The 68,945-nt window shown below is 54.8% G+C and overlaps 3 protein-coding genes across 5 annotated transcripts; 1 reads left to right on the forward strand and 2 right to left on the reverse strand.

Annotated features, from left to right (window-relative positions):
- The first annotated feature begins 3,790 nt into the window (after positions 1-3,790).
- On the forward strand, positions 3,791-33,417 carry TMPRSS9 (transmembrane serine protease 9). Of its 3 annotated transcripts, none has more exons than XM_065874871.1 (18): positions 3,791-3,932; positions 6,297-6,424; positions 9,901-9,968; positions 10,081-10,263; positions 11,054-11,091; positions 12,909-13,022; positions 14,540-14,711; positions 20,160-20,434; positions 22,095-22,231; positions 22,996-23,314; positions 24,643-24,814; positions 25,267-25,538; positions 26,089-26,225; positions 29,025-29,421; positions 31,355-31,526; positions 32,238-32,503; positions 32,638-32,774; positions 33,256-33,417. In XM_065874871.1, the coding sequence occupies exons 1-18, from the start codon at positions 3,791-3,793 to the stop codon at positions 33,415-33,417; spliced, it is 3,291 nt and encodes a 1,096-aa protein (XP_065730943.1). The 3 variants fall into 3 exon arrangements, with proteins under 3 accessions (XP_065730943.1, XP_065730944.1, XP_065730945.1); XM_065874872.1 differs by having other exon boundaries at positions 10,081-10,260; XM_065874873.1 differs by lacking the exon at positions 9,901-9,968 and having other exon boundaries at positions 6,297-6,423; positions 10,114-10,260.
- Positions 33,418-44,656: 11,239 nt separating this feature from the next.
- TIMM13 (translocase of inner mitochondrial membrane 13) lies at positions 44,657-45,500 on the reverse strand. Its single transcript, XM_065875171.1, has 3 exons — positions 45,362-45,500; positions 45,210-45,278; positions 44,657-45,036 (listed from the first exon to the last, which is right to left on the reverse strand). The coding sequence occupies exons 1-3, from the start codon at positions 45,479-45,481 to the stop codon at positions 44,938-44,940; spliced, it is 288 nt and encodes a 95-aa protein (XP_065731243.1). The 5' UTR covers positions 45,482-45,500; the 3' UTR covers positions 44,657-44,937.
- A 2,462-nt stretch (positions 45,501-47,962) lies between these two features.
- On the reverse strand, positions 47,963-66,260 carry LMNB2 (lamin B2). Its single transcript, XM_065873264.1, has 12 exons — positions 65,943-66,260; positions 57,504-57,640; positions 53,277-53,433; positions 53,069-53,194; positions 51,323-51,493; positions 51,107-51,232; positions 50,757-50,977; positions 50,388-50,661; positions 50,202-50,309; positions 49,567-49,686; positions 49,272-49,385; positions 47,963-48,661 (listed from the first exon to the last, which is right to left on the reverse strand). Exons 1-12 carry the CDS (start codon positions 66,228-66,230, stop codon positions 48,620-48,622), a joined length of 1,884 nt encoding a protein of 627 aa, XP_065729336.1. The 5' UTR covers positions 66,231-66,260; the 3' UTR covers positions 47,963-48,619.
- Positions 66,261-68,945: the final 2,685 nt, after the last annotated feature.

Raw genomic sequence — 68,945 nt, forward strand, 5'->3', positions numbered from 1 at the left:
ATGACTGCAATTACCAAACACAAAACACACTGACACTGTGTCATGATATTGACATTCAGTCCAGGAATCCTCCACTGTAACGGCTCCTTTACTTTGCAGTGAAAATCGATTTGTATATTTTTTTGCCTCTGAGTCCTTGTGGGATTTTTTTTTTTATTCAAACAGAAAGTCACCAGAATTATAGTCATCCTCATTGGTTCACTCGGTCCCATGTAATTCATTTTTTTTTCGTCTTGATCTTTTGTTGGCACTTTTATGAGTTCATCCGTTTTCCATCAGAGTTCTGAAAACGCTTCTTCATTCAATTCAGCAGTACAGTCCGTTACCAGAAGGTTTGACCGTATTTTATCTGACACCCAGGCCTGCCGTTCATCTGTACGGGCCTCAAGAACAGCTCTACTCCCTCCAGAGAAGCACCTGGCTGAGTGGGCACCTTCATGGAGCCCTGTCAAGGGAAATGGAATGGGATTGTCCCCCCATTTCCTTCTCTGTGGTGTTCAAATGGGGAAGAGTGTGTCAGAGGCCAGGTATGAATCATTCTCCGCCCACGCTGGACCAGCACCCCCGGGGGAGCAGAGGCAGAGGGGAGGTAATGAGATCCAGCTCTGCAGAGATGTAAAGGTGATTCATCCCCTCTGGAGAAAAAAGCTTCTCTGCAGGCTGAGAACGCGCTGGGTTTGGAGCAAAGGTCTGTTCAGGTCTCATGAATGGAAGAGAATTATCCAGCAGGGGGCTGGGGATGGCTTAACACATTCAAGGCTCTTTTAGTAGCGAGTAGCAGAAATCAACAGCCTTAAGTGAATCTGTTGGCTCTTGACCCAGAGAAGTTTCAGAAGCAAAAGCGCCAGAGCTCAGCCTGCTTCTTGGAACTGAGATCCTGAGATCCTGGATCCTGGAGAGGAAAAATCAACCAGACGGCAGGCGTTGCATTCTGCCCATTAGACAGAGGAGGAAGCTGGATGCCAGAGTTGTTAGATCGCACAGCTATTCTTACCCTGCATCCTCCCTAAAAACGAACCCAACGGTTGACTTTCAAATAGCATTTAATGGGTGAAGTGGCAATGTATTTACTTTCTATGCCACGAAACAATATCACCACACACTTAGTGGCTTAAATCAACACACATCTATTACCTCTCGGTGTCTGTGGGTCGAGAGTCTGGGCACGGCTTCGCTGGGTCTGCTGCTCAGGGTCTCCCACAAGACAGCAATCAGGGTGTCAGTCGAGGCTGCCGTCTCATCCAAAGTCTCAACTAGAGAAGGATCCACCTCCCAGCTCACACGGTTGTGGGCAGAATTCAGTTCCTTGTGGTTGCAGGACTGAGGGCCTCAGGTCATGGCCGCCATCTTGGATTCTGTCTACCATGGCGTTCCTTCCATCTCTCAGGGGCTGACGAGCTCTCAGGTTGTGTTTAGTGGGCCAGGTTACCGCGGTGCAGTATTTTGTGGGCCACCCTGGGGTGAATCCACCGCCCCAAAGAGAGTGAGCCGCCAGCAGAAGGAGGAGGCTTCTCTTCCGGCACCTGCATTGTGACAGCAGGGCAAACTCTGACATTCATATTTGCAAATCCTCTTCCGCGTCAAAGCATTAGTGATGACTCACCAGCTGGGGATGGCCTTATGCAGGATGGGCAGATGTTTCGAAAGGGCCAGAGAGTAAATATGCTCAGCTTTGCAGACCAGATCAGTCTCTGTCTTGACCACCCAACTCCACCACTGCATCACGAAGGCAGCCAAAGTTAATATATACCTCTGGGTTTCTCAGACTCAGCACCACTGATATCTTGGGCTGGATCTTTCTCTGTGTGGGGCCGTCCTGGGCACTGTGGGTGTTGAGCAGCATCCCCGGTCCCCACCCATCAAATGCCGGGGGCACCCCCAGTCGCGGTAACCCAAAATGTCTCCAGACATCGCCATGTGTCACCACTGGGGGCAGAATTGCTCCCAGTTAGGAACCACTGATGTCATCAAATGGACATATCTGTGTTTCAATAAAACTTTATTTATAAAAACAAGGTGTGAAGCCAGCCAACCCTGGACTAGACATTTACCTTTAAGATGAGGTCAGGACTTCCCTGGTAGTTCAGTGGTTAAGAATCTGCCTGCCAATGCAGGGGACATGGGCGCCACAACTACTGAGCCTGCTCTCTAGAGCCCACGAGCCACAACTAGTGAGCCCCCACACCACAACTACTGAACCCCAAGCGCCTAGAGCCCATGCTCCGCAACAAGAGAAGCCACTGCAGTGAGAAGCCCCCGCTCACCGCAACTAGAGAAAGCCCATGTGCAGCAACGAAGACCCAACGCGGCCAAAAATAAATAATAAATAAATAAATAAAAAATAATAAAGATCAAGTTGAGATCTGACCAAAAAAACAGATAGATGAGGTCAGTACACCCTGGGGCTGTGTTGCCAACCACAATGCATTTAGAAAACGGTCTGATTGTGTTCTGTCCACTGGGCACACCTGGGAAACCAAAACCCAATGCAGGTGACTATTCCACAAGCCGTATTCGTTCAACAAATATCTGAGTGTCTTGTGAGTCTTTTGTGATGAGGATTTTCCAGGGGGATGGATGGATGTGGAATCTCAGGGAAGAGCTGGTTGCAGAGAGGATACTCCCTGAATGTGACAGAGGGCGGTCTGTAGCTGGGGGTGGAAGAGGTCAAGAGGGCTTCCTGAAGGAGGAGACATTCACCCAGACCAAGAGTGGAGGGGCTGCTTCAGACACCCCATGAGCAGAGATGGAGGGGTGGATGGTGGGGCCTGGAGGGGGGGAGGTCTGCCAGACGACCCCCACTTCACCCCAGTCTCACCATGAGAGAAACATGAGACAGACCCCCAAAGAGGGACATTCCGCAAAATATCAGGACTACCCAGGGCATCACAAAGTCTGAGAAACCATCATAGCCCAGAGAGGTCACAAGGACATGTGATGACTCTCACATGGGATCCTGGATGGGGTCCTGGGACAGAAGAGGGAATTAGGGGGAAACTGAGGAAATCTGAATACACTGTGGACTTTGGTTGGTAATAGTGTATCAATATTGGTTCGTTAAGGGACTTCCCTGGTAGTCCAGTGGTTAAGACTCCAACTTCCACCGCAGGGGGGCACGGGTTCGATCTCTGGTCAGGGAACTAAGATCCTGCGTGCCATGCAGCCAAAAAAAGAAAAAAAAATTGGTTAATTCATTGTGACACATGTACCAGACTTTATATTAGGGACGCTGGGTGTGAGTTATGTGGGATCTCTGTGCCATTGTCTCAGTCACCTCAAGCTGCCAGAACAAATATCATAGACAGAGCAGCTTAAACAACAGACATTTTTTCTCTCCCACTTTTGGAGGCTGGAGGTCCAAGATCCAGGTGTCGGCGGTGTTGGTTTCTGGCGGGAGCTCCCTTCCTGGCTTGCAGACGGCTGCTTCCGGAAGGAGCACAGCCTTCTATCATTTAGACCTCTGACCTCCAGAACCGTAAGATAATAAATCTGCGTTCCTTTAAGCCACTGGTTTGTCGTCATCTGTTATAGCAAGTGCAGGAAACTCATACATGCTCTTCCCAGCAAGGGCCCCATGGGGATCCCGCGTGTGCCAGCCCAGCCAGCAATCATGTTGAATCCGTTTTTATGTTTTGCGTCAAGCCCCCGACGCCTAGGGCGCTGTTGATGGCTGTCACGTCTGCACAAGGAAGACCCTTGCTTAGGGAAAGAGAAACGCCCCCAGCTCTGACCTCCTTTTTCTGTCTCTTTTCTGCTGGCTTCCAGGTTGCCGTCCCCACGTCTGGGAGCCATGGAGCCCACCGCCGGTGACTTACAGCTGGCGCCCAGGGCAACCAAGGACATCCAGCCTACAGACGCCGCATGCTGCCGGGCAGCCCTCTCGGCCATGGTGGCCACCAGCATCGTCATGGTCACCCTGGGAGTCCTTGTGGGTGAGTGGCCACAGACTTGCACGGGTCCGCATGGCAGGCAGCTTGCACTAAGATGCCTGGGAGTGGCTCAAAAGTGTCCCAGGGCAAAGGGCTGAGCATGCAGTACACAGAGGCCACCCAACAGCAAGGCGATGGGACCGGGTTCTGAGTGTGGCTGCACTTAGTCCTGGGCTAGGCGGTGGGTGCCTGTGTGTCGAGGCAATACCTGCAAACTTCAGGTTTCCCACCAGTGGGATTCTTTATTTTTTTTTAATACCATGTGTTTGGTTTTGTTTTGTTTTTAATATTTATTTATTTTTTATTTGGTTGCGCTGGGTCTTAGTTGCTTAATGAAGATTCACAACCAGGGTGAAATGGAGACCAGTAGGGAAATGAACTTTTTAAAAACCCTTGAGAGGGGCTTCCCTTCCCTGATGGCACAGTGGTTAAGAATCCGCCTGCCAATGCAGGGGACACGGGTTCGAGCCCTGGCCCAGGAAGATCCCACGTGCCACAGAGCAACTAAGCCCGTGCGCCACAACTACTGAGCCCACGCGCCACAACTATTGAAGCCCACCTGCCTAGAGCCCTTGCTCTGCAACAAGAGAAGCCACCGCAATGAGAAGCGCACACGCTACAAAAAAGAGTAGCCCCTGCTTGCCGCAACTAGAGAAAGCCCACGCACAGCAACGAAGACCCAACGCAACCAAAAATTAAAATAATAAATAAATACATTTATAAAAATAAAAACCTTGGGCTTCCCTGGTGGCGCAGTGGTTGAGAGTCCACCTGCCGATGCAGGGGACACGGGTTCGTGCCCCGGTATGGGAAGATCCCACATGCCGTGGAACGGCTGGGCCCGGGAGCCGTGGCCACTGAGCCTGCGCGTCCAGAGCCTGTGCTCCACAACGGGAGAGGCCTGCGTACCCCCCCCCCAAAAAAAATATATATATATATATTTAAGATATATATAATATATTTAAATATATATATATTTGTGAATATCTGGAATAACTCAGAGCCTGGCACGGCTGACAGAGGCCCTCTAGTGGCTGTGGGGTGAAGTGCATGAAAATTGGGCTCGGTGGGTGGGGGGTGGCCGTGTGTTCGTGTGTCCGTGTGTCCTCACGCTAGGGAGAGACAGGGGACAGTTGCACACCTCCAGTCTAGAAGCACAGCTACATTTTGGGATAACAGGTAGATAAATCTCCAGCAGGACCTCTGAAACTGAGGAAGGCTCTAAGAAGAACTTAAAATTTAAAAACAATTTTTAAATTACAATTCAAATTTGTCCCCTTCCCAGACAGCCCAAAAATTTATTTGGAAGTATAAAATTTTACACGGGCCCTTGCTGGGCTGTTTCTCCAGTTGCCTGGGAGCCCATGGTTATTTCAGAGGGAAAGTGTGAGGCTTATTTGGGGCCCAGAACATAAGCACATGGGTCTACACGGCAGGGTTCTTGTTTTCTTTCTTTTTAGTTCCTTGCATGAGAAAACACACCAGTTTTAGAATTACTTTAGACTCTTCTATCTATTGAATAAACAAATATCTAAATATCGAGCTGGTCGAATATTCATTCAAATAAATAGAGCTGCGAGCCAGCTTTCACAGTGTAGGTGGCTGCTACTTCTATTTCTTAATTTAAAAAAATTTTTTCAAGTTTTTTGTTTTTTTTTTCTGGCCATTCCACATGGATTGTGGGATCTTAGTTCCCCGACCGGGGATTGGACCCAGGCCCCAGCAGGGAAAGCGCTGAGTCCTAAACACTAGACCAGACCACCAGGGAACTCCCTACTTCTAGTCTTTTAATTTTGTAATTATGATCATTTTTGACTGACGGACCCATTTGCCAGTCTCACGTATTTTCGACAGTTAGAAACACGTGTCTTCATGTATCATGTAGGCTTGTATTCTTTACAACATTGTTTGACTGTTCTTCTTTGCTGTTGTGTACTTTTGACAACCGTTGGAAACGATTATTCAGAGGGTGGTGTCATGGGCCGGGGTTCGAGGGTCCTGGCACCCCTGGCTGTGCCCCTGGGGTATTTGATGCCCCTTCCCAGGGAGGAGGTGGGAATTGTCCCAGAGTCGAGGGAAGGTCTTCCTTCTGAGGCCATTTCAGCATTTTTGGCTAGGATCCAGTCCTCCCCTTAGGGACACCTGGAGATGCCTGGGGCTTTGGGTACCTGGGGGCCTTTGGGTGGGTGATGGGTGAGAGCTGATAAGGGAGCACTGTTAATAATCACTCAACCCCCGGGAAGTCAGCCCACCCCCCGTTTGTTGGGGGTGACCGCCCCAGGGTGATGGGGGTGCCTCAGAGGCCGGCTTGGCTGAGCCCTGCCCCTGCAGGTGGGCGCTCTCACGGGGCCCTGGTCTTGTCCGCAGCCTCCCTCTCTACACAGGGTGTCAATGTGGAGCACACAGCCGAGCTGCGAGGGATCCGGTTTGCCCCCAGCTTGCAGCAGGAGACCTCAGACTATTACCGCACGCTGACGCCCACTCTGGAAACGCTGGTGAGGGTTCTGGGAGCCAGGGGGGCCAAGTGGGAGGCCAGGGGCTCTGACTGAGGCAGCAGAGCAATGGGAGGCCCAGGCAGCCTCTGAGGTAGGGAGGGGGCCCCATGGGGTGAACAGGGTAGGGGCTGATGCATTCCAGAATGCAGGGGAGGGTAGCATTTGATGGGAACTGACTGCTGCAGGATCCATAGGCCACGTTGAAAGGTTGTAAACTGCATTTCGGTAGAGAAATCAGAACCCTCCTACGTGGCTGGTAGGAATATGAAAAGGGGCAGCCACTGTGGAAAACAGTCTGGAGTTACTATCTGACCCAGCAATTCCGCTCCTGGGTGTCTGCCCCAGAAAAACAAAACCGTGAGTCCACACAGAAACTTGTACACGAATGTTCATGGCAGCGTGATTCATAACAGCCCCAAAGTGAAAGCAACCCAAATGTCCATCAACAGGTGATGGATAAACAACTGTGGTCCCTCCACACACGGGAGCATCACTCAGTCATGAAAAGGGGTGAAGCCCTGACACTCGCTACCACGTGGACGGACCCTGAGAACACGATGCTCAGTGAGAGAAGCCAGACACAGAAGGACCCACAGGGTGTGATTCCATTGACGGGAAACGTCCAGAACAGGCCGATCCACAGACACAGAGAGTGGGTTCCTCGTTGTCAGGGGCTGGGGAGAGGATGGGGGTGAATGCTGACAGGAATGGGGCTTCTTTTGGGGTCATGAGAATGTTTTAAAATTGTGATGAGGTTGAACAACTCTGTGAATATACTGAAACCCATCTAATTGCACACTTGTAAAAGGTGAGTTTTTATGGTAGGTGACTTTTAAAACATTGTTTAACATTTTATCCTAAGGGAAAGAGAAAGGTGACTAGGTAAGGATTCATATATATATATATATATATATATATATATATATATATATATATATATATATATATATAGTTGCTGTTTTTTGCGGTACGCGGGCCTCTCACTGCCGTGGCCTCTCCCGTCGCGGAGCACAGGCCCCGGACGCGCAGGCTCAGCGGCCATGGCCCACGGGCCCAGCCGCTCCGCGGCATGCGGGATCCTCCCGGACCGGGGCACGAACCCGCGTCCCCTGCATCGGCAGGCGGACTCCCAACCACTGCGCCACCAGGGAAGCCCAAGGATTCATTTTAAATGTGTGATAAGATGTGAGAGAAGCAGGGGGACAGTTAGGAGTCACCATCATCTAGACCAGGAGTCAGCAAACTTTCCCCGTAATAGGGCCAGATAGTCAATATTTTTGGCTTTTGGGGGCCAGAGAGTTTGTCTTGACTGCTGGGCCTTGTGTTGTAGCCTGAAAGCCGCCATAGATGACATGGATGAGTGGGCATGGCCGTGTGCCAATAAACCTTTATTTATGGACACTGAAATTTGCATTTCATACCATTTTCATGCACCGTGAAATATTTTTCTTTTTTTTTTTTACGTTTAAAAATGTAAAAACCATTCTTGTCCGTGATCTGTGCAAAAACAGGCAGTGATTCTAATTCAGCACATGGGCCGTATTGCTAATCTCAATCCCGTATCTTAAAGCAGCATGGTCCAGTAGAAATGTAACAGAAGCCCCGTGTGTAATTTAACATTTTCAGGTAGCCACTTTTTTTAAAAAAAAGTAAAAAGAATCAGGTAAGATTATTTTGAATAATACATTTTATTTAACCCAGAATATCCAAAATGTTATCATTTCAACATGTCATCAACCTATATAAAGCAGGTATTAATGAGATATTTTACATTCTTTCCTTTGTATTGAGGCTTCCAAACCTGGTGTGTCTTTTTTTTTTTTTAAGTTTATTTATTTTTTGGCTGCGTTGTATCTTTGTTGCTGCAAGCGGGCTTTCTCTAGTTGCGGTGTGTGGGCTTCTCATTGCGGTAGCTTCTCATTGCAGAGCACCGGTTCTAGGCGCGCAGGCTTCAGTAGCTGTTGAACCCGTGTCCCCTGCATTGGCAGGTGGATTCTTAACCACTGCGTCACCAGGGAAGTCCCCCAAACCTGGTGTGTCTTTTACACTCACATCTCAGGGTGGATACTGAGCTTCCACTCGGAAAACTCCATCCCTACTTAGAATTTGTAACGTTTACAGACCCAAGATGCTCCAAATATACTTAAGAATTTTCCAGTGACTGAATCAAGTATCCGTTTTGAAATTGAAGCGTGAATTAATTAAAATTGAACAAAATGTGAAAATCAGTTCCTCTGTGGCACCAGCCACATTTCAAATGCTCAGCTTCTACATATGGCCGGCGGCTGCCATATGGGGCGAGGCAGGTGTAGAACATTTTGGAAATTTGTGGAATGTTCTACAGGACGGTGCAGGTCTGAGTGTGGGCCATGGGGATGTGGACTCAGAGGGTGCGGTTCAGAGAAGCAAATTGGATTAATGGTGTTTTAGATGAGCGAATGAACGGGCATGACCGTGCATCACGTGTGTTTAGGGAGCGAGGATGGTGACCATAGGATTTAGCACCTAAGCAGGACATTCTGCCAGGGGACAGGGACGCTGTCAGTGACCACACTGGGAGAACAGATGAATGGGGTTACATGGTCACCCTACGTGTGGGTGACGTGAGCTGCCGAGGGGAGAGATGTGGGCCCTTCGGTGCCCAAAGCGAGACAATCCTAGGAGACGCGGACAGTGGTCACCCTAACAGCACATGAAGGACGAGGACCTTCCTGATAGCATCTGCTTGCACAAAGTGGGCTCAGCCACAGAATTTTTTTTAATGTAAAATTCACATAAAATTATCCTTTTCTTTATTATTATATTTTCTTTTGGCCACGCTGTGTAGCTTGTGGGATCTTAGTTTCTCAACCTGGGATTGAACCCGGGCCCCCGGCAGTGAAAGCGCCGAGTCCTGACCGCTGGACCGCCAGGGAATTCCCTGAAATTATCCACTTTTAAAGTGACTGATTCAGTGGCATTTAGTACATTCACAAAGCTGTGCAACCATCACTTCTAATTCCAGAACCTTCCATCACCCAAAAAGGAAACCCCACCCTCATCAGCAGTCACCCCCTCCCCCTCTCCCGCAGCCCCTGACAACCATGAACCCACGCTCCGTGTCTACGTATCTGCCTGTTCTGGACGTTTCCCATCAGTGGAATCACACCCTGTGGGTCCTTCTGTGTCTGGCTTCTCTCACTGAGCATCGTGTTCGCAGGGTCCGTCCACGTTGTAGGAGTGTCAGGGCTTCACCTCTTTTCATGGCTGAGTGATGCTCTCGTGTGTGGAGGGACTACGTGGGGTTTCTCCATCATCTGTTGGCGAAGCTATATTTTCATAGGCACGACTCCGAGATGCCTGTCCTGTCTCTTAGTTCTGTGAGTTGGCCGCACACGTGGAGTTGAAGAGGAGATGCTTTTCCACCCCCCTTCCCGGCTCTCCCCCGAGGGAGTCTCCGCAGAGTCTCACATTTGCCACGGTTGTTTCTGTTGTAGTTTGTCAGCAGCTTTCGGGAGACAGAGTTGGAGGCCAGCTGTGTGGGCTCCACAGTGCTCAGTTACTGGTGAGTTGGGGCCTCCTTGGAGGTGGAGGAAGCTTGGTGGTTGCCTGAGAGACTGCAGAAGATTCCAGCCAAGAGGCGCCCTCCCTCTCAAGGGCCAGTGTCCTCCCCGCAGGGAGGGCAACGCCAGCATCCTGGTGCGTTTTCGGCTGCACTTTATACAGCCGGCCCTGTGGACACCGAGCCTGGGCCTGGAGGAGGAGCTGCTGCAGCGGGGACTCCGAGAGAGGCTGCAGGGCCGCGGCATCCCCCTGGCCCCCTATGGCACCATCGTGTCCGCCCAGCTCACAGGCGAGTGGCCCCAGAGACAGGGTGACGTTGGGAGGGGCTGGAGGGACATGCTGGGGAAGGGGAGCCAAGCGAAAGTCGCATTAAACTGGAGGTTTTCCATAATCGCCCCTCTTGGTGACAAGGAAACATATACCCATTGCTTTACCCTCTATGGTCTAGACCAGGGGGCGGCAACCTATAAATATTTTCATCTTTGCCACCCGTTGGGTCTCTGTCCAGATGGGTCAACTCAGCTATTATAGCACAAAAGCAGCAAAGACACTATATAAACAAACGGACACCACTGTGTATCAATAAAACTTTATTTACAAAAACAAGTGGTGGGCCGGATTTGGCTCCTGGCCCCTGGTATAGAAATAAGGGTAGATGTTATGCTCTAAAATTCTAAGATTGCTGTGCGTTGTGATTTGAGAGCCAGGCATGAGGTCAGACTGCTCAGATTTTAAAATTGTAGCCTTGACCTTGCCCTGCAGGACATTTACAGTCCCCTCTCCACCACTCCCGACACACTCAGTGAGTCTCAGTAACCTCGCCAGCACTAAGAGAGCTTTCTGCGGGGATGGAAATGTTTTGGGTCGGTGCCATCCACTCTGGCAGCCACCTGCCCCACGCAGCTGTTGAGCTCTTATCGTGAGGAATGGAATATTTCATCTGATTTCATCTTTGCTGATTTAAGTCAGAATTTAAGTGGATCCCAGGTGGACAGCGGAGACCACTGCTTTGCAATACGATGTTGTCAGAGAACCTCAGTGCTTGCTAAATGAGCTTATATCTCTTCTCCGTTTTGCTGCAGGGAGCCAGAAGGAGCTGCTGACAGAAAGAGACTTAAAATCAGGTATGTTTTGTTGAATGGATAAAGAAGATGTGGTATATATGTGTACAATGGGATACTACTCAGCCGTAAAAAAGGATGAAATAATGCCATTTAAAGCAACATGGCTGGACCTAGAGATTATTATACTAAATGAAATAAGTCAGAGAAAGACAAGTATCACTTATACGTGAAATCTAAAATATGACACAAATGAACCTATCTACAAAACATAAACAGATTCACAGACATAGAGAATAGACTTGTGGTTGCCAAGGGGGAGGGGGGTGGGGGAGGGAAGGATTGGGAGTTTGGGATTAGCAGATGCAAATTATTACATATAGGATGGATAAACAACAAGGTCCTACTGTATAGCACAGGGAACTATATTCAATATCCTGTGATAAACCATAATGGAAAAGGATACGAAAAAGAATGTATATCTGTGTGAGCAGACAATTTAAAAGTGAGGCATTTTGAATTATTCAGAGCCAAGCATGATTAAGAGAAGGCATTATTGGTTTTGTTTTGTTTTTAAGTGATGGAAAGTTGTTATTAAAAGAAAAGACAAAAAACAGTTTGGGGGGAAAAAAAAGAAAAAAGAGTAGGTATCACCTGGAATCTCATTGCTTTTACTATTTTGGTAACTTTCCTCCCAGACGGCTCATGACACATGTACAGATACATTTATTTAGCTTTACATCAATGGTCCCCAACTAGGGGTGATCCTGCCCCCTCAGGGGACACAGGGTGATGTCTGGGGACATCTGTGGTCGTCACGATGGGGGGTGTTCTTGGCATTCAGTGAGTGGGACCGGGGTGCTCCTCAACAGTGCCCAGGACAGCCCCCCCCACCCAGAGTATGGCCCCCAAATGTGAACTTACACTTCAGTGGCAAATTTTATGTTATGTGTACTTTATTACAATTTTAAAAATTAATTTCACCTATTTCTTTAAAAAAAATGTATTTATTTGGTTGCACCAGGTCTTAGTTGCAGCAGGCGGGCTCGTTAGTTGTGGCTTGCTGGTTCCTTAGTTGTGGCACGTGGGCTCCTTAATTGCGGCTCACTGGCTCCTTAGTTGTGGCTTGTGAACTCTTAGTTGTGGCATGCATGTGGGACCTAGTTCCCTGACCAGGGATTTAACCCAGGCCCCCTGCACTGGGAGCTCAGAGACTTATCCACTGAGCCACCAGGGAAGTCCCCCTATTTCTTACTTTTTAAAAACATGACGGGACTTCCCTGGTGGTGCAGTGGTGAAGAATCCGCCTGCCAATGCAGGGGACACAGGTTCGATCCCTGGTCCGGGAAGATCCCACATGCCGCGGAGCAACTAAGCCCGTGTGCCACAACTACTGAGCCTGCGCTGTAGAGCCCACGAGCCACAACTACTGAGCCCGCATGCCGCAACTACTGAAGCCCACGTGCCTAGAGCCCGTGCTCCGCAACAAGAGAAGCCACCACAATGAGAAGCACACGCACCACAACAAAGATTAGCACCCGCTCGCCGTAACTAGAGAAAGCCCACACGCAGCGAGGAAGACCTAACGCAGCCAAAAAATAAATTAATTAAAATAAATTAATAAATAAATAAAACGTGGCTGATAGAAATGTAAAAGTACATACACGGCACACATACGCTTAGGTTGCATAGCCCTGGCCCCGGTGCTGACTAGCATTCTCAGTGTCACATCTCTGTACTAATTCTGAGAAAATTATTTCAGAGACATTCAGAGAAAAGGAAGCAGAGAAGAGATGCCTTCCACGCTCTAGAGTTTCCGCGTGGAGAGCAGGCGGGAGAGATGGAGTGAGGTCAGGAACGCGGTTCTTGTCTGCCCTCAGGTCACTGTCCAGGGAATGCCTTTTCCTGCGGGAACAGCCAGTGTGTGACAAAGGTGAACCCGGAGTGTGATGACACGGCGGACTGCTCTGATGGCTCCGATGAGGCCCACTGTGGTCAGTCTGCCTGTTTGGCCTGTTTTCTGGGCTATGTCCCCTTTCCAGGTTCAAGTGCTGGCTCTCTGGCCCACTGTGCCCATCACACACAGACACGTGGTCCCGGCATTCACTGGAGCGGGGCAGAGAAAGGGAGTGGGCACCTGTGATATGACAGGAAACCTGAGCGGCAAGCAGAGAAGGGAGACCTTGAGGTGTGTGGAGTGGAGAGCCTCGGGAGAAAAGGAGAAAAAAATCAGGTCAAACCGTGGGAAGCCTTGAATGCCAGGAACTGGGGGGTCTGTCCTATAGGTAGTGGGGAGTCACCAAAAGGATGTGAGCAAGGGAAAATTACAATTGAAATGCTGTAAGAGTAGTCAGCATTTTTCTAGCAATGCTAGCCCATGCAGTAAGGTGAGAACAGTGGTTTAAATATTGGAAAGGAAGAAGGAAAACTATCATAATTTCAATTTGATTCTCTAAATGAATCAATAAATTAACTGAAAGGATATCAGAAAAATAAGACAGTTCAACAATAAGGGGAAGATAAGATAAATACACATAAAGGAGGCTCTTGTTTTGCTTTATACAATTAATAACAGTTTAGAAGATATAATGGAAAAGATCATAGTCTTGATTAATAGCAACACAAAATAAAATAAACTTGTGTCCTGTATATAATAATAATTATCTAGAATTACAAACCATTGCTGAAGGACATAAAAGCAGACTAAATAAACAGAGAGACACGGCATCCTATGAAAAGATGGACATATAAAGATTTTGAAACTTGCAAAATACATGGTGAGGGAGACATTCATAGCGTCTGGTACCTGGCCGTGGAGGATGGTATAGAGGTTGACTGAAATTGGCAGGTGTGGTCGGGGGGTCCCCAAGACTCCTTCAGATTCAGTGACTCACGAGAAGGAGTCACAGAACTCAGTAAAGCTGTTGTATGCGTAGTTATGGCTTATTACAGTGAAAGGATACAGATGAAAATCAGCAAAGCAAAAGGTGCAAAGTCCAGGAGAGACCGAGCTCAAGCACGCTTCCAGTTATCCTCTCCCAGTGGCGTCATGTGGACAGCGTGTAACTCATTCTCCCAGCACCATATGTGACAACACACTCAAAGTACTTCCAACCAGGGGAGCTCACCCAAGGCTTGGTGTCCAGGGTTTGTGTTGGGGGTTGGTCACATAGGTACGTAACATCCATATAGCTAACTTTAGGATATGATTGTCCTAGAGCTGCTGAATCACAGGACCTCAGGCTGAGTGGATTAAACAACAGAAATGTATTCTCTCCCAGCTCTGGAGGCTAGAAGTCCGAGATCAAGGTGTCCGCAGGGTCGGTTCCTTCTGAGGCCGTGAGGGAGGATCTGTTCTATGTGGTCTCCCGGCTTCTGGTGGTTTGCTGGCATCCTTGGCATTCTTTGAATGCGGGGGCCATGGGGACAACAGACTGCAGACAGACGTGCCAGGAACGCGGCCACACTCCTGCCTTCTTGGGGGTCCTGGATAGTGATCTCTGTCTTGCAGACTGTGGATTGCAGCCTGGCTGGAGGACAGCCGGCAGGATTGTGGGCGGTGTGGAGGCATCCCCGGGGGAGTTCCCTTGGCAAGTCAGCCTCCGAGAAAACAACGAACACTTCTGTGGGGCCGCCGTCATTGGCGCCAGGTGGCTCGTGTCTGCTGCCCACTGCTTCAATGAGTGAGTGCACGTCCCTGAGGGCTCAGAGCCCACCCCACCCCTGTATCCCACCTACCTTCCACTCTGGGAATGCCACCTTTCCTGGGTGTCTTCAGAGCCCCTTGGAACTTATTTCCTTCCTCCCTTCCTTCCTTCCTTCCTTCCTTCCTTCCTTCCTTCCTTCCTTCCTCCCTCCCTTCCTCCCTCCCTCCCTCCCTCCTTCCTTCCCTCTCCTTTTTAAAAGATATTTATTTATTTATTTGGCTGTGTCGGGTCTTAGTTGCGGCACGTGGGAACTTTTGTTGCGGAGCGCGGGCTCTTCGTTGCGGCGTGCGGGCTCTCTAGATGTGGCGCGTGGGTTTAGTTGCCCCGTGGCATGTGGGATCTTAGTTCCCTGACCAGGGATTGAACCCATGTCCCCTGCATTGGAAGGCAGATTCTTAACCACTGGACCACCAGGGAAGTCCCTCCCTCTCTTTTCTTTTTGTTAAACCTGAATGCATTAATTTTTTTAAATTGTGGCAAAATATATGTAACATAAATTTACCATTTTTAAGCACACAGCTCAGTGGCATTAAGCACACTCACATTGTTGGGCAACCATCCCCACCATCGTCTCCAGAACTTTCTCATCCTCCCAAACTGAAACTCTATCCCTTTTAAACCCTGACTCCCCAGCCCCTCCCCCAGCCCCTGGCCCCCACCATCTACTTCCCGTCTCTGTGGATCTGACTCCCCCAGGGACCTCCTGTGAGTCGAATCAGACAGTACTTGTCCCTTTGTGACTGAAATTTCACTTAACCTGTTTTCAAGGTTCATCTACGTTGTGGTGTGTGTCACTGCTTCTTTCCCTTTCGTGGCCAAATAACATTCCAGTGTGTGGATGGACATGTGTTTGTTCTTTCATCCATCGACGGACACTTGGGTTGTGTCCGCCTTTTGGCTGTTGTGAATAATGCTGCTGTGAACATGGGTGTGCAAGTATCTGAGTCACTACTTTCAACTGCTTTGGGTATAAACTCAGAGGTGGAATCGCTGGGTCATATGGTGATTCTGTGTTTACCCTTTTGAGGAAACACCATCCCGTTTTCCACAGCAGCTGCCCCATTTTCCATTCCCACCAGCAGTGCACAAGGGTTCCAATTTCTCCACATCCTTGAGAAGTTCCTTTGACATTTATTGTAAAGCTGGTTTGGTGGTGCTGAGTTCTTTTAGCTTTTGCTTGTCTGTAAAGCTTTTGATCTCTCCATCAAATCTGAATGAGATGGGGCTTCCCTGGTGGCGCAGTGGTTGAGAGTCCGCCTGCCGATGCGGGGGACACGGGTTCGTGCCCCGGTCTGGGAAGATCCCACATGCCGCGGAGCGGCTGGGCCCGTGAGCCATGGCCGCTGAGCCTGCGCGTCCGGAGCCTGTGCTCCACAACGGGAGAGGCCACAACAGTGAGAGGCCCGCGTACCGCACAAAAAAAAAATCTGAATGAGAGCCTTGCTGGGTAGAGTATTCTTGGTTGTAGGCTTTTCCCTTTCATCACTTTAAATACATCATGCCGCTCCTTTCTGGCCTGCAGAGTTTCTGCTGAAAAGTCAGCTGATAGTCTTACAGGAGTTCCCTTATATGTTATTTGTTCCTTCTCCCTTGCTGCTTTTAATATTCTCTCTCTAATTTTTGTCTTGTTGATTATGATGTGTCTTGGTTTGTTACTATTTGGGTTAATCCCGTATGGGACCCTCTGTGCTTCCTGGACTTGGCTGGCTGTTTCCTTTCCCAAGTTAGGGAGGTCTTCAGCTGTTATCGCTTCAAATATTTTCTCAGGCCCTTTCTCTCTGTCTTCTCCTTCTGGGACCCCTATAATGTGAATATTAGCACGATTGATGTTGTCCTAGTGTCTGTCAAACTGTCCTCATTCCTTTTCATTCTTTTTTTCTTTTTTCTTTTGGGGGCAGTGATTTCCACTACTCTGTCTTCCAGCTCACCGATCTGTTCTTCTGCCTCGTTTAGTCTCCTTTGGATTCCTTCTACTGTATGTTTCATTTCAGTTGTTGTATTCTTCATCTCTGTTTGGTTGTTCTTTATATTTTCTCTTTGTTTAAAATGTCTCACTTCTTACTCCGTGCATCTGCTCCTCTCCTGAGTTCCATGATCTTTACAATCACTACCCTGAACTCTCTCTCAGGTAGGTTGCCTATCTCTCCCTCACTTAGTTCTTCTTCTGGGGGTTTATCTTGTTCGTCTGGAACACGTTCCTCTGTCACCTCATTTTGTCTTGAGTTGCTGTTTGTATTTTTATGTGTATGGTAGGTTCGTTATGTCTCTCAACCTTGGAGAAGTGGCCTCTGGAGGACACGTCCTATGCATCCCCGCAGTGCACTCCCCGCTCATCACCCAAGCTACATGCTCTAGGGGTTGGCTGCGTGGGTCCTTCTGTTGTCGCAGGCTGACTATGTGGGCGGTCTGCTAGGCTTGGTTGGCTGCCAGGCCCCGTCTTATGTGGATGCTGCTGGCTGCGGTTTAGCGGGGCTTGGTCGCGAGGTAGCAGGTTGTGGGATCCTAGGGGGCCTGGGACTAGTGCTGGCTCACTGGTGGGCAGAGTCAGGGTCCTGCAGACTCTGGGGCTGTTGCCCAGCCACTGGCAGGTGGAGCCAGACCCTGGGGTTAGTGCCCGACTCCTGGCAGGCAGAGCTGCTTCCTGGGGTCTGCCTGCAGGGCCCAGGGATCCCAGAGCTCGTTTCAGAGCATTGGTGGTGGTGGTGGGGGCAGGTTTCGGCTACAGTTGGGTATGGGTTCTGGAGCGTCCCAGAGGTGGCCTTGGCTTACTGGTGGGCAGGGCTAGGGTCTGGCCTTCAATGCGGGATCATGGTTTTCTTGCATCTGGTGTCCGCCCACTGGTGGGCAGAGCTGGGTCTTGGCCCTCTGGTGGGCAGGGCTGTGTCTAGGGGCAGCTGTGGGCTCAGGGGGGCGTCTAAGGCAGCCTGTCTGCTGATGGGGTGGGGCTGTGTCTCCGCCCAGTTAGTTGATTGGCCTGGGGCGTCCCAACACTAGCGCCTGTGGTCTATTGCGGGGGGGGGGGGGGCCGGGTCTCCGCACTAAAGAACCAAGATGGCGGCCGCCAACATTACGTCCCCAGGGCGACCCATGGCCGCCCGCGCCTTGCCTCCCCAGGAGACCCTCCGAGACCAGCAGGTAGGTTCGGTCCAGGCTTCTATCAGATGACTACTTCTGCCCCGGGTCCCAGTGCACGTGGGATTCTCTGTGTGTCCTTTAGGAGTGAAGCCTCTATTTCCCCCAGTCCCGTGGGGCTCCTGCGACTAGTTCTGTGGGCCTCCGAAGCCCAATGCTCTGGGGGACCCTCTTCCTGGTGCCGGACCCCCAGGCTGGGGAGCCTGACGTGGGGCTCTGTGGGAGAACCTCTGCGGCATAATTCTCCTCCAGTCCGTGGGTCCCCCACCAGGGGCCACGGGGTTTGATCATATCGTGAGTCCGCCCTTCCTTCTCATTTTGTTGCGGTTCCTTCTCTCTGTCTTCGGTTGGAGAAGATCTTTTCTGGTAGGTTCCAGTCTTTTTCATCGATGGTGGTCTGCAGGTAGTTGTGATTTGGGTGCGCTCCTGAGAGGAGGTGAGCTCAGGGTCTTTCTACTCCGCCATCTTGGCCGATCTCCCAGTCTCTCCACATCCTGGCCATTACTTGTCACTTTGTTTGTTTTTAATAATAGCCATCCTAATGGGTGTGCAGTAATGTCTCATGGTGGCTTTGATTTGCGTTTCCCTAATGATTAGTGATGTTGAGCGTCTTTTCATGTGCTTATTGGCCATTTGTGTGACATTTGTGTGACATTGCTCCATCTTCTTGGGAGCAATGCCCACTTTTTTTGTTTGTTTGGCTGTGTCGTGTCTTCGTTGCTGTGTGCAGGCTTTCTCTAGTTGTGGCGAGCGGGGGCTACTCTTTGTTGCAGTGCGCAGGCTTCTCATTGCAGTGGCTTCTCTTGTTACAGAGCACAAGTTCTAGGCGTGTGGCCTTCAGTAGTTGCAGCACGCGGGCTCAGTAGTTGCGGCACGCGGGCCCTAGAGCACGCAGGCTTCAGTAGTTGTGGCGCACGGGCTTAGTTGCTCCGCGGCATGTGGGATCTTCCTGGACCAGGGCTCGAACCCCTGTCCCCTGCATTGGCAGGCGGATTCTTAACCACTGCGCCACCAGGGAAGTCCCTTTGCCCAGTTTTGAACTGGTTTTTTGTTGTTGTTGAGGATGGTCAGAATCTTTAACAATGAGAGTGGCCAATCAGAATGGAGCTCACCAAAGGTGGGAGAAGGTTCTGGAAGCCTCTGGCAGTGCCAGGCATTGCTATTTGGTTATTTCCATCTGAGGAGTCCTCGGGGACAGGACAGGGCAATAGGAAGCATGGGTTCCCCTGGGAAACCATTACCTACGAATTGCCCCAGGGTCACTAATGGAACAGCCTGCTGGGAATTCCAGGGAAACCTGCCCCAGGAAATGATGGTCTGGTGGACACAGGTCACATAAGCAGTGACATTCAGGGCAAGAAGGGTTGCTTTTTCATCGTTTTAAATTTCGTTTCTCTTAATATTTTATTATGAATATATTTAAGTAGAAAAGATGAAAAAATAGGACAAACACCCATATGCCAGTATCTGATTTCAAAAGTTATTACTATTTCACTGTATTCGTTTTTTCTCCCACTCTCTCCATCTATCTGCACCTGTAATTATTCACACACACATTCATACATATATATCTTTGCCAAACCATTTGAAATTAAGTAGAAAACATCATGACACATGGCCTCCGAATCTCCCGCATGCATTTGTGCACGTAGACAAAAGAGTCTGTCACATACCCACATACCACTATCACACCCAAGAAAATTTAAAACAGCCACACAACGTTATCTAGTAGCCAGTCCATATTCAAGGCCTCACTCGCCTCACCCTAATCCCAGCCGTGTTGGATCCTGTCTTTGTTTAAAATACTGATAATTCGTGCACCATGTTTGTTTTTGTTTTTGTTTTTGTTTTTGCAATCATTCTGATTTTTGACAATGTTACATGAAAATATTATTTTTCTTATTGCTGCGTTGGGTCTTTGTTGCTGCGCTCAGGCTTTCTCTAGTTGCGGCGAGCGGGGGCTACTCTTCATTGTGGTGCGTGGCTTCTCAGCGCGGTGGCTTCTCTTGTTGCAGAGCACGGGCTCTAGGCGCGCAGGTTTCAGTAGTTGTGGCGCACGGGCTTAGTTGCTCCGCGGCACGTGGGATCTTCCCGGCCCAGGGCTCGAACCCGTGTCCCCTGCATTGGCAGGCAGATTCTTAACCACTGCGCCACCAGGGAAGTCCGAAAATATTATTAGTCTCGATGGCTGAGTTTTGGGGCGCCTCCTTAACACTTGCTCGCTGGGTGAGTGCCTCACCCTCCGGCCCCATCCTCAGTGGGCCTCTGAGCGGGGATTTGTCTGCCCTGCAGATTCCAAGACCCCACCGAGTGGGTGGCTTACGCGGGCAGCACGTACCTCAGCGGCTCGGAGGCCAGCACGGTGCGGGCCCGAGTGGCCCGGATCATCACGCACCCCTTCTACAACTCTGACACGGCCGACTTCGACGTGGCGGTGCTCGAGCTGGGTGGCCCCCTGCCCTTCAGCAGGCATGTGCAGCCCGTGTGCCTCCCAGCCGCCGTGCACGTCTTCCCGCCCCGGAAGAAGTGTCTGATCTCGGGCTGGGGCTACCTCAAGGAGGATTTCCGTAAGCACCATACCGCCCGCAGCCTCTCCAGGCAGCCAGCAAAGCCCAGCCAAGCAAGCAACACACAGTCCGGCCTCATTAGCCGCGGATTCTGTATTTGCAAATTCGCCTACTCGCTAAAATTCATTTGTCTCCCCAAGTGGATACTCGTGGGGGGAATCTGTGATTGTTCCCTGATGTGCAATTTGAGTCGTTCCCAGCTGAGGTGGAGCTGGGCAATACCCTGCCTCTTGGTTCAGCTCAGACTGGAGACCGGTGTCCTTTTCGTGGTCTATTTACTGCCACTTTTTTTCCCTGCATTTTTGTGCTTTTTGTGGCAGGTTTCACAAAATCTAAACAGGCCCCAAGCGTAGAGCTGAAGTGCTGGCTAGCGTCCTACGTGCAGGAGGGCTGGGATGTGCCTAACGGGCAGAAAGTACGTGTGTTAGATGAGCTTCGTTCAGGCAAGAGTTACAGCGCTGTGGGCTGTGAGCTCGGTGTTAACGAATCAACAGTGTATGTCAAGTGAAGTGTCTTTAAGTAGAAACACACGTACCATCGTGAGGTTATGTACGTATGGATCAGCTGTGACCAGAGGCTCTCAGGAACCTGACCCCGTGTAACCCCCAGAGCAGTGGGGCAGTGTTCACTGATTCAGTGTTTGGGTAATTTTATAGAACAGAACTGCCTCATATCGACTGTAACCTGATGGTGGTAAATGCTGGGAAGGAAACCAGTAGGAAAAATGAGTTGGGGGCGGGGACAGCTTTAGGAAAGGGCCTGAGATGGTGACACTTCAGCCAAGACCAGGCTTCCTACTCCAGGGACTGGGCAGGAAGCAAATGAGACAGAAACCCCTGTTCACATGGAGCCCCCAGTCCAGACCAGCGCCTCCCAATAAAACTTCCCTCAGTGGTGGACACAAGCCACATCTGTGCCATCCACAACGGGGGGGCCAGCAGCCCTATGACACGGGCTAGCGCTACCAAGAAACTGAGTCTTACATTTCACTTCATTGTAATGAATTTCCGTCTGCATTTAAATAGCCTCATGTGGGCAGTGGCTACCATACCCAGACAGAACAATTCCAGGGGGCAGTAGATAATGAACAAGATAAGTGGCAAATGGTGATGTACAGAATGGAGAAAAGTAAGGCAGGGGTTGGGTGGGGGCTGCAATTTAAAATAGGAGATGAGAGGAGGAAGGCGGACAGATTCTGCAGGGACAAGCATTCTAGGCAGCCAGAACGGCATGTGCAAAGGGCCTGGGGTGCCAGGGTAGGTGGTCCAAGCTTGGGTATTTGGATTGAGCTGGGCGGGTGGTGGTGGGGGTGACACCCTGGAGCATTTGAGGAAAAGGTTATGTAATCTGATTTAATGTTTAGCCAAGATGGGGCTACGGCTGGACTAAGAAAAGATTCCAGCAGGTAAGGGGGAGCTCAGGGCGGGCAGGTTTGGGGAGGGGAGGGGAGGAGCCTAGTCTTGGGGCATTAACTTTGATGCCACTTAGCTGTCCAGGCCGAGAGGGTGGTCAGTGGGCATTGATGGACCTGGCTCATTTCTGATCTGGGGCTGCAGCAGCTCCACCGCAGCTGGGGAAACAGAAGCTCAGCCTCCTGGCTCGGGGTGGCTGCCAGGGTCCTGGAGTGCTCACCCTGCTTGTCTCTCCCCATGCTGGGCAGTGGTCAAGCCGGAGATGCTGCAGAAAGCCACCGTGGAGCTGCTGGACCAGGCCCTGTGCGCCAGCCTGTATGGCCACTCGCTCACCGACAGGATGCTGTGTGCCGGCTACCTGGATGGGAAGGTGGATTCCTGCCAGGTGAGCCCGGTGCCTGGGAAAGAAGCCAGAGGCCCCAGACGACGCCTTGCCAGCCCCTGAGGTGGCTGGGAAAGGCCCCCAGGTTTCCGCCCGAGGTTCCCCTCTCCCCGGAAGGGGGAAGTCTTCTGTTGCTGGTCCACCACCAAGATTTCCTCTGCTTGGTTTGTCACATGGCTGTGGATTTCCTTTTTCTTTTTAGTTTATATCTTTGCTCTCCTTTTTAAGGCCTGGTGGGTGGGGAGCGGCTGCTACATGCGCTCAGGGTGCCACATCAGAGCCAGAAGCTGGAGAAAATGGCGGGAAATAGTAAGAGAGAACTTGTGTTTAAGGATGAAAGAGTTGCGGTGAGATGGGTGTGTGTGAGAAGGCAAAGGATAGCAAGACAGGATGAGTGAGGGCAGATGCGGCCCTGCAGGAGGACGCTGCATGACGACTGGAGGTTCCTAAGCCACTGGTGACATTACCCAGGGTCTGCTGGGCTAAGGAGAGGAGGGGATATTGCTTATTTGGGTTGGGTTTTTAACTGCCAGTGGTAGAACTGAAAGAGGTCTTAGAGATCTCATAGTCCAACTGTCCTATTTTATTTTTTTAGAAGAGGAGACTGAGGTTCCGAGATGTGAGGTATCAGCCCACATGTGCTTCGTGAGCGCGTGGGGAGAAGGCCCCCAACCAGGGCTCCTTCTCTGACCCTGTGGCTCTGGGATTGGGACCGGCTGCAGCCACGGAGCCCCGACCCCTCCTGAGGGTGTGCCTTTGTCTCCCAGGGCGACTCGGGGGGCCCCCTGGTCTGCGAGGAGCCCTCCGGAAGGTTCTTCCTGGCCGGCATCGTGAGCTGGGGAATCGGCTGTGCAGAAGCCCGGCGTCCGGGGGTGTACGCCCGGGTGACCAGGCTGCGTGACTGGATCGTGGAGGCCATTGCCGCTGCAAGCAAGCCTCTGGCCCCCACGGCGGCTCCTGCCCCGGCCATCCCCAGCACCGCCTGGCCCACCAGCCCACAGAGCCCGGTGGTCAACACACCCACCAGGCCCACGCTGGCCCCCAGCGCCGTGCCTCTCGACTCAGCCACTGCATCTAAGCCACAAGGTACTTTCTGGGGAGACAGCAGAAGTGGGTGTCTGCTCCGTGCGGGGTTGGGTGGATTGGTACTGGCTTTCCAAAGCTGTCTGTGGGGAAGAGATAGGTGATTCATTAGTGATGTCTGTCAAACGCCCAGGCAAAGGCTATTTTCACATTTACTGCCTGATGACACCTACTGCCGGCCTGGAGGAGGGTGTACTCAGAATATCCCGAAGGGTCAGCAAGAGGCCAGTGACCGTGACGATGGGGCCAGGGTGGGAGAGCGACTGACCTGGGGTCACCGCAGACACGAGCACCCACACGAAGCACACAACTTCTCCACCTGTCTCGACTTTGTGGTTTCCGAGGACCCAGGTCCAGTCACTGCCCGGATCTGCCCCTGATCCGCCTTCGTGGTCTCACAGACCTGCAAGGCTCAAAGCCAGTTGAAACTCTGCCTCTTTTTTTGCTTTTAACACAAAAATCTCCTTTACTCTTGGTCGCTCCCACTCAATCATTTAACAATTCAAGATTTGTACTGTAATTAATAACGTGAAATTCTGACAGACAGTGGTATACAAAGTCAATTAAGATGTGCTTCCCATCTTTATTAAATGTTGAAAAATAAAGAGTAGGAAAGAATAGTAAAGTACACTCCCATTAGAAAGAATACATGATTTATGTTGAGTACATACCAGTTTTCCAAAGTACTGTGTACCTGGCCAAAGATATATTGCTAAAGACACACGTACACGGGGTACAGACACGTGCATACAATCAAATAAACATCGCACGACACATATATAGAAAAAGTTATATGTAACAAAAATGAAAAAAATTTTGATATATTGTTTTTGCCTATGGAAATGAGTATCAAATTAACTTCTTTTCATTTTTTTCTGCTTATTTTATTATTTATTTTTAAAAAAATTTTTTATTGGAGTGTAATTGTTTAACTGTGCCTCATTTAAAGTCGCCTGCACCCACCCTGCCCCCAAGCCCGTAACAACCCGACTCTGCCTTTGTCCAGAGCCGCCTGGGCTGTGGCCTGTGTCTGCCGTGCTGACACTGGTGGGGACAGGGCTGCTGTGATTTTCACTGGTGGGGACAGGGCTGCTGTGATTTTATCTTCTTTTTCGCCCATATCCCCCCAGCTGGGCCGCGTACTTGTACTTGAGACCTTAGGGCTCCTTTAAGCCTCGATTTCTTCATGTGTGTGACGGGATGATTGTGCCCTGGCCCAGCCAGAGCCCGGAGGCTGTGCCCTGTGTCCCGAGGCCCCTCTGGAACCAGGGTGGTCCCGCCGCCCGCCGAGCGGGCTGAGATGCGCGGGCCCTCCTGTCTCGTCCCCGCAGAGTGCGGGGCCAGGCCGGCGCTGGAGAAGCCCACCCGGATCGTGGGCGGGTTCGGGGCCGCCTCCGGGGAGGTGCCCTGGCAGGTCAGCCTGAAGGAGGGTTCCCGGCACTTCTGTGGAGCCACCGTGGTGGGGGACCGCTGGCTGCTGTCTGCCGCCCACTGCTTCAACCAGTAAGGCCCCCTCGGCTCCCCCGTCATCACCGGGTCCCCCCCACCATCAAATCCCCGTGCATGCAGAGACCACTTAGGACCCAGCACGTGGCCAGGGTCACGTCCAGCTGCGGGGTGCGGGGTAGGGGGCGGATGGGGGGCAGTGTGAAGAAGTAGGGGGCTCTGGGGAGTGGCTTCTGGGAGGATCCTGTCGAGCTGGTCTGTGAGGGACACAGAGGGGCCGAGTTGGGGGGCAGGCTCCTCCCCTCCACTCAAGGGCAGGTGGCATTGACCTCTGATTGCCACAAAGCCGTGGGGGTCTCTCATGCCTTCTTGTCCCAGAAGGAAATGAGGCCCGGGGGGCCTCCCTGCCTTGCCCACGGTCTCATGGTGCCCTCCCCGGGGCCTGGGTCCCGCAGCTCTGCCCGGTGCCCGGGGGGCGGCAGGGAGTCTGATCGGCCCCTTCCCGGCAGCACAAAGGTGGAGCTGGTGCGGGCCCACCTGGGCACCGCGTCCCTCTCGGGCGTCGGCGGGAGCCCCGTGAAGATGGGGCTCAGGCGGGCGGTGCTGCACCCCCAGTACAATCCCAGCATCCTGGACTTCGACGTGGCCGTGCTGGAGCTGGCCAGGCCCCTGGTCTTCAACAAGTACGTGCAGCCTGTCTGCCTGCCCCTGGCCATCCAGAAGTTCCCCGTGGGCCGCAAGTGCGTGATCTCTGGATGGGGCAACACGCAGGAGGGAAACGGTGAGCCTCCGCCCCCCCACCCCCACCCGGGGCTCTGGTCCCACCGCCCGCAGACCACTCACCTCTCCACTAACTCAGGGTCGCAAACTCCGGCCCATGGGCCCAGTGCGGCTGCTTTTTATAAATAAAGTTTTACTGGCATGCAGCCACGCCCACTCACTCACTGATAGCCCCCGGGCGGCTTTCCTGCTACAAAAGCAGAGCTGAGTGGTCCCAACAGGCTGTCTGGCCTGTAAAGCAGAACATATTTACTCTGTGGCCCTTTATGGAAAAAGTTTGGGGACCCTTGTGCTTCCCTTTGAGACCTCAGAGTAGCCCCCTTGCAGGTCACCCAAGGTGCTAGGGAATCCGCACAGGGACAGTGGTGAGATTCTAGGGTGGGACCCGCCTCCTTCTCACTTTACACCCCTGCAAGGCCGTGGGCCTCTGGGCCTTGACCTGTAGGACGGGGATGGCACCTCCCTCTGGGGTTGTGGTCAGAGTGAAGCCGGCTACTGAACAGTGGTCCCTGTGTAAGCGGCCCTCGGGGGTGGTCTCCTTGTCCTGGCAGCCACCAAGCCTGACCTCCTGCAGCGGGCATCCGTGGGCATCATAGACCAGAAGGCATGCAGCGCCCTCTACAACTTCTCGCTCACGGACAGGATGATCTGTGCGGGGTTCCTGGAGGGCAAGATTGACTCCTGCCAGGTGAGTGAGTCCAGGAGGGACCCGGTTTAGAGAGATCGTGATACGTCCAAACAGAAGATGAGACAGCAGTTTCAAAGTACGTGGTAGATCTACACAAAATATATACACACTGATTTTTAAAAGCTGTCTCGTATATGTTAACTGAAGAAAAGCTAATCATACATGAGTACGTATATGACCACCCTGTCACACTTGACACGTGGCTGACCCATTTTTAAGGGGAAACAAATCAGCTCCAGAACATAAAAAGAAGCTAGCTGAACCATGCTATCAAGGCCAGAGAAATACACAGGTAAAGAAATTCAGGGAGTTCCCTGGTGGTCCAGCGGTTAGGCTTGGCGCTTCCACTGCCGTAGCCTGGGTCCAATCCCTGGTTGGGGAACTAAGATCCCACGAGCCGCGTGACATGGCAAAAAAAAAAGAAAAAAAAATTTTTTAAAAGGAAATGCATAGGCCAGTCTTACTTAGAAGCATAGATGAAAAAACCCTTAATAAGACATTAGCAAATTCAAGCCGGCAGAGTATGTGTTGTAAGGGAAACACATCACAACCAAAGTGAGTTGATGTCATAAAAAGTTTGGCTCCACACAAGACAATCCATTAGTGCTATTCATTGCATTAGTACACTGAAGGGGAGAAACAGGGTAATTGTCAAAAATCACAGAAAAAAAGCATCTGATAGTTTTTAACAACATTTTTAATTCAAAAATTTAAAAATTCTAACCCTATGATAGACATATAATGGAAACCTACAGCACATCATGCTTTAAATTTTTTTTATTTTACTGAAGTATAATTTACTTACAATGTTGTTAGTTTCTGGTGTACGGCAAAGTGACTCAGTTATACGTCTGTATGTATATACGTATATACATATATATATTCTTTTCCATTAGTTTATTTCAAGATATATTGAATATAGTTCCTTGTGCTATACAGTAAAGCCTTGTTATCTATTTTATATATGGCAGTGTGTATCTGTTAATCCCAAATTCCTAATTTACCCTCCCCCCTCCCCTTCCCCTTTGGCAACCACAGGTCTGTTCTCTGTGTGAGTCTGTTTCTGTTTCACAAATAAGTTGATTTGTGTCATATTTTAGATTCTACATGTAAGTGATATCATATGGTATTTGTCGTTCTCTTTCTGACTTACTTTGCTTAGTATGGTAATCTCTAGGTCCATCCATGGTTTTGCAAATGGCATTATTTCATTCTTTTTTATGGCTGAGTAATATTCCATTGTATAAATGTACCACATCTTCTTTGTCCATTCATCTGTTGATGGACATTTAGGTTGCTTCCATGTCTTGGCTACTGTAAATAGTGCTGCTCTGAATGTTGGGGGGCATATATCTTTTTGAATTAAACTTTTTTTTTTTTTTTTTTTTTGCGGTACGCGGGCCTCTCACTGTTGTGGCCTCTCCCGTTGTGGAGCGCAGGCTCCGGACGCGCAGGCTCAGCGGCCATGGCTCACGGGCCCAGCCGCTCCGCGGCATGTGGGATCTTCCCGGACCGGGGCACGAACCCGTGTCCCCTGCATCGGCAGGCGGACTCTCAACCACTGCGCCACCAGGGAAGCCCTGAATTAAATTTTTTGTCTTTTCCAGATATATGCCCAGGAGTGAGATTGATGGATCATATGGCAACTCTATTTTTAGTTTTTTTGGGGGCTGCGCCGCACAGCATGCGGGATCTTAGTTCCCCGACCAAGGATTGAACCCGTGCCCCCTGTAGTGGAAGCAGTGGAGTCCTAACCACTGGACTGCCAGGGAAGTCCCTACTTTGTAGTTTTTTAAGGAACCTCCACACTGTTCTCCACAGTGGCTGCACCAACTTACATTCCCACCAACAGTGTAGGAGGGTTCCCTTTTCTCCACACCCTCTCCGGCATTTGTTACTTGTAGACTTTTTAATGATGGCCATTCTGACCAGCATGAGGTAGTGCCTCATTGTAGTTTCGATTTGCATTTCTGTAATAATTAGCGATGTTGAGCATCTTTTCATGTGCCTGTTGGCCACCTGTATGTCTTCTTTGGAGAAATGTCTATTTAGATCTTCTGCCCGTTTTTCGATTGGGTTGTTTGGTTTTTTGTTATTGAGTTGTATGAGGTGTTTGTATATTTTGGAGATTAAGCCCTTGTCGGTTGCATCGTTTGCAAGTATTTTCTCCCATTCTGTAGGTTGTCTTTTCGTTTTTGTTTTTTTTTTTTGTGGTTTCTTTTGCTGTGCAAAAGCTTGTAAGTTTGATTAGGTCCCGTTTGTTTATTTTTGCTTTTATTTCTATTGCCTTGGGAGACTGACCTAAGAAAACATTGGCGCGATTTATGTCGGTGAATGTTTTGCCTATGCTCTCTCCTAGGTGTTTTATGGTGTCACGGCTTACATTTGAGTCTTTAAGCCATTCTAAGTTTATTTTTGTGCATGGCACGAGGGTGTGTTCTAACTTCACTGATCTACATGCGGCTGTCCTGCTTTCCCAGCACCACTTGCTGAAGAGACTGTCTTTTTCCCATTGTATATTCTTGCCCAGGAGAGTTCTTTTCTTTAGGGTTTTCTGCTGTTTTGTTTTGTTTCCAATGCAAAAGTAAGAGCAATCCTGGCTCAGAGAGAGGTGACCTGCTCAAGGTCACACAAGGTCTCACAGCCCCACGTGGGCGTGAGGCCCGTCTTGCTGAGGTCCTGTGCGTGTCCAGCTCTGCTGAGGAGTTTCTCCCACTCGTGGCAGCACGGGAGCGCCTGGCGGTGCCTCTGCGGAGAGGGTGCCGGTATGGTCAGCGGCCCTCTGTCCTTCCTTTTCAGGGTGACTCTGGGGGACCCCTGGCCTGTGAGGAGACGCCTGGCGTGTTCTATCTGGCGGGGATTGTGAGCTGGGGCATCGGCTGTGCTCAGGCCAAGAAGCCAGGCGTGTACACCCGCATCACCCGGCTGAAGGGCTGGATCCTCGCTATCATGTCCTCCCACTCCCTCTCCACGCCCCCGCCGTCCACCACGAGGACGCCCACCAGCAGTCACCCTGCCAGGACGACGGCTGGCCTCACAGTCCTGGGGGTCGTGGCCAGCAGACCCACCCCGTGGGCCACCAGCAGGGTGACCAGCCAACCTGCCAACAGGACCACCACCGCCATGACCACCACCACTAGGGGACAGACACCACCTCCACATGCCACGGAGACCACTGTGGACTCCCAGCTACCAGGTACCCAGAGAAATGGAGTGACGTGGGTGGGTGGCGGGAGTCCTGTGTCACCTGCTAGGGCTGCTGTGACAGCGTCCCGGTCTGGGGGGTGGAGATGGGGGTGTCGGCAGGGCTGGAACCCTCTGAGGCCTCTCTCCTCGGTGTGAGGACGGCCATCTTCTCCCCGCATCCTCACGTGGTCTCCCCTCTGTGGGTGTCTGTGTCCTAATCTCCTCTTATTATACGGACACCAGTCATGCTGGATTAGGGCCACCCGAACCTCATTTTACTTCAATCGTCTCTTTAAAGGCCCCATCTCCAAAAGTCCCATCCTGAGGTTCTGGGGGTCAGGGGCTTCCACTTACGAATTGTGGAGGGGACACAAGTCAGACCATCGTAGGCCCCGACGGCAGGGACCCGGCACTGACAGGGCAGATGCACACGTAACGGCTGGTCCCACAGGCCTAAGGGGGGTACAACAGGGCAGTAACTGGCTGACAGATGAGACAGAGAACATGGCCCATCTAATGTAGGCAATTTCCTATGGCCCAAATAGATGCCCACAGTGTCCCGGGCACCAAGCTTAGAATGGGGCCCAGCTTCTGTTCCCCGCCCTTTGTTGCCCCCCACATTCACACAGAGGCTGGCCCAGTCAGCCCAAGTCCCCAGACACAGACCTGCACCCACAAAGTGAGGGTTACGGGCTCGCTGCAGCAGGGCAGAGCACACCAAAGAACCAAGGGGCGGCTCGCCCAACAGAGGGAGAGGCAGGCGCTGTGGGATCCGGGGCAGAGGGGTGGAGGGGATGCTGAGAGGAAGCAGAGTTTGACCGGCTCAGAGCAAAGCAGACCACGTGCCTCTCCGGGTACCACAAGAAAGTCGAGTCCAGAGACCCCTCAGCTGAGGTGCCGGACCGGGCTGGAAATCGGGGCACAGTCTCTGTGACTGAGATCCTCCAGGCGCAAGGGGAACTCGCTGCCCCTGCCCGTCCAGCAGGGATACTCAGAGGAGGGGGCGTTTTGATACTTTACGGCTGCAGCGTGTCCTTGGGAGAAAAATACTGGTTCTTGTTAACGCTGCAGCCGGCTGTCTCTGGGTCAGGCCTCCAGCCTGGTGATTCTTCCTTTTCCAGTAGCTACAGTTCTCAACGTGGGGGCCAGGAGGTGGAGGAGGGTTCCTGACATGGCACATATTGTTCGGTGTGGGGACAGGAGGGCCTTCCCCGACCATGGAGGGCAGGGGAGGCGGCTGGCTGGTGGGAGACAGGGCTGGGGAGGGGGCACTGGCTGTGGAGCTGGAAAGCCTGTGGGAATTATCAGATGTGTACCTGAGCGCGCCCCCGCCCCGGGTGCTGACGGCACTCCCTGCAGCACTCCTCGGAGCTACCCGTTTGGTCTTCCTACTCTTGTGTTCCGAGGACGCACCCTGTGCTGCAGGTGGGGAAGGGTGTCTGTCACAGGACGTTGGGACTACCCTGGGAAGGACACTGGGTCACTAGACCCAGGTAAAAAGCCCCTGACAGGGCGTCCAGGAAGACCAGCCAGTGCAGGAGCTGGTGAGACCAGGCAGGGCCTCCTGGGAAGCAGCTGGGGTGTGCAAAGGCCCTGGGGCAGCAGGGAACTTGGCTCCTAGGGACCTGAAAGAGGCCTGGGAGGAGTGGGGAGCGACAGGGGATGCTGGCCTGGCCCCCAGCTGGGGAGGTGAGGCCCCAAGGCTGAGGTTACAGGAACCAAACTTAAATGCATTATCTGAGAAAAGCCCAGAAGAGGCTCGTTTGTAGGACCAAGCGCCAGGCCCAGGGTCCCTGGGGGAAGGCGTTTCCCCGAGGTGGGTCCCCCACCCCACTCCCTGCTCCCAGGCGCCGCTACCCGGGACTGAGCGCAGGGGCGAAGCTGGGCGGTCTGCGTGGAGGAGGCGTGGTCTGACCGCCGACCCATGCCCGCCTCTCCCGCAGACTGCGGCCTGGCGCCGGCAGCAGCACTGACCAGGATCGTGGGCGGCAGCGCCGCGGGCCGCGGGGAGTGGCCGTGGCAGGTGAGCCTGTGGCTACGGCGGCGGGAGCACCGCTGCGGAGCCGTGCTGGTGGCCGAGAGGTGGCTGCTGTCGGCAGCGCACTGCTTTGACGTGTGAGTCCCGCCCGCCCCGAATGGCCCATGTCCGCCCCAAATGGCCCGTGTCCGTGGTTCACCGGGACCCAATCGTAGCCCGAAAACTCAGGGCGTGGCGCCTCCGCGCCTTTGCCTGCAAAGCCCTTTCCCGACACCCGTTGCCCCAGGCCGTACCCTCTTCCGCACAGCCCTCCCCTGGCCACACAGGGCAGCGGGGCGAAGTCCAGTGCCCGACCCCCACCAAACGGGGCGGCCCCAGGCCGGGTCTCCGGGCCAGCGGGACACCTCCATCCCTAGCCATCTTGCTCGGACTGGCACCACCCTAAAGGTCACCCAGTGGGGTCCCCTTCCTGGCAGGGTGCGCAAGAGGAGGACCAGGCCAGGGGCCTGCCCTCCACGGAGAAACCCAGCTCAGGGTGCGCCTCGCGGTGCCGAGCTCACAGCGGGTGGGCAGGCTGGAGAGCCGTAATATTAGGTGGAAATGGACATAGTTTGTGGTGTCACCTCAGTGCCTGGGGGCCGGCTGGGCGCGTTCAGGCGCGGGGGCCCCCCTCGTCCTCCCTGCTGTTCTAGGACAAAGGGACGACTCAACCGAGGTCAAGTGCCCGATCTGAGGTTCCCCAGCCGACCGCGGACGCAGCCCCCGCGGGGCAGGGTGCCGGGGAGCTCAGGGCGAGCAGCGCCGGGGTGCGGGGACCCGGGCGGACGCTTGTCCCCGACGTCCCGCAGCTACGGGGACCCCAAGCAGTGGGCGGCCTTCCTGGGCACGCCGTTCCTGAGCGGCGCTGAGGGGCAGCTGGAGCGCGTGGCGCGCATCCACAAGCACCCCTTCTACAACCTCTACACGCTGGACTACGACGTGGCGCTGCTGGAGCTGGCGGGGCCCGTGCGCCGCAGCAGCCTGGTGCGGCCCATCTGCCTGCCCGAGCCCGCGCCTCGGCCCCCCGACGGCGCGCGCTGCGTCATCACCGGCTGGGGCTCCGTGCGCGAGGGAGGTAGGCGCGGATGGGCCCCCGCCCCCCGAGGGTTAAGGGTCCGGGGGCGTCGGGAAGGACCCCGCCTGCGCCCCCATCGGGAGTCCCAACGGCGCAGGGAGGGCGCGGCCCACCAGGTCCCTTCTCGCCCGCAGGCTCGATGGCGCGGCAGCTGCAGAAGGCGGCCGTGCGCCTCCTCAGCGAGCAGACGTGCCGCCGCTTCTACCCGGTGCAGATCAGCAGCCGCATGCTGTGCGCGGGCTTCCCACAGGGCGGCGTGGACAGCTGCTCGGTGAGCGCACTGTGCAACTGGACCGGGGCGCCGCGAGCCAGGCCCCACCCTGCGGTGCGCTTCCTCAGTTAGATCAAACAGGGCACCTTTTGGGTCTCCGAGTTTCCACTGGACAGCCACTTCGTGGACACCGCTAAGAAGCCGGCGTTCCCCCCACTGCACCCTCCCCCGCCCCTCAGAGGATCAGGAGCAGGCCGGGCAGAGGCTGCGGGCTGAGGCCCGGTTCTGCTCCTGGACCGACAGGTGGGTGCCCACCAATGTCTGCCAGGCGGATGAACGCTCGCCCGAGCACTGAACCGATTTCCCAGATAATACGAGTGAGGCTCACAGTGGAAGCCACTATCTGGGGTCACAGGGGGAGCCCAGGTGACACTCCCGTGGTGGCCCAGGAGCATGCAGATCAGGCCAGCCCACCCTTGGCTGCTGCCGGGGAGGTACTGCCTGCTCTGAGTTCCTTTCCTCTCTTCTCTCCTCTCCTCAGGGTGACGCTGGGGGACCCCTGGCCTGCAGGGAGCCCTCTGGCCGGTGGGTGCTAACTGGGGTCACCAGCTGGGGTTACGGCTGTGGGCGACCCCAGTTCCCAGGCGTCTACACCCGGGTGGCTGCTGTGAGAGGTTGGATCGGGCAGAACATCCAAGAGTGACCACCAAACGGCTGCCCAGGCCTGGGACCAGCGACGCGAAGGTGGCAGGAACCAGCCGGCCACCCTTCCAGAGGAGGGGGTCCAGGTGGCAGGCGGGGGGTGGAGGGGTTGTGGGTTACTGGGGTGCAATCTAACTGCGTATTTTGTTCCAATAAACACAGCCCCTCGTCTGCAGCCCGCTGGCTCAGCCCTCCATGTCACAGAAACGACGACTGCCCGCCCCTCAGCCAGGGCCCAGAGGTGGGAGGAAAGGTGGGGGCGGGGAGGCCTTCCCGGAGAGGGCCACCCCCAGCCTTGGGCAGCCTCACCTTCGAGGCTCCCTTTTATGTGACCGACGCTCCCTGTCACCCGGAACCCAGGAGTGCTCGGGAAAGAAGGGGAGGGGGGCGCTGAGGCTCAGTCCCCACAGAGGCCCCTAGAGGGGAGACGCACAGGGTTCTCTGCGCCGTACTCAGCATCTATTTGTGTGACCCCAGGAGGTCACGGTTCAGAAGGGATGTGGCCACAACTCCCACGTCCAAACCCGGATGCTATGCCCAGGGCATGAGGTTGATCGCCCCGAGCGTGTTGCCAGAGCTGCTCCAGGTCTTTGCTCAACTCTCCCGCCCCGACCCTTAGAAACGTCCTTGCTCACGACCCTCTGACCCCCCCCACCTTTAGCGGGAGTGAACACAATCTTTTTAAGTTAAAGTTAAAGGGTCCAGAACTACACACACACACACACACACACACACACACACACACACACACACACACACACAAAAACCAAATGGAACCACTGGGACCAAGATGGCGACAAATCTGACCTCCAACAGACCAAGTCTCGTTATACGCTGATTTGACTACATTAGCATATTAAATGACACACCTACCGGCAGCCAGGACCAGGTATTAAGGATCAAAACAGGATAAAAAGGGGGTGACCCCCCCTACTCCCTCGGAAAAGCCCTGCCCCTCCCCCGCAGACTACTGCATATGGGTCCCCATCATTAGCCTCACTCCTCCTCCCTTTAAAATTAAATCCCCCTCACCACGTGGGCAAGAAGTTCGTCTGTGAACTTAGCTCTCGCTTCTCCAGTCTCCGGCCACTGAATAAAGCTTGCGCATGTCAGCTTCTGCTTCCTTATTCACCCACTCCCGAACTCAAATGGAAAAAGGACGCCACCCCCATCCCGAGGCAGCCAGCCTTGGCGAGGCGAGCGGGTCCATACGATTTAATTCGGGAACAAATTTTGGCACCCAACGTGGGGCCCATTCCGTCCTGTAACTCGGGGCTGAACTCACTGACCCGGGGCTGACAAGGTCAGCTAAATAACTGGGCAGTTTGCCCCAGTTCTGAACCTCTGGGCCAGTGAGGACTACTGAATTTAGTCTGAGATCTAAAAGCAGCCAAGGATCAAGTGGAGTGTCCCCCGCGCTGCGTAGCTACAGCAAGGATGCTTGCTACAGGTCGGGGCAGTGCCCAGGGGACACCTGACACGGGGTGGGCGCTGACCCCGCTCCGGCCGAGGTTTGGCTGTGAGGGTTGGCAAGTTAAGGGAAAGGATCCTGGTCGTCTCGTTGGAGACGGACCTCAGTCTAGAGGACTGGACTGGTCAGTTGGTCATCTAAATAGAGCCGACCCCCTGGCAAGGGGAGAGGCGAGATCGCACAACTGGTTCCCAGTCTGACTGGTTCCCAGTCTGACTGGTTCCTGGCAAGGGGACTGGACTGGACAGGAAGCCCTCCAGACGCCATGGCGTGGCAAGAACACCTCCTTGTTTCATATGTGTGTGATGTGCGCCCTAGTCTCTGTTCTCGGCGCAGGGAAGCGTCAGGCTCTGATCTGTGTGGCCTTGCCTGTCCTAGTGCTCTTGGAAGTAGCACGTGCCGCAACCACAGGTACAGGCTGAGTGCCTACAGGCCACTAGGGCGCTCGCCACCAAACACACTCTCGTGAAAGGGTGCGTTGGTCGTGGACCAGGGTAGGTGAGCGCCAGGCCTGCTGCCAACTGGAAGCACGCAGTAGAACACTCGGCCCCACCGCTGCAGAGTTCCCACCTCTAGGCTCTCCTCGGAAACCCAAGAGCACATCTTGTGTTGCTTCCTCTTGCCCTAACTGGCCATCCCGGGCAGGGTCCACGTCTCTCTCAGGCAGGTCTCTCCCCACTGCCCTCCATCGCAGGTCCCTAGGGATCCCTCCTCTGAGACACAAATGCTTTAAAAATCTTGTTTTTGCCACATTTCAGGAAAATCACTTTGCCTGGCTGGGGAAGGAAGAGGACCTCCACATTGTTCAAAGGCCTTGGGTCCTTGTAGCTGAGAGTAGAGAAAATTGGATACATGCCAGATGGGCATTCGGCCTCCCTGCCTGGTTACCTGTCACCGAGCAGGGACACGCCCTCTTTGAACAGACCTCCTTGCCTGCCAGGGAGGCCCTGCGGGCAATTCCCCTGACTGGAGAGAGAACCCTTATTTCCTACTCTGCCTTCACCCTATCTCCAGGGACTGGTGGCTGAAAGCACCCACCTACACTGAGTATCTCCTACAGCCCCACAATGGGTCTGGGAATGTCAAGTCGCTGAATTAAAAGGAGGCCTTGTAACCAAGGCCCTCTCAGAGGGCGCCTCCCCTTCCAGCCCCTAAGCATACTGGTTCAGCTTTCAGTTAGAGCACTGAGACCTCCTGGTGTGGGATCCATACACTTACCAACCCTGGAACTCCCTTCTCCCCACAGCACTTTTCAAAATGCAAATAGCAGACTTCCCTGGTGGCGCAGTGGTTAAGAATCCACCTGCCAAGGCAGGGGACACGGGTTCGAGCCCTGGTCCAGGGGGAACCCACATGCCGCGGAGCAACTAAACCCGTGCGCCACAACTACTGAGCCTGCGCTCTAGAGCCCGCGAGCCACAACTACTGAGCCCATGTGCCACAACTACTGAAGCCGTGCGCGTAGAGCCCGTGCTCCGCAACGAGAAGCCACTGCAATGAGAAGCCCGCTCGTCGCAACTAGAGAAAGCCCAGGCACAGCAACGAAGACCCAACACGACCAAAAATAAATTAATTAATTAAAAAACACCCCAAAACGCGAGGTTACTAATCTCTCTCCTGGTATTGGAGTCTCAGCCTGAGGGTCCTCGTGACCTCCTCCTTCCACCAAGGGCAGCTACTCCCCTTCTGACAGTTCACCTGAGACTCCTGAGTCATCTACCCCTACCTCTCCTGGTTCCCTGATGCCTTCTACTCCCCCCAATCCACCACCCCCTACCTGCTGCCCCCTCCCCGACTCTCCCACCTCCATCTCTCCACAGCTCCCTCGCGGATCAGTCCACTGCACACCCGTAGCCGCGTTCAGTACCAGCCCTTTGGAATCAGTGGGCTATTCCCCCTTCAGGAGGTCCCCAGAGGAGGGGGCAGTATGACCATATGTACGTACCCTTGTCTTCCCAGATCTACATAACTGGAAGGATAGATCCAAGGGTTTGAAGGATACCCCGAGGGAGTCCTTAATTTAGTCCAGGGGACATTCACACCCACTTCCCCACTTGGCGGCTGTCCAAACCCTCCTGAACATTTTATTCTCCGGGGAAGAAAAGGCACTGATTATAGCTAGTGCAAGGGAGGAAGCTGATGAGACCCATCAAAATAATGCAGGACACGCTCTACACCAGCCTGGAATCCAGGCCGTTCCCAGCACGGACCCTGGGTGGGGCTGCTGAGAGGAAAACGGCCGGCAGCACCTCACGCGTTTCAGGGGTGTGACTGTGGAGGGCATTCATCTGGCAAAGAAGAAACCCATAAACAGGACTAGGGTTCAGGGATCATCCGGGGCGGAAGGGAGACCACCCCCCCGGCTTTCCTGGAATGCCTCAGGAGTGCCGGCGTGTACACGGACGTGAGCCTGGGGTCAGGGGCAGGACAGGCCGTTTTCGAGGCCCATTCCACTTCCCAGAGCGCCCAGACACGAGGAGAAAACGACAGACGTTGGAGACAAGGCCCCCAGGCCCCCTCCCAGGGCTGGAGCCAGCATTTCGGGGCTTCAAGAACCGGGATCTGCGGGCGGATGCTGAGGCAGGCAGACGAGCAGAACCAAATGGCAGTATTCCGGCTTCCGTGACTCAGGGTCACCAGCCACCCTGTGATGGTGCTCCCTCCTCCCCACCACCGAAGGGACCCCGTGACATCCATAAGTCGCCAGGGTTTCGAAGACCACACCCACAGTGGAGGGCGGGGCTCAGGGCCAATCAGGGTGCACAGTGCCTGGAGCAGAGCCACTGGAAGGGGGTGCCCCAAAGGTCTCGGAAGGAAGCCAAGGGGACCACGGTGTCCTGGCCTACCCTCGCTGGTTCCACACGGGGAAGAAGAAGAGGGCTGAAGGGGCCCAGGGGCTCCCTGAAGGAGCCTCGGCTGACCCTGACCGTCGCGGGTAGAACGGTTGACATTCTAGTCACACACGGGCTACCTACTCAGTCCTGAACATCCAACCAGACAGGATGACCAAAGAAAAATGTACAAGGATGGGAGTGGAAGGGGAGTCACAGGAACGTAATTTTATAGAGCTCTTTTGAGTGTGGTTTGGAAGAGAGAATGTTATCTCATTTTTCTATGTCCCGGAACGCCCAATTCCTCTAATAGGAAGAGACCTACTATACAGATTGGCAGCTACACTTTATCTGAGACAAAAACCTTACCACTGAAACACCTAAGACCCCCTTCCGTTCTGCAGCCCTAGTGCTACTGCCCTCGGCCAAAAATAATGGCCCAGGGGGTAAGGCTCCACGCTCCAATGCAGGGGGTCTGGGTTCCATCCCTGGTCGGGGAACTAAGATCCCACGTGCCATGGGGCAACTAAGCCCGTGCACCACGACTACTGAGCTCACGCACCATGAAAGATCCCGCGTGCCGCAAGGAGGATCCTGTGTGCCACAACTAAGACCCGGTACAGCCAAATAAATTAATTAAATATTTTTTTAATGGCCCAATTATCCTTAAGGGGGTTAATCCCTCTGTAGGGTCCTGCAACACTGTGGGCAGAGCCAGGAGGGCACCGCTTGGTCCTAATCAAGGTGCGACCCGGCCACAATCACCCAGAGCAACACCGCTTAAGCAAAGAAGCGCTGGTGGGCACAAAGCCCACTCAAGCAAGGGCTTCTCAGACCCTGCCAGTGCCCTAGCAACCCTTCTGTTCTGCCGGTAAAGGAGCCGAATGGGAGATACCAGCCAGTTCAGGACCCCTGGGCCATAAATGAAGCTACGGAGGAGATTCACCCTGTGGTGCGAAAGCCATACACATTACCCTACCCTAAACCCTGAGAGGACCTGGTACTCTGTTAGACTTAACAGATGCCTTCTTTGTGTGCCCCTAACCCCAAAATCTCATTAAGATTTTGCAATCGAAAGGCAGGAACCCTGACAGCACGAGGAAACAGCCGTGCTGGGTGGCTCTGCCCTGAAGATCGTGGTGAGCTCGAGTTAGAACAGGGAACTATACTTCAGCATGCGGACGACACTCCTATCACCAGCCCCACCAAAGAGCCTGTAACACAGCTAACGCCTTCAATCATCTGACGGAGAGTGGACAGGAAGTTTCAAAGGAAAAAGCCCAGCTCCCCCTCCAGCGGGTAGAACACTTAAGATTTATAGTAGAGAAGGGGCACAGGGCACCATCTAAGGAGAGGAAGGGGCTGATGTGCCAGACGGCAGGCACCCCTAGTAAGGGAAAGCAGCTCCAGGGTTTCCTGGGGATGCTTGTATAGGGATTCCCAACTTTGGCTTAATTATTAAGCCCTTGTACGAACAATTAAAAGGGAAGAACCTTGACTTTTGGAGTGGACCCCCAATCGTGACCAGGCACTCCTGGAACTGAAAAGCTGTCTCGTGAGAGCCACACCCGCCTTCCCCACGACCTGAGCCGAGCCGTCCCCTCCATCTATATGTACACGAGAGAGGAGGAACTGCCCCAGGGGACTTTTCACAAAACTGGGACCTCTGACTCCAGGTCGTAGCTAAAGGGTGTCCTCCGTGCTTACGGGCTGGAGCTGGTACTTCTCAGCTCTTCGGAGAGGCTGACAAATTAACCTTTGGACGGGCCCTGACCATCTGGTACTCCCACCACCTCCAGCCCCTCATAACCCTGCAAGTCCAAGCCGCACTTCTAGACAACACGTCTGTGACTGAGGCCCTGTAGTGTCCTCACCCTGCCCCCCTGCTACCTCAGCCAGGCCCCAGATTAACCCGTGGTCGTGAGAAAGCTATGGAACAGGGTTACCCCCGTCGGCCTGACCTGAAGAGCTCCCCTAGAGAGAATGCAGACTCAGAGTGGCTCACCCACGGGAGGAGCTTTATGAAAGATGGGACACGAAAGGCAGGACGTGGTGGCCCAGGTGGTTTCCATCGCTCAAGGGGTGCAGGCTAAAGCTCTGCCCTCTGGCCGCTCTGCTCAGAGGGCCCCGTTAACTCCCCAGATTAAGTGTCCTAATCGGGGCACTAGAGCCGGGGAAAGGAAAGCCGTCAATGCCTACACGCTCACGGGGCCATGTGGAGGGCGAGGGGAACGCTGACCTCAGGGAACAAACAGATGAAGAATGAGGGAGAAATGATGTAGCCGCTGGAGACTACACTCCTGCCTGTGGAAGCAGCAGGCATTCACCGCAGAAGCCATCAAAAGAGAAGCAGGAATATAAGAGGAAACAACGGGGCAGACAGGGCAGCAGCAGAGGGTGGGGACAGAGCTCTGGTGCCACTCCTGCCCGGTCCCCCAGGCACTAACTCCCATCCGCCCCCCAAAGGAAAGGGAAAAGCCTTTGGGATGCGGCTATTTTAAAAGCCCAGGATACCCAGGGTGACGGTTCCCCCCGCTGGCCTCTGCACTGCAGGCCACCAGGGAAGCTGGCCCGAGCACACGTTATGGGCAGGAGGCCTGTATCAATGGCTCATCATGTCCATGACTACCCCCAATCTCCGCCATCTCCTTAAACAGGGGGATGAAGCGTGCCCTATCTGCCTCTGGAATAAGCCCAACACTTACAGCCACCACTGGGGTCAAGGCAGCGACCGCCACCCAATATGAAGGCACGTGTCCAGGTCAGGACTGGCCAGCTGGTTTTATAGTAACGCCCCAGGCACGAGGAAATTCCAGACTCCTGCCGGCTGTGACTGCCACCTTCCCCGGCCAGATCGAGGCGTTTCCCACCTGAACCAAGACTGCCCTGGAGGTCTCCTAGGCCCTGCTCAAGGAAATAATCCCTCGGTTTGGGCTCCCCAAGTCCATCCAGAGTGACAGTGGGCCTGCCTTTGTTTCCCAAATTAAGGGACTCTCTAGAGCTCTAGGAATTACATGGGGTTTATACTCCACTTGGACACTAGAGTCCTCAAGAAAAGTAGAACAAATCAAACCCTCAAAAGAAACTTGGAGAAACTAGGCCCAGACACTTAACCAACCCTGGATGTCCCTTCCCCCCACAGCACCTTTCAGAACGCAAATAGCAGACTTCCCTGGTGGCGCAGTTGTTAAGAACCCGCCTGCCAATGCAGGGGACACGGGTTTGAGCCCTGGTCCGGGAAGATCCCACATGCCGCGGAGCAACTAAGCCCGTGCGCCACAACTACTAAGCCTGTGCTCTAGATCCCACGAGCCACAATTACTGAGCCCGTGTGCCACAACTACTGAGCCCGCGCTCTAGAGACCAAGAGCCACAACGACTGGGCCCACATGCCACAACTACTGAAGCCCGTGTGCCTAGAGCCTGTGCTCTGCAACAAGAGAAGCCACTGCAATGAGAAGCCCGCACACCACAACGAAGAGCAGCCCCCGCTCACCGCAGCTAGAGAAAGCCCGCGCACAGCGAGGACCCAACACAGCCCAAAATAAATGAACTTATAAATTAAAAAAAAAAAAAAAAAAAAAAGAATGCAAATAGCCCCCAAAGGAAAGCTCAGGTTGAGTCCGCATGAGCTCATGTACTGGAGGCCCATTCCTGAAGGACCTGGCTCCAAGACCAACCTGAGGGATATGGAGCGACTGAAATACGCCTTACAGAAAGGGGAAATAAGCAAAGCTTTACACGCCTCCAGGGATCCGGAACTGCCTTCCCTTTCTGACATCACTTTCCATCCTTTCTCCCCTGGGGATTAGGCTTATTTGAGAACCCAGAAGGCAGGAAAACCACAAGACCAGTTAGACCCCAAGTGGACAGGACCTTAGCGAGTGATCTTGACCACTCAGACTGCCTGACAATTCCACGGCACAGCCCCGTGGACCCACCATACCAGAGTGAAGGCAGCACCCATACCTGAGGAAGAAGTTACTGAGCCACCCACTGCACACACCTGTGAACCTGTTATACCCCTTAAGTTACTTTTCAAAAGGAAGAACTTACTGATAGATAAGTAATGTGGTGGACAGGCTTAGCAATTGGCTAAGCCTGTTCCTTATAACTGTCCACATGAAATGAGAGCTTAACGCAATAGTCCGTTTCTCGGGGATTACAGCCTGTGGACAGACTCTATCCCAGTGCTGGTCTGTCACCCCCACCCACAAAGTGATGCCCGTGGATTAAAGGTGTTGCATTTTGCCCCTAAGAATGACAGCACCACTCTCACCTTGGCTCACGGACCTGCTAGACCTACCCCTCCTGAACGCAGCTTTCCAGCGTGGATCTCATCCCTGAAATCAACATCTCCAGCAAATACAAAGCACTCACTCTAAAGTGCAGTCCTGCGGCCACTGCCCATGTCAGCAGCCCCCACCAAAGAGAGAAGCTTGCAGTAATGCCCTGGGGCTGCTCCGGACTCTGAGCACTGCTTCTTCCATTACCCCACAATTTCAGTGCCCCGGGATTGACTCCTATGGAAATCTCACCCACTGGTGCCCTCTGCACCCACTCAACAAATACACACAGGGACCAGACGGGAGATGCACTTTTGGGGGAGGGAAGATACCAGTTGTCTGGGGTTTAGTGTGGGGCCCTGCTGAGGCCTGGGGAAAAGCCACTAGTCAAGAACCCCCCAATGACCCCTGCTACGCAGGTGGGCCTCTCCCCTCACACTGCAAGGGAACCCCCTCTTGGGCTAGCCACTTAGGGAGGTGGTTCAATTCCTCAGAAGTGTGCTAGGCATGCACTCCCCCTGGGTACCTGGTTCCTTTGTGGCCCGAGAATAAACCACTTGCCCCATGAGAACAACCCCAACTCCTTCCCTTCTCTGGGGTGGGCTCTAGCCTCTCCTTGCTTAAATAATGCCCAATTTATGAAACAATGCACACTAGGCCGGCCAAGTTCTAGGAACCTAGGTATAACCATTCATAACACCGGTATCACCTAGCCCTGAGATCAAAGGACAATGGGACTCATTCTGGCAGGAGCAGGGATAGCTCTCCGACTGGTGGCCCCCTGGGGAGATCTCACATACCATGAAATCACTCTACAAGATCTCACACCGGGGGGCTACCCTGGTGGCGCAGTGCTTAATATTCCGCCTACCAATGCAGAGGACACGGGTTCGATCCCTGGTCCGGGAAGATCCCACATGTCGCGGAGCAACTAATTAGGCCCGTGCGCCACAACTACTGAGCCTGCGCTCTGGAGCCCGCGAGCCACAACTACTGAGCCCGTGCACCTAGAGCCCGTGCTCCACAACAAGAGAAGCCACCAAGATGAGAAGCCCAAGCACTGCAATGAAGACCCAACTCAGCCAAAAATAAATAAATTTAAAAAAAAAAAAAAAAGATCTCACACCGGCCCTTGAGAATTCGTCTAAAAACACGGAGGTTGCCTTATAAGGATCCCGTACTCCTCTAGACTCACTAGCAAACGTTGTTCTCGACAACAGGCTAGCCCTTGACTATCTCCTGGCTGAGCAAAGGGGAGTCTGTGCAGTTTTGAATGAAACCTGCTGCATGTACATCGATAACTCTGGTCAGACTGAGGTCAACATAAAAGAGATCTATGAACAAGCTCAGTGGTTACATAGATGTAACGCACAAGGTCATGCAGCGGACATGGGTTCGTGCCCCGGTCCGGGAAGATCCCACATGCCGCGGAGTGGCTGGGCCCGTGAGCCATGGCCGCTGGGCCTGCGCGTCCAGAGCCTGTGCTCTGCAAAGGGAGAGGCCACAACAGTGAAAGGCCCACGTACTGCGAAAAAAATTTTTTAAAATAAAAAAAATAAAAAAGGAAAATTAGGGCTTCCCTGCTGGCACAGTGGTTGAGAGTCCGCCTGCCGATGCAGGGGACGCAGGTTCGTGCCCCGGTCTGGGAAGATCCCACATGCCGCGGAACGGCTGGGCCCGTGAGCCACGGCCGCTGAGCCTGCGTGTCCGGAGCCTGCGCTCCACAACGGGAGAGGCCACAACAGTGAGAGGCCCGCGTACCGCAAAAAAAAAAAAAACACAAGGTCAAGAACCAAGCTCCATCTGGGATGTGGTCACGCAGAGCCCCCGCAGCTGAACTGGTTTCTTCCACTGCTTGGCCCGCTAACTGCTATCATCCTCCAGCTCACCTTCGGGCCTTGTCTCCTTGACTGCCTTGTCAACTTCGTTAGTAAACGGCTTGAAACCATCAAACTTCAGATGATACTAACACAAGAATACAAGCAACTGGGACTGCATCCTGGTGACAATCAAACTTATTTTAGGTTAGTCAGAAATCCAGAAAAAAACTACACCCACGTTCGGCAAAAAGCAGCTTCAGCACTCAAACCTTCGCCCTTCAGTGCCCCCTCAAGAATGAGGAGCAGTAACAAGGGAAGGGGGCGTTTTGTTGCCAGATCTAAGCCAGGTCTTTGCTCAAAATCTGCCACCCTCCCCGCCACACCTTCAGCAGGAGTGAACATAAATCTGTAAGTTAAAGGGTCCAGAGATAAGAGACGAAGCCACACGCACAAAGAAAAAAACAAGTGGAACCAGCTGGGACCAAGATGGCGGCAAATCCAACCCCCAACAGACCCTGAACCTCATTATGTGTTGATTTTACTATATTAACATATTAAATGACACACCTACCAGAGGCCAGTACATACATTAAAGACCGAAACAGGATAAAAACGGTGTCCCCCCCCCCCCCCCGCCCCGCGCAACTCCCTCAAAAAAGCCTTGCCCCTTCCCCAGTAGGCTAATGCGTGTACCTCCCAATCATTAACCTCACTCCTCCCTTTAAAATTAAATCCCGCCTCGCCAGGTGGGTGAGAAGTTCAGCTGTGAACTTAGCTCCCGCTGTTCCATTTATTCGGCCACTGAATAATACTCGTGCTATGTCAACTCTGCTGCGGCCCCAGCAGGGTCCACAGGACTTAATTCGGTAACGGGCGCACAAGGGGCGGTGGCAGCGGGTCCAGGGCTCTCCCAAGACCCAAGCTACACCCACTAACACGTGTGCATGTAGGCGGAGGGGCCGGGAAGAGTCCCAATTGTCCCAGCACCAATCCTGTTCTCATAAACTTCTGGCAGGCAGTACGCACAGGCTGGCCCCCGCCTCACAAACAGCATTTACGGAAATGGGTCCGGGACTAGGGCAAGGATGGGGGTGGCCTGCTGGCGCGTGGCGGTCACATGTTGGCTCGTTCCCGCTGCAGCCGCGAGTTATAGGCACGGGACACGGTGTTCCAGGCGTCCATGTAGCGGTCCATGCACATGGCGATGCACTTCTGGGGACGGGGAGGGCGCACGGCTCAGGTCTGGACCGCGGCCAGCGCCCCCACCCCGGCAGCGGATTGCGCACGCGCCGCGGCCCCATCGCGTCGCCCAGTTAGTCCGCGTGCACGCGCAGAGGCCTCCCCGCCGGGTCCGGGCCCAAACCCCGCCGGCCCCCCGCGTTTACCTGCTCCGAATTGTCCAGGGAGCCCCCCGGCTTCCCGATGCACTTCCGGAAGCACTTGTCCGTCATCCTCTGTGGGGACACGCGAGCCCTCAGTTGCGACGCCGGCCCCCGGCGGCCCCCGCCACCCTCGGCCCCCCGCCCCCGCCCCGGACCTGCAGCAGCTCTTGCGCGTTGGCCACGGCGATCTGTACTTTCACCTGCTCCATGATAAGCCCGGGGTCCAGCTTCCCGCCGCCGGAGCTCCCGAAATCCGAGCCGAAGCCACCCTCCATGGCTCCGCAAAGTCAACCGGACAGCGGCAGCGTGTGCCCACCTGCACCCACGCCGGAAGTCGGACACCGCACGGCCCCACGGGAAATGGCGTCCGAACGCGCTGGAGGGCGGGACTACAGCTCTAATAAGGCCGCGCGGGTCCTCCCGCGCATGCGCAGACAAGGGCGGACCAGAGTCGGTTTCCGGTGTAGGACTCCGGGGAGAAGGGCGGGACACGGGACCAGAGGCCCGCCCCTCCGCGCTCAGGCTCCGCCCCGTCAAGGGTCCCTCCGCGCTTGCGCACGGGGCGGTGGGAGCGTCTATACTGCGCCTTGGGCTGTGGGGCGGGGTGTTAAACCAGGGCGTCACGTGACCAAAAGCACTGCGGAGTGCCAGTGCATCAGGTGGGAAAAGAATGCAGAAAACTAGGGGGCCGCGGGGTCAGAGGGTAGGATCCCAAGACACCCGCTTCACTAGGGGCTGGGGCTCCTGCTTCAGCAGCCTGGCGTGGGAGTAGACTCAGAGGGAGAATTTAAAACCAAAATGTTTATTGGAGTGTTGTATAAAAAAGTTTCCAGTCATAAAACGTGTATTACAAATCGGAGAAAACAAAAGACCACACGTTTGGCATGCATCGTAAAAATCACCAACAGATCTCTGAAACGTGTCCAAACCGCCGAGTTCTTGAAACCGAGCCCACTAGCGTGTAGTGCTGATGATCCCTTTCGGGCTCAGAATTAAGACCTTTCCAGTAGCTTTAATGTCCTTGAGGAATGTCAGTCCCAGCTCGGATAGGCTGATATAAATAGAACTGCTGGGTAAACGGTGTGGGTAAAAACGAGCCCAAGTCTGAGCTTGGCTGCTGTGGCAACAGCTGAGCGCCCAGACTGCGGGCGGGGAGCGGGGGGAGGCACTGGTGTCTCCCAGGGGTTGATTCCTGCCGGCCACATCCCCGGAGGCCGTCCCTCCCCAGGGCTGGAAAGAGTGGGTTTTCTCCGGAAGGGTGCTCCTCATCACATGACAGGGGTTTAGAAAAAAGAATCGCTTCTGCATCATTTTAAGTGGCTTAATGTTAAGTATGTTTAAGGACAAATGCAAATTCGATTTCCCAGGCCCTGGCTGACATTGCAACATTGGACTCTGCTCCGTGTTTTCAAATACTTGATTACCAATGACGGTCGCGAGCCTCCAGCCACAAGTGGCCACCAGTCCAGTGCACCCTCCCCCCACCAGCCAAGGGCATCCCAGCGCCTCTCTGGGCCACTTCCAGGCTCCACCCAAGATCTCAAGCAGGCAAGAAAATTCATCTGCTGGGAACAACCCCTACCAGTGAGCCTAGGGGCTCTGCAGGCACTAGGGCAGCCCTTGGGCTGTTTTTCAGGACCTCTGGGCCTGCAGGGAGGGTGGGGCCCTCTCCCTTCCTTCCTGTCCTCCAGCCCAGCCTGCAAAACTGCTTCAGCAATTCAGACCCCAAATTCCAAGACAGACCTCTGATCCCCAGGGACTCTCAAAATACCTTGAAGGATGTAGCCAGTGCAGTTCCCACTTGCTTGAGTGCCACCTAGCCCCACCCTCCCAGCATCTCATCAGGCTCCCCAGACCCTCACGCTCCCTCAGCTCCTGCTACTTCTCGGAGAAGGAAGACAGCCTGCGACCTCACAGAGGAAACACAGCCCGCGGTCCAGGGACTCAGGTGGCCATGGAAAGATGCTCGGACTTAAAGCCAGAGTCCGCAGGGGATTCTAGACTCAGCAGCAGCTTAGTTTTGTCGGCCACTGGCACCTTCCCGGCCCGGGGCTCTGGCCTCGGGCCCTCATCGCCACGATCAAGTCCCAGGGAAAGGAGGCAGGCGGGCTGCTCCCGGCCTGGGGTGGGGGCAGGCCACCTCCATGGCTCAGTATTGCGTCTTTTAAGACTTGAGCTGCGCTTTCTGAAAGAAGTTTGCCGTCTGGGGCCTCAGAGCCCACAGAGACAGGCGCCCCAATGCTACCCCCTCGGGGGACTGTCCTGGTGACCCTGGCATACATGAGCCCCTGAGGTGGGATCCAGGCAATGTGTGTACTGACCGATGTAAAAAAATAAATATCCGTTAAAAAAATAACTTCTGTGTATCTACGTGGCAGAGGCGTCGAAGGTAAGCTGATGCAGGGAGGGGGCGGCCAGGCGGCCAGAAGCTGGACTGTGACATGGAGCCATCCCATAGGGATCAACTGGCCCAGGCAGGTCTGTCTCAGAAACACCATTTCAGTAAGAAGTTACAGAGGAAGCCGCGATATTAGTATATGCCCAAGAATACACGTGAGTCAGCGTGCCCTGTGCACAAGGCACAGAGTCGGAGAACGGGGAGTCCAGCGTCTCGCCCTGAGGTCACCCTCCTCCGACAGGAGGGTGGGAAGCGGTGGTTACAGGTGGACATCGTGCTGGAGCCCAAGGCATTTGTTTCCCAGTTCGTCACACCTGTCCCCTCAAGGCTTACCTGAGGACAAGTCTTATAACGGATCCCCGTAAGGTGAGAAACTCAACTGCAGAAAGCCCCAGAAACGTGAGGTTCCAGCAGCCAGAGAGGGAGCCAGGAGGCCGACCCCACGCACCCCAATTCCTGAGAGCAGAGCAGAAATTGTGACAAACCCCGAAGCCCAGGCCTGACGGTAAAAGCCTGCGATTCCCTTGTTCTGGCGCTCGGTTGGCTGAGCCACCAAAATTCCACAGGGTGCCCCTTCCCCCCACCAGGTCAGAACCTGGATTCTGAATCTGTTTTTTTTAAAAGCTTAATAAAACAAACAACTATTGGATTCCTACGTGCAGTTCTGCTCTGTCCACCTCAGGCCTCCTCTCCCGCCCTGACCCCAGGCTGCAGCTGAGACCGAAGCGCTGGACGGGCCCCCTGGACTCCCAGCCCAAAGCCCGCTAGCCACTCGGTTCCTGGGCCCCAAACTCAACCGAAAGGTGAGAACGGGGCACTTAACACTCTGGACAGTGGTGATGAAGGGCCCAGGGAAACCCAGCGACAGGAAAGTTCAGCAGAGACCCACCCCCAGGCTCTGGCAGTTCGCTTAAAAACTCTCTAGAAATGTACCAAGGACTAAAGAAGCCAATGATATAAAAATAGTTTTCAGTGGCCCTGGATAAAGAAAGACGTGTGACGAGGCATGTTCGGTTCACATGACGCGGCAGCCTCGAGAGGTGGTCCTCGGATCCCCCTGCAAGGAAGGACGGCACTAGTGAGGAGGCCAGGAAGGTGGCTGGTGGCCCCAGCCCCCTCCAGGAGGGCCTGGACCGGGGCAGGGCCTGAGCCACCATGAGAAGCTCAGCTCCCAGCAAGATGACCCCAGCCTCAATGGTCCCTGTTCCAGAACCTTCCATGTCTCCCTCACCTCTGTTCTGAGCTACAGAACACGGTACAATTGTTTCAGACCCCGGAGCATCTTGCACTTATATCTCATTCAGTGTGGTTCCTTGGCTCCCCACCTTTCCCCCAAAGCCATTATTAAGCCACCAGCACCCCACTCTGGAGGAAACGTGGTAACAGGGGGTTCGCTGAGAACCCTCAGGGCTCCACCAGAGTCACTTTGAGATGCAACAGGCTTTGAACACCCCACTCCCAGGGTGCCCGGGCCAGTACCCTAAGGTCCACACAACAAGCAAGCCCGGGAGGCGAGGGCAGCTGGCTCCATGGCCTGCCTCTGGCTGTGAGCTCTGCGGCCTGGCCGAGCCAGGGCGAGACCTGGGAGGTGCCCAGAGCAGCCGCGTAAACAGGGCCCACAGGCGTGTGCACGTGCGAGTGTGCGCGTGCCGCCTGGGAGCCTCTACCTGCTGATGGAAAAGATCCTCCTCTCCAAACTCGGCCGCCTCGTCCTCACCCTCCTCCCCGTCCTCGGCCTCCCGCACCACCGAGGACTGCTTCACGGTTCTCATGGCCACCTCCTGTGCAAGATGACACAGCAGCTGCAGACGGCCACCCCAGGTGCTGGGGGCCCGGTCCACAGGCGAGGTGGTCAGGATGCTCGGATGCCCAGGACCAGGCCCAAGCTGCGCTCACGTGCCCTGCTGGCCAAGTCCCCACCCCAGGAGGGATGCCAGGACCGAGGCAGAGGGAGGTGCTCACCTCCCCGTCAGCATTGACCAGGATGGTCCGGAAGCTCTCGCCCGTGCCCCAGCTGTTCTGGCTCTTCCACACGAGCGTTGACGGGGGGCTGTGAGCCACCCCTGCACCGGCTGCCCATACCTGGGGACACAGGAGGGCCTCACGGTTAATGTCAGCTCCGGTCCCAGTGGCATGTACCACCAGCCGGCCCTCTATCACAGGCTCCCTCGATGCCCTGGGTGTTTAATCCTCCTGGCCCTACTGGGTCCTGGCTAGAGATGACAGTCACCAGGGTATGGAAAAAGAGACTGAGGTTCGCAGTGACCAGGGCAAACGGGCCAGGCTGGAATCGGAAGCCCTAGAGTCCATGCCTATTGGCTGTCATGTGTCTCGCCAGTGCCTGGACAGACAGCCCAGACGGTCTGGACTCAGCCCCATCTCCACCATGGACCCCCAGCACATCACTTAGGCCCTCCCAAGGGCTCCAGGGAAGCCCAGATGAAGAAACACTGGCACACAGGTGATCTGTGACAGCAGGCAGCTGTTCTCAGCGCCGGGGCTCCGTCCCTGTAATGCTCTCCCCCGGCACTCCGGTCCCCCCACCCCATCCCAGTCGCACCGCACATCCTGCCCACTCCCTCTCCGCAGCCACCTACCGTGACCGTCTGGCCGGCCCGCAGCACATACTTCGGCGTGAACTTGTAGGCGATCTCCTCCCCTTCTAGGATCTGCCTCTTGATCCTCCAGTTGCCCAGAGACTGATCCTGGCAAAGGGGACGGGCGTTGGCCCACGTCTCCGAGAAGACCCAGCGGGCTCCCCACGGGTTGGGTGGGGGCCTCACCTTGTCCGAGCTGTTCTTCAGCTGCACGAACTTGCCCTCCAGGTCGATCTCCTCGATGCTGATGCTGCCCGAGGCCGAGGCCTGCTGGGCCAGGCGGAAGCTGCTGCTGCTGGAGCCGGTGCCGCTGGAGCCCGTGCCCGGTGGCTCCTCCACCTCCAGCCGCTTCCGCTTGCTGCGGCCCAGGCGCCCGGACACGGACACGCTGCTGCCGCTGCTGCTCGATGTGGCCCGCGAGATAGTGATGCGCGATGACGGGCTGGGGGACAGCTTCAGCCTGGGGGGCGGGGTCGCGGGGTGCCTGGTGACTCAACCCGCCCGGCCCGGGACAACACGCTCGCCTCACCCCCACCCCCGCCGCGCCGCGCCCACCTCTCCTCCTCGCCCTCCAGGAGCTTGCGGTAGGCGCTGATCTCCATGTCCAGGGCCAGCTTGACATCCAGCAGCTCCTGGTACTCGGCCAGCTGCTGCTGCATCACGTCCCGCATCTCTGTCATCTCCCGCTCCTTGGCGTCCAGCATCTTCCGGAACTTGTCCCGCTCCCCGGCCACGGTCTCCTCCAGCTCCCGGATCCGGTCCTCGGCCGCATTCGCCTGGGGCGGGGTCCACGCGCGTCACAGGGGGAAGCCCGGCCACCTCCGGGCCTCTTCCCCGCACCGACGACGGCGGGAGGGACGACGGGACGGGGCCTGAGGAGGGGTCAGGGGGCTCTGGCGAGTCACCTGCTTCTGGAGGCCGGAGAGCTGGTAGCTGAGGGACTCAACCCGCATGCGGGCCTCCTTCAGCTCCTCCCGAGCGGCGCCGGCGGCCTTGTCGCTCTGGTCGGAGCTCAGCTTGGCGTTGTCCAGCTGCGGGGACACGAGAGTGCGTGAGAGCCCGGGAGAGCCCGCGCGGGATTGGGCGCGGCGCTGGCGGGGCAAGGCGGCGCACATGCGCACCTTGGCCTGGTAGGTCTGCTCCAGCTCCAGGCGGTACAGCCGCACTTGCTCATCGTGCTGCGCCCGCAGCTCCTCCAGTGCCTGGGCCATCTTGAAGTCATACTCCTGCTGCCGGCTGCTGTCCACCTCCACCAGGCGCCGCTCGTGTCGCCGTCGCGTCTCCCGCACCTCCTGGGGACACAGCCGCGCGCTCACCGCCCCGGCCTCATCACCAGCGTCCCGGACCCACCAGGGGCTGGACCGAGGACATGGTTCACAACCACTGAAGAGCAGCTGCCCAGCGTCTCCCAGCTGACGGCCGATCAACACACGTGTCCCTCCACACACGGGAGCAACACAGTCATGAAAAGGGGTGAAGCCCTGACACTCGCTACAACGTGGATGGACCCTGAGAACACAATGCTCAGTGAGAGAAGCCAGACACAGAAGGACCCACAGGGTGTGATTCCACTGATGGAAACGTCCAGAACAGGCAGATCCACAGAGAGTGGGTTCGTGGTTGTCAAGGACTGGGGAGGGGGATGCAGTGACTGCCGATGGGGACGGGGCTTCTATTGGGGTGATGGAATGTTCTGGAATTAGATAGAGGTGATGGTTACACAATACTGTGAATGTGCTAAATTTCATTAAATTAATTGTATACTTTAAAGTAGTTTTGTTATATTAAAAAAAACTGGAACGCTAATGGTAACGGGTACAGTTTCTTTTGGGGGGGTGACAGAATGTTCTGGAATTAAGCAGTGATGGCTGCACAATTCTGTGAATGGACTAAAAATCCAGTCTAAATTGTAAACTTTGAAAGATTTCTGGTATGGGAATGTTTCAATAAAGCTGTTATTAAAAAAAAGAATTCCTGATGGAGCCCATCCCGGGTGTCTGAGGTCCGAGACAGGACAGCAGTGGGTCGAGACAGTGACCAGCTGACAGATGTCCCAGCCACATGTGCCAGGAGTTGATTAGACAGCGGTGGAGTCAAGGGCAGAGGGGGCAGCCCCAGAGCTCAGGGCCTCTGACGACGCTCACTCCACAGACATCAGTCACTCATCTCTGGCACTGTTTTGTGGAACAATAGGAATTGTTTCTAAAGAAAGCCAAGCATTTATAAAGTACTGTGGTGGAACCTCAGCGGAATGCCCACCCCGCCCCCAGGCCCGCCTCAGGGACCCTCCCACCCCGCCCCCACCACCACCACGTGGCCTCCTCACGGGATCCCTGACAGATGTGAGCTTCTTCTCGGTGCCTCTGGCCGCTCTGGCTAGAGCGGGGCCTGGCTGGAGCTGGAAGCCGCTCTGTGGCTGCATGGGCACCCTTCCCGCCAGCACTCTTCCAGAGAGTGAGCGCGGGAAGTGGCCCAGCCCCCAGGGTTCTGTTCTGCGCCACGACAGCACAATGGGCTGTGATGAGGTGGGAGGGCCCGGGGAGCCCCGAGGCCCAGCGATGAGGAGACGGGGGAGGGTCTGCAGGGGGCTGAATTGGGGCCCTCCCAAAAGGTGTGCCCATGTCTTGGTCCCCAGAACCTGTGAGTGTGACCTTCCTGGACAAAGGGTCTTTGCAGATGTGATTAAGTTAAGGGTCTCAAGACCATCCTGGATTATCCGGGTGGCCCTAAATCTGAGGACAAGTGTCCTTGGAAGACACAGAGGAGCAGGGCAGAAACAGAGAGAGACGGCCACGTGACGATAAAGGTGGGCATCAGGGTGACGCGGGAAGGAGGGAGCACCCTGGTTCCGCCGGGCGGGGCCCCACCTCCTCAAAGACGTCCTTGCGGAAGGCCAGCTCCTCCTGAAGGCTCTGGCAGCGGTTCTCCAGGTCCACGCGCATCAGCGTCTCCTTCTCCAGCTGCTTTTTGGCCACTGCGTGCCCATCCTCCGCCTGAAGACGTGGGACAAGCAGCTGGTGACGCTGTCTGCCTCAGAAGGCGGTCCTTGGGGGCCTGCAGCCCACCCACAGCTACCTTGGCCAGCTGGGCCCTCAGCTCCACCACGTCGTTCTCCAGGGCGCGCTTGTCGCTGAGAGCAGCGGCCAGCTCTGCCTCACTCTGGTGGAACACGGACTCCAGGTCCTTGACGCGGCCCTGGGCCACCGTCAGCTCGCCCTCCCTCTTCTTTGCGCTGAAAGTCAGGGGCAGAAGTTAGCAGGCAGCCCCGATGCCCAAGGCCAACTTCACGTCTGCCTCTGGGCCCCGGGCCCCGACCTAGCATCCCTCTCAGTAGCAGGGCCTCACCTCTTGGCACCAAAGGTGCCCCATCTTCAAACCCACTCTGTATCAGGGGGACCCCGCCAGCCGCTCAAAATAACCCTCAAGACGTGGGTTTTCATGTCCTTTTCCAAGACTTTTGGGCACAGGAAGGGTCATTTAGAGGAGAACTCTGATTTTTTTTTTAATGTATTATTTATTTATTTACTTTCGTTTTGGCCACGCCGTGCGACTTGCAGGATCTTAGTTCCCTGACCAGGGATCGACCCGCACCCTTGACAGTGAAAGTGCCGAGTCCTAACCACTGGACGACCAGGGAATTCCCTGTGTATAATTTATTAAAGTAACAAATTAAAACCTCGGCCTGGGGCTTCCCTGGTGGCGCAGTGGTTGAGAGTCCGCCTGCCGATGCAGGGGACACGGGTTCGTGCCCCGGTCCGGGAAGATCCCACATGCCGCGGAGCGGCTGGGCTCCGTGAGCCATGGCCGCTGAGCCTGCGCGTCCGGAGCCTGTGCTCCGCAATGGGAGAGGCCACAACAGTGAGAGGCCCGCGTACCGCAAAAAAAAAAAAAAAAACCCTCGGTCTTTGAAAAGTCAATCTCATTTGTAAACTTAAGCTATTTTAGGCGGGTTTGCCCAGCTTCTAACAGACAATTATCTCCAACATGAAATATTTAAGATGCCAAATCGACTTTTCTAACACACAACTCTTAAAAAAGGGGGAACATTTCTGAACGCTGCTCTAAATCTCCTTGGGGTTGACAGCTTGCCCACTTCCCCACCAAGGAACTGAAACTGCCCAGCAGCAGGGGGGCAGCCAGGGTCTCTCCCAGTGGGCACTGCAAGAGATGGAGCAGCAGCCCTGGCAGCCCACCCCCTTCCCTGGTCCTGACAACCACAGATGTCCCCAGGACCACGCCAGGTGTCCCCTGGGGGCAGGACCACCGTGGGTGACAACCACTGGCAACACCACACCAGTTCGAGGGGACGGGGCATAAAGTCCGGTGACTTCAGCCTCCAGGCTGACCCTGTCCTCACAGGAGCTCTGTGCAGGTGTTGCACGATGGCCTCTATGAGGGTCTGGGGGCCTGCAGCCCACATTCCTGAGCTTAAGCCACACAGCCCCGGTTCTTCCACTCACGGCGTGGGGCTGCAAATCCCACATCCCTGGAGGGTTTGGGGAAACTAGAACCATCTGACACATCATTCCTGAGGACCAGCTTCATGAAAAGACCGTCCTCACACTAGAGATACATCTGCCAACACCCCTGTCTTCGTGGAGAACTTTCTCATAGGTGCAGACAGCAGTGCAACGTGCTGCCCTCAGCTGTGACCAGGCGCGGTCCGAGGCTGGATGAAGCGGGAGGGGACGGGTGTGTGCGGGGCAGGAGCTGCTGGGCGTGGCCCTTGAGCCGGAGCCATGAAGCCAGGGGCTGGGCCTCGTCTTTGGCAGGATCGGGGCGTCAGGCAGAACAGAGTGCAGAGGAGTGAGGCGCGCGGGCAGGTCAGCCACGAGGCGAGGGCGACAGCAGCAGAGGGATCAGGAAACGTGACAGACTTCTAGACGTCTTCACCCCATTCTAGGGCTCTGCATAACGACACAGAATGGTCCAGAAAGCAGGGGTGCCAGCAGCCCTCACTGGCTAACGTGCCTGCTTCTTAACAGCTTCCAGGTGCGAAAGCAGATTCCTCCCCTGGAGCCCTAATTCCTGGAGGATTAGGCAGGAGCACCCGGCCTGTCAGTCCTCCACTTGACGACCTGTGTTTCCATCATCACAGGGTTTTCGCGATATATTTGGTAGGAAAAGAAAAGCACTGCTGTAACCCGTCAGGAGGTTCACCTTGCTCACTGTCACGTGCCACCCACACCTGTCTGCGAGGGCTCTGAGCCGAAGAGCAGGAAGCGAGGCTGTTGGGCGACGCACCTATGGATGTGAGTGCCCACAGCCCGGGAAGCTTTCCTCCCAGAGCAGGGGCCAAAGCAAAAGCCACCAGCCCGGGTGCCCGACAGTGGGCACAGCTGCTACCCTAAGCTGTCGCAGGAGCCTGGAACACGGCCGAGGGGCTGGGCCGGCATCACGACACAGGTGCCATCGATGACCAGGCTCGAGGTCAGGAAAGCCTTGTGTTGTCTGACGGCATCCACCTTGAGTTTAAATTTAAAAAGGTGGAAAAGAAATGCACCAGGTTGGCCTCGGAGATTCTGTCTGGGCAGAGGCTCATGGAGACTTTCATTTTTCTCTTGAAATTAAATGCATTATCTGCTTTCTCGCCAGGGAGTATCTGTGACTCTGATAAGCAGAAAGAAACGTGACCTCTCGGCCCAGACAAGGAGCAACACGCAGGTTAAAGGTGTCTGGGAGGTTCAGGGCCTGAGAGGGGCCGGGGGAATTCCAGAATTCTCCTAATCTTCTCCAAGAAGCTCAAGTCCCTTTTTAATTAAAAAATGTAATAAATTAGGAATTCCCTGGTGGTCCAGTGGTTAGGACTCCGCGCTTTCACTGCCAAGGGCGTGGGTTCAATCCTCGGTCGGGGAACCAAGATCCCGCAAGCCGGGAGGTGTAGCCAAAAGGGAAAAAAAAAAAAAAAGTAATAAATTGATGGGATATCCAGTTTACCTGGTTGTTTTAAAAGTATACAGATTGCCTTTGCTGCTCATCAAAGACCAGGTGACTATACTGTGCGGGTCTGTCTCTGGGCTCTCTGTTCTGTTCCACGGAGGAACCAGAAACACATCACCGAGTGACAGAAGACAGTCTGAGAAGGCGACACACAGTGATTCTAACTCCAGGACATTCTGGAAAAGGCAGAGCTATGTGGGGACAGTCAAAGGATCCTTGGGAAAAAAAAGGATCTTTGGTTTCCAGGGGTTGGGGGAAGGCATGAGTCAGAGGAGCACAGGGGATTTTCAGGGCAGTGAAACTACTCTGTGTGATACTGTGATGGTGGACGCATGTCAGTGTACATTTGCCCAAGCCCAGAGACTGCAGGACACCAACGGAGAACCCCTATGTCAACTACAGACTTCAGCTAAGAAGCATGTATTAATATTGGCTCTTCAATCATGACAAGGCGGCACACCCATTACTGCAAGGTGGTCATCATCGGGGACCCTGGAGGGGGATTTGGGGAAACCTGTACTTTCCACTCATTTTCCTGTAAACCTAAAACTGTTCAAAAACAAAAACAAAAAAAATCCCTATTAATGATAATTTAGAAGTCTACTAATTAGAAAAAAATGAAAAAGAACCCTGCAAACGTGAAGGTGGCAGTCAGCTTCAGCTGGGACTATGAACGGGGACTGGAGCCCGGGTCCAGGCCTCAGTCCTGGTCCCTGCCACGCGAAGGGACCATGGATGACTCCTCCCCACGCCTCATCCTCGGCTTCCCCTCTAACCGGAGTTGATGCCAGCCAGGACCTGCTGGGGTCGCCGTCAGCAAGGAGAAGATCTGGTGTCCCTCACGGAGTCCTTTATCTAAACACTCCACGAGTTTACATCACTATTCCTTCTGCTACCATCACCATCAGCACCGCCTTGTCCTCCAAATTTCCTGAGCCTTTTACTCGGGAGCAGGTGGGAGACGGTGCTCAAGAACGGGAAGAAAAGGTCACCCGCCGCCCCCGCCTTCCCCGGCTGGGCTCTGTGACCTGGGGCACCCCTCCTCTGGGGAAGGGGAGAGGCACAGGGCTACCAGCTACCAGGGATTCAGTCCCAGGAGAGCTGCTGGGTTTTAATTCTTCCTGGGGCCAAATTATATTGGGGGATAAAGGCTCTAGACGGGGCGGCCGGAGGGCCAGGCCACAGAGGCCGCCCCCACCCACCCAGCGGCCCCCAGAACCCACACAGCCCGCTCCCAGGAGGGCTGCCCGAGCCAGGGGCCCCGCTCAGACGGGAGCCGCCACCTCACACAGGGCGACAACCCCTGCCCCGGGCCCCTGTGCGCCCCAGAATCAGGTGACATCGTGCCGGCTGCAGCCCCACCTCTTGTTGGCTTCCTCCAGGTCGGCCCTCAGCTTCCCAGTTTCGATCTGCAGCCGGGCTCGGTCCCGGGCCGTCTCGTCCAGCACCCGGCGGGCATCAGCCAGCTCCGCCTCGTACAGTGTCTTGATGCCGCTCACCTGGGGGGACAGCCAGGCCGAGGTGAAGCCCACCCTTCCCCACCAACACGGCTCCCGCTCACCCCGACACTGCCCCACCAGCCCCGGGCCACACCAGCCTGTCCAGGTCACTGGTCCCCATCACTGGCCGCTGCTAGGTCACACCTGCCAGCTGGGCACACACCTCAGGTCTCCCATCAGCCTCCCTGCCCCGCGCCAAGGGGCACAGGGCCGTGAGCATGTTTACAAATATCTGGAACCAACAGGACAGTGAGACACCACCTCCCCCCACGAGGATGGCTACCGTGGAAACGACAGTCGATAACAAGTGCTGGTGAGGTTAGGGAGGAATCGGCACCTCCACGCACGGCCAGGGGATTAAAACGGTACAGCCACCACGGCAGACAGTCTGGCATTTCCTCAGATGGACAAACAGAGCAACCACCAACCCAGCAATTCCACCCCCAGGAATCTACCCGGGAGAAATAACACACATCTTACACAAGACCCATGCGCGTGCGTTCACAGCCCCATCACTCCTGATGGCCCCAACGTGGGAACAACCCAAATGCCCATCAGCAGATGACAGATAAACAGAATGTGGTCCCTCCACACATGGGACAATCACTCAGCTGTGAGAAAGGGCGACGCCCTGACACTCGCTCCAACGTGGACGGACCCTGAGAACACGATGCTCAGTGAGAGAAGCCAGACGCAGAAAGGACACACGGTGTGTGATTCCATCCATGGGAAACGTCCAGAACAGGCAAACCCCCAGGGACAGACAGTGGGTTCATGTCAAGCGACTGGATGAGGGTGAGGGGGTGACCACTAATGGGGCCGGGGCTTCTTTTTTTTTTTTAGTGCAATTCTGTTTTGTTATGGTTCTTTTGAGATATAGTCGACGTACGATGTAAGTTTCAGGTATATGACACAGTGATTCGCAATTTTTAAGGGTTATACTCTATTCATAGTTACTAAAAAATATTGACTACACTCCCTGTGCTGTACAATATATCCTTGTAGCTTATTTGCTTCATACGTAATGGTCTGTTCCTCTTAATCCCCTACCCTATCTTGCCCCTCCCCAAGAAGGGGTTTCCTTTGGGGAGATGGCTGCACAGCTCCAAATATAACTTAGAGCAGAGTTTAACCGGGTGAACTGCATGAGAAGGGAATTATACCTCAATACAGTGGTTAAAACGCTTTTGGGGGCTGACACAGAAGGCAAAGGGTGACAAGGCAGCTGGCTTTGAAAGTGGCACCATTTCCCACAAAACTACAACAGAGCAGTGAGTGTCTGTGCCAGGGGTCAGAGGTCAACTTAAGGCCTGGGAGGGTCACTCCCCTCCCTTGCACAGGAAAGGCCCCTGAGCTGACGAGGCGCAGGGGAGCTGCCAAGGGCCTGCCACTTGGTTGGGTGACCACCATCCCCGTTTGCCTGGGACCGAGGGGATTCCAGGATGTGGGATTTTTGAGGGTTCAAACCGGAATGTCCCAGGCAGATCAGAACAAATCCAGAAGAGATGGGATTTAATAGCCAGTCTGATCTCAGACTCCCACCCTCTCCGGCTGGGGCCTGGCTCTCCCACCTCAATCCAGCACTCCTGGTCACTTCATCCCACAGGTGGGGGGGGGTATGGGCTCTTAGCCCCATTTCACAAATGGGGAAACTGAGGCACAGGACAGCACACTGCCCTCTCCTGACCCATCAAGGTATGGGGCGGAGCAGTCCGCTGGGGGCAATTCCGAGAGGGGGACACGCAGGGGATGTGTCTCTGCCCTCTCTCCCTGCCCATCCAGTCACCTTCCAGAACTTTCCTAACCCCAGTGGAGGGCCTGGCACCTCGGCAGGGATCTCAGACAAGATCTCCGGCCCCACAGGCTGGGTTCCTACTGGGGACCTGTCTCTCCAGCCTCCCCTCATGGCACGAGGGGCTCAGATGGACCAACACGACAGGACATCATGGTGAGATCGGAACAGAAACTGCTGGGGCTCAGGGGGCAGGAAACCCAGCACGAGATCCTGCATGTGCGCCTGATGCTTACCCACAGTGGACGTCAGCATTAATTTCGACTTCTAAAATATCCCATTAAGATACCACTCATGGGGACTTCCCTGGTGGTCCAGCGGTTAGGACTCTGTGCTTCTACTGCAGCGGGTGTGGGTTCGATCCCTGGTTGGGGAAGTTCCATGTACCACGCGGGGCGGCCAAAAAAAAAAAAAGGTACCACTCACACCCCTAACTCGGCCTGCCCATGAGAAAACACCAGATGAACCCCAATGGGGACACTCCTGTCCCCACCTCACAGCTGCCAGGGCCCCAGGAACCAGGAAAGGTGGGGAACCAGCACATCCCACAGGGGCCCGGGAGATGGGAGACCTGGATGTCACAGGGGTCCTCAGGGGTCCTGGGGCAGAGAGGATGGTGGTCAGCTCAGATCTGAGCAAAGCTGAAGTGATGCAGCACTGTCGGAGAGCGAGCTGTGAGACACACTGACGTGAGATGCTGATGGGGACCCAGTACCGCCCTCGACCTTTGCCTGTACACCTAACACTGACCCAAGAAGTAAGTTCGAGGGGCTTCCCTGGTGGCGCAGTGGTTAGGAACCTGCCTGCCAATGCAGGGGACAGGGGTTCAAGCCCTGGTCCGGGAAGATCCCACATGCCGCGGAGCGACTAAGCCCGGGCGCCACAACTACTGAGCCTGCGCATCTGGAGCCTGTGCTCCGCAACGGGAGAGGCCGCGACAGTGAGAGACCCGCATACCGCGATGAGGAGTGGCCCCCGCTCGCCGCAACTAGAGAAAGCCCTCGCACAGAAACGAAGACCCAACACAGCCAAAAATAATTAATTAATTATTTTTTTTAAAAAAAGAAGTAAGCTTGAGCAATTCAAAATACATCGTGCGTTCATCTCTGTGAGCGAGAATGTGGGCGTCCCACTAGACTCCGTGCCCAAGGCGAGGGCCTCACTTGTCCTAGGCCATCTTGGGTGACTCTCGGGGGTCTTGTTAAAGAGCAGGCAGACCTCAGGGACACAGAGGGTCCCGTTCCAGACCCTGCAATAAAGCGAGTATCACAATAAAGCGAGTCATACGAATTGTTTGGCTTCCCAGTACATATAAAAGTTATACACAAAAGGACTTCCCTGGTGGCGCAGTGGTTAAGACTGCGCTCCCAATGCAGGGGGCCCAGGTTTGATCCCTGGTCAGGGAACCAGATCCCACATGCATGTTGCAACTAAGAGTTCATATGCCACAACTAAGGAGCCCGTCTGCTGCAACTAAGGAACCGACATGCCACAACTAAGGAGCCGGCGAGCTGCAACTAAGGAGTCTGCCTGCTGCAACTAAGACCCGGCACAACCAAATAAATAAATTAAATAAATAAATAAATATTTTTTTTTAAAAAAAGTTATGCCCAGGGAATTCCCTGGCAGTTCAGTGGTTAGGACTCTGCACTTTCACTGCCAAGGACGTGGGTTTGATCCCTGGGAATGGATCTTTATCCCACAAGCCGCATGGCTCAGCTAAAAAAAAAAATTTATGCTCACACTATCCTGCAGTCTATTGACTGTGCAATAGCCTTGTGGCAAAAAAAAAACAATGCACAGACCTTATTTAAAAATACCCTATTAGGACTTCCCTAGTGGCGCAGCGGATAAGAATCCACCTGCCTATGCAGGGACATGGGTTTGATCCCTGGGCCGGGAAGATCCCACATGCCGTGGAGCAACTAAGCCCGTGAGCCACAACTACTGAAGCCCGCGCACCTAGAGCCCGTGCTCCGCAACAAGAGAAGCCACCGCAGCGAGAAGCCCACACACTGCAGCGAAGAGTAGCCCCTGCTCGCTGCAACTAGAGAAAGCCTGTGCGCAGCAACGAAGACCCAACACAGCCAAAAATATATATAAATAAAAAAAATTTTTAATTAATAAAAATACTTTATTGCTAAAAATGCTGTCAACTGAGCCTCAGCAAGTTGTAATCTATTTGCAATAGTAACATCAAAGGTCACTGATCACAGACCACCATAACAAATAACACAAATGAAGACACTGGAAATATCTGGAGAAAGATCAAAACGTGACACAGAGACCTGAAGGGAACAGACTTGCCCGAGGCAGTGTTGCCACAGACCTTCAATTTGTAAAAATGCAGTGTCTGTGCAGTGCAGGGACCCGAGATGTGTCTGTGCTCGGTTCTGACAGCGTTTTGGGCGTGTGCGCGCATATGCACACCCATCTGTGTGGCTTAGTAAGGCAGTCCTCTACAGCCAGGACTGCAAACTCAGGCCCAGGCGCCAAAATTCCAGCCCACCACCTGTTTTTGTCCAGCCTGTGGGACTAAAATGGTTTTTATGTTTTCAAATTGGCTGGGTGAAAAAAAAGAAAAAGGTATCTCATGACACAGGCACCCATATGAAGTGCACATTTCAGTGTGTATACATAAAGCTTTATTGTCAGGCAATCTGCGCATTCCTCCATGTACTGCCCGGGGCAGCTTCCCCACCACAAAGGCCGAGCTGAGTGCTCAAGCCTGAAACCATCAGCCCACGAAGCTGAGAACAACTCCAGTCCTTTCCAGAAAACATCTGCCGAACCCAATCGACAGCACTGGGACGATGGAGAAAATTCTATCTAGAGGAGGACGCGCAGATGGCCAATGTCACAAAGGCTCTTTCAGACCAGTGAGCGGGGGTTCTCCGGGCAGGCCTGTGCCTCCCTGCACTGTGACACTTGGGACAAGTGTTTAGTTCTGCCTTTAGTTCTGTCTTTCCCGGCCGGTGCTGCGCAATCACCGAGCTTGAGGATTCCCAGCAAATGTGCTGCCGTGGAGGAGCAGGGCTCGCGTCACCCGACGTGGTCTTTTCCTGGGGTCCCAGACTTACCCTGTGAGGACCCGCCTGCGTCCCTGGGATTGAGAACCACAGCCACACACCGGCCCTCCCCAAACTCCCAGAGCCCAGCTCAGCTCTTGCTCCCGGGGTCCACCTGGGGAGCACCCTCCGACCCCTGCAGCAATGGGACACCTGGGCAGCAAGGGGGAAGAAAGCGAACCCAGAGGAACTCAACATCCGGATGCGGAGGCTCCCCAGAGAACCCCCATCCCTCCCTGGCCCACTCCTGCCCCCTCAGCACCCATGATCCTTCTCAAACAGAAATCTGGCCAGCCCCCAGCCTCCCAGAAACCCTCCAGTGACATCTGCACGTGGCATTCGCCCCAGTACCGCTCACCCGGCCAGAAGATGCATCATCTGACTTCCGATGGGAAAGGCTAGAGTCTACAAGTGGCCAGCCCAGGCTTGTGGATGGGAATCTGACCTTTTACCTTATGCCCCTGGACCCTTCGGATTGATTACAAGCACACAGTGTGCTCACAACATTTTAAACTGCATCATCACAGGATTCCTTACGGGCTTCTCAGCCTTGACACTGATGGCATTTGGGGCCAGATCATCCTCTGTGGGGGACCCTCCTGGGCTCTGCGGGGTGTGGAGCAGCATCCCTGCCCCCCCCAAGTGTGACAACCACAGATGTCCCCAGCCATCACCCAGTGTCCCCTGGGGGCAGATTCCTTCCAGGTGAGGAGCTGCTGAACAGGTAAAGTGCCCTCTGGGAGGCCTGACACACCATGCCCCCCACGCCCTCCGTGCCTCATCCCACCTGCTCCAGCCTGAGCCCTGGCGGCTCCCTGAACCTGCCTGGCCCGCCCCTCCGTAACCCTGGCCACTTGCAGGTCACTCCCTCCGCGCCACCCACATGACCACACCACCTCTTGCTCCAGTAGGTTACTGGCTCTCTCCACTGTCCAGCTGAGAGGGGCATTTGTCATCTCACCCCCAAGCTCTAGGACAGCAAGCTAGTGGGAACTCCCCACTCCCGCTGCAAACACGCCTGTCACCTGGGTGGCCCCAGATCCTGAGCACAGCCCTGGGGGGTGTTCACCGTGGGGCTGGGCTCCCCTGCTCCCACCCAGCAGTCCTGCATCCCAACCAGCCTCGGCAGCTGCCCAGACACATCCAGTTCCCCAGGCCCAGCCCCTGCATGCACTCTCGGGCACAACATCTATCCAGTGGGGGCCAGCACCCCACGTCCATCAGGCCCACTAGGCCGCCACCCCCAAAGGTCAGCACGGTGGTTCAGCCCGCAGGTGGGACAAGAGGCTCGGGGGAATGATCCCGGGCGCTGACCAGCCTGGCAGGGGGGACCTGGGCCTGCATCCCGAGGACCTGCACGCACTGCTGAAGCAGGTGGCCACGCTCTGGGTCGGGCCACTCCAGCCCCATTGTACAGACAACAAAACCAAGGCTCTGGGAGGCTGAGTGACCTGCCCAAGGTCACAAATTAAAAGCAGGGTTTGGATCCCGAGCCTTAACCCAATCTCAGGCAACCTAATACAGCACCACCAGCCACCAAGTCTTCTACCTCCCTGGATGCCCAAGCCACACTTTCTGGGCCCATCCCTATCCTAGGGACCATAAAACAGGAACAACAGAACCCACGGGATCCTTCATTTCATTGCTTTTTTTCTACAAAACAAATGTGAACTCATTATGGCCCCACAAACAAGCCCCCAAAGTAGGTATTTATTATTATTTCCAATTTACAGAAGAGGAACTGAGCCCAGAGAAGTTAAGTGATTTGCCCAAGATCACAAAGGGTACGTGGCTCCCAGAAATGACCCCCCCCCCCACCTCCCCAGGTCCCTGAGGCTCTCCTCCCAGAAGTCGGTCACTGGGCCCATTCTCCGGAGTGGGAGGCCAAGGCTCAGAGCGCTAAGTGCCAGCTTCAGACCATGACTCTTGCACGGGGCCCACAGGGGAACCACATGGTGGGCATCCCTCCCCCTTATTCTGAGGAACTGCCCTGGGGTTGGGACGGGGGGTGCCAGGGGGAGAAAAGGAGGGCACTAGGTTGGCAGCCAGTCCGGACACACCCCACTCAGGACCCCCAGACACCAGCCCTCACATCCCCTTAGGGGACAGGGCTTGTCCAGCCCCTTCTCCCTCAGTCTGCACCAAAACTTCCCGCTGGTTCCCCAAGAACTCATGCCTCCCGCTCCCCTCACATCCCCCAGGACAGGGCAGGGGCTACCAGACTACTAGGCTCCTGCTCACCAGCCAAGGGGTCCCAGGGCCCAACTAAGGGCCTCCCGAATTTCCCATGGGACCTGGGAGACATCAGATTTCCCCCCCCCGACCCCCGCCCACCCCAGGCTCTGGTAAAAGACCGAACCTCCTGCCTAACCCCACCCCAATCACCGAACTCCCCAGGATTCATTACAGGACCCCTGCAAAGTTCCAAGGAGAACTGAGACCACTGACTCACCCCAGAGACCTCCCTGAGACCCCCCACCCCTCCTCAGGACCCCCTCAGAGGGTCTGAGCCTCCCAGTCTCCCCAGAGACCCGAGAACCTCCCCCGTTTTCTCCTAGGACACGCGAACACCCAGACACATCCCCCAAGACTCCCCACAACTCCCTTAGGGGTGGGGTCCACCCTGGCTCACAGCCCATCACTCAGGGGCCCCCCAGAACTCCCTGAATCCCTTGGTGGGCAGAGCCTGCCCCATCTCCCCCTGCCCAGGCAGGCCCCCCCCTTCACTTCCCCAGGCACAACACCCCCAAGGTCCCCTGGGGTTCCCTCAGAGGAGGGGACCTGCCCAGTCTGCACCCCTCACTCAGGCCAACCCCCCTCAGGGGACTGGTCAGCCCCAGACTCATGGGATCCATGAAACACCCAGGAGACCCCTGGTGGGTGGGGACCTGCTCCAGGGTGCACCCTCACTCGGGGCCCCCCAGATACCCTGGGGACCGACCCACCAGAGGACGGGACTCGCCCTAGTCTGCACGTTTCTCAGGGGATCACTCGGGGGGCGGGGCCGGCGCCAGTCTCCACCTCTCGTACGGGGAGAGGGAGTAGAAACCCCTGGGGAATCCCTCGTGAGCGTCCGTCCTGGCCTCTACTCCTCACTCAGGCCCCCCGAACCTCCCCGGGGACTCTCAGAGGCAGAAGCCCGCCCTGGCGTGCACCCCTCACTCGAGGGACCCCGAGATCTCCCCAGACCCCTCGATGGGCGGGGCCGGAAACAGTCTCCACCTCTCGCACTGGAGGGGTCCCCGAAACCCGCCGGGGACACTCAGAGGCCGGGACCCAACCAAGCGTGCGACCCTCGCCGGGGCCCCCGAAGCCCCCTGGGGACGCCTCGGTGGGCAGGGCCCGCCCCAGTCTCCCCCTCTCGCAGGGGCGTCCCCGAAGCCCCCCGGGGACCTTGAGAGCCCGGCCCGCCCCAGCGAGAGCCCCCGGCGCCAGCGCCCACCTCGCGCGTGGTCACCTCCTCCCGCTCGGAAATCTTGAGCTGGAGCCGGTCGTTCTCCAGCTCGAGCGCGCGGACGCGGTCGATGTAGTGCGCCAGGCGGTCATTGAGCTCGCGCAGCTCCTCCTTCTCCTGCAGCCGCGACAGGCGCGTGGGCGACAGCGGCGTGGCGGGCCCGCCCGCGCGGCCGGGCGGCGGTGTGGCCATGGCGGCTGCGGCGGCGGAGGCGGCGGCGGCAGCGGCTCGGGGCCCGCGCGGCTCGGAACGGCGGCCGCGGCTCGGCGGGCTCATTCAATCCGACCCGCCGACCAAGATGGCGCCCGCTGCCCGCCGCCGCCGCCGCGGCGGGGCAGCCTGGAACTTGTAGTCCGGCCGGCGCCGCGCGCGGCGTGGCGGGAGCTGTAGTCTCCCGCTCAGTTTCCCGCGCTGTCCCGGAGCCAAACCGCCGAGCTCCAAATCCCAGCTGGGCCAATGCGTGAAACCGGGTTTCTTTCCGGGATTCAGTTTCCCCTCTTGTATAACCTACCTACCTACCTCTTTGGAGATTCATTAAAATTAAAGGTGGGGTGGTGAAGGAACCTCAGAAATATGTTCGGTGATCTCACCGATATGTGGAATTAAAAAAAAAAAAAAATCAAAAATACCCCAGGCTCATGTAGATACTGTCAAGTTGTCCTCTGAAGAGGTTTACCAGTTTACACTTTTGCAACAATGTATGAGATTGTCTGTTTTCCTGAATTGCTGTCAACCCTGAATCATCTTTTATTTTATTTATTTTTTTAATTTATTATTTATTTTATTTTATTTATTTTTCGCTGTGTTGGGTCTTCGTTGCTGCGCGGGCTTTCTCTAGTTGCGGCGAGCGCGGGCTACTCTTTGTTGCGGTGCGCAGGCTTCTCATTGTGGTGGCTTCTCTTGTTGTGGAGTACGGGCTCTAGGTGCACGGGCTTCAGTAGTTGTGGCTTGCGGGCTCTAGAGCACAGGCTCAGTAGTTGTGGCGCACGGGCTTAGTTGCTCCGCGGCCTGTAGGATCTTCCCGGACCAGGGCTTGAACATGTGTCCCCTGCATTGGCAGGCGGATTCTTAACCACCGCGCCAAGAGGGAAGCCCTGAATCATCTTTTAAATTATTTTATTTATTTGAATTTCTTTTTATGTCCATAAGCAAAGTTTTGCCATTTTCTTTTGTGTATGTGTGTTTTGGGTTTTGTTTTTGTTTTGAGGTATAGTTGATTTACAATGTCGTGTTAGTTTCATGTGTACAGCCCAAGCTCATATGAACAGAGAACAGATTGGTGTCTGTGGGTGTGGGGTATGAAGTGGGTGAAGGGGGTCAAAGAGTACACATTTCCAGTTATAAAATAAATATCATGGGGATGTAATGGGCAGCATGGTGACTGTAGTTAATAATACTATATTGCATATTTGAAAGTTGCTAAAAGAGTAGATCTTAAAAATTCTCATCATATGAGAAAAAACCCTGTTAACTATTTGTGGTGACGGATGTCACCTAGACTTATGGTGTTGATCGTTTCCCAGGATATACAAATATCGAATCATTAGTTTGTACACCTGAAACTAATGTTATGTCAATTATACCTCCATTTTTTTGGGGGGGGAGGGGTACGCGGGCCTCCCACTGTTGCGGCCTCTCCCGTTGCGGAGCACAGGCTCCGGACGCCCAGGCTCAGCAGCCATGGCTCACGGGCCCAACCGCTCTGCGGCATGTGGGATCTTCCCGGACCGGGGCACAAACCCGCGTCCCCTGCATCGGCAGGCGGACTCTCAACCACTGTGCCACCAGGGAAGCCCTATACCTCCATTAAAAAAAAAAATGTTCAGTGAAAGGAGGCAGACACAGGCCTCTCTTGCCTTCGAGATGGCCCACACTCCGTCTGTGGAGTGTGTTTCTCTCTAAATAAATCCACTTCTTACCTATCGTTTTGTCCCTCCCTGAATTCTTTCTGTGATGAGACATCAAGAACCTGAGCTTCATTAAGTCCTGAGACCAGCACAAAACCCCCCACCAGATGGAAGATGTTCCAGAGAGAAGGTCACAGTTTGGTAACCTTGAGAAGCTCATCAAGGGACCATCTGAGCCCAGATTAAAGGAGCACAGGCCCTTCACACACCCTAATCCTTATCAGCAGCACCCCACCTCGAACTATTGCTATAAAACTCCTCACCAAATCCCCCCAGGTTGGGACACAGTTTTTGGCAGGTGTGAGCCCACTGTGTCCCCCTTTGCCTAGCAAAGCAATAAAGCTATTCTTTTCTACTTCACCCGAAAAAAAAAAAAAAAAAAAAGCCAGACACAAAAGGTCACACAGCGTATGAGTCCACTCATATAAAATGCCTAGAAGAGGCAAAATGATACAGCAGGATCTGTCCAACTCGGCTCTGTGGACATTTGGCCCCCATCACTCTCTGTGGGGGGACCATCCTGTTCATTGTAGGATGTCAGGTGGCATCGCTGCGCTCCCCCCACCCCGGCCACCTGATGCCAGCAGCACCACCATACCTTCCGATCCAGACAACCAAAAATGGCCCCAGATGTTGCCACATGTCACCGAGGGGACAAAATCACCCTCAGTGGAGAACCACTTCCTTCCTCTAACCCTGGAACTTGCCCGCTGTTCTTTCTGCCCTGAGAACCGCCACCCCCCCATACATCTCACCTCGGGGGACTTGGTGCAAACAACCTTCCTCGGAGACCCCAGCAAATCACACACTGAGAACTTGGAATCCTTTACCAGCCCTCTGGGGTGTGGGGTGGGACGGCCTCCCCGCTGCGCGCGGGCTTTCTCTAGTTGCGGCAAGCGGGGGCCACCCTTCGTTGCGGTGCGCGGGCTTCTCACTGCGGTGGCTTCTCTTGTTGCAGAGCACGGGCTCTAGGTGCGCGGGCTTCAGTAGTTGTGGCGCACCGGCTCAGTAGTTGTGGCGGGCTCTAGAGCTCAGGCTCAGTAGTTGTGGCGCATGGGCTTAGTTGCTCAGCGGCATGTGGGAT

Source organism: Phocoena phocoena, chromosome 3, assembly GCF_963924675.1.
Source record: "Phocoena phocoena chromosome 3, mPhoPho1.1, whole genome shotgun sequence".
Lineage (NCBI taxonomy): Eukaryota > Metazoa > Chordata > Mammalia > Artiodactyla > Phocoenidae > Phocoena > Phocoena phocoena.

What these genes read in the sequence shown, in the direction of transcription:
- TMPRSS9 (XM_065874871.1), top strand. Translation starts at nt 3,791, where the DNA reads ATGGAGCCCACCGCCGGTGACTTACAGCTGGCGCCCAGGGCAACCAAG. An exon ending in GCCGCCCACTGCTTCAACCA is followed by an intron (nt 24,815 to 25,266) that starts GTAAGGCCCCCT and finishes CCTTCCCGGCAG; the next exon opens with CACAAAGGTGGAGCTGGTGC. An exon ending in GGGCTCCGTGCGCGAGGGAG is followed by an intron (nt 32,504 to 32,637) that starts GTAGGCGCGGAT and finishes TCTCGCCCGCAG; the next exon opens with GCTCGATGGCGCGGCAGCTG.
- TIMM13 (XM_065875171.1), bottom strand. Translation starts at nt 45,481, where the DNA reads ATGGAGGGTGGCTTCGGCTCGGATTTCGGGAGCTCCGGCGGCGGGAAG. An exon ending in ACGCGCAAGAGCTGCTGCAG is followed by an intron (nt 45,279 to 45,361) that starts GTCCGGGGCGGG and finishes GTGTCCCCACAG; the next exon opens with AGGATGACGGACAAGTGCTT. An exon ending in CCCTGGACAATTCGGAGCAG is followed by an intron (nt 45,037 to 45,209) that starts GTAAACGCGGGG and finishes CCCCGTCCCCAG; the next exon opens with AAGTGCATCGCCATGTGCAT.
- LMNB2 (XM_065873264.1), bottom strand. Translation starts at nt 66,230, where the DNA reads ATGAGCCCGCCGAGCCGCGGCCGCCGTTCCGAGCCGCGCGGGCCCCGA. An exon ending in TGAGGGCCCAGCTGGCCAAG is followed by an intron (nt 53,195 to 53,276) that starts GTAGCTGTGGGT and finishes CCACGTCTTCAG; the next exon opens with GCGGAGGATGGGCACGCAGT. An exon ending in TGAAGAACAGCTCGGACAAG is followed by an intron (nt 50,310 to 50,387) that starts GTGAGGCCCCCA and finishes CCCCTTTGCCAG; the next exon opens with GATCAGTCTCTGGGCAACTG.